Source organism: Thamnophis sirtalis, unplaced genomic scaffold, assembly GCF_051295495.1.
Source record: "Thamnophis sirtalis isolate CommonGarterSnake01/CBP01778 unplaced genomic scaffold, rThaSir2_p1.2 scaffold_1, whole genome shotgun sequence".
Taxonomy (NCBI): Eukaryota; Metazoa; Chordata; class Lepidosauria; order Squamata; family Natricidae; genus Thamnophis; species Thamnophis sirtalis.
In genome coordinates, this window is record NW_028261381.1 from 182,725,324 (window position 1) to 182,786,271 (window position 60,948).

Below are 60,948 nucleotides of genomic sequence, written 5' to 3' on the forward strand. Positions count from 1 at the left end.
TGTAAACTGCTTAGAGAGGGCTGTCAATTACTGTAAAGCAGAATATAAGCTATAGTGCTATTGCTATTCTTTGAGTTTTCTCCATTGATTTTATGTCAAAATTAATATCATAAGTCAACTCCTTCACTAGGTTGGCCCAGTTTTGAATTGCTTGTCCTGCCTGACTTTTGATGTTGTTTGTCATCTTTCTGATGAAGAGTTCTGGAAAGACTAAGAATTCTATCCCAGTTTTATTTTGTGTTTGGCTCTTTATTGGACAAAGATATGAACTACACTAGGATATTGCGAACATCGCTAGAACAAATCAAAGCAAACAATGAACTGCATCCTTTCCCCTCCAAGAGAAACTTACAAAGTTGTAAAACGAAGTGAACGTGGGTTTTTTTGAAAGTTTGGGACCCTGGAATCCATAACAGTTATCAGGAGTAAATTCCCACCAATAATAAAATCACCATGCCTGTAAAATTTCCATGTTTCCTTAATTTGGAAAGACAGTTTCAACAAACATATTCTTTGCATCCCTTTAGCATTCACTGGAGGTTGGAAGCAAAACAGCAGCAGCAGCAGGAGAGACAGCCCAGCCATTCTTTCCCTCCAAGATCAGAAATGAAGGCTTATGCAGAAGTTGAATTGTAGGCAGCACTTGGAAATCTAACCAGAGTTTTACAAAATAAAGACAGTCCATTCTGCCTGATTGATCTTGGGGCCAATTTATATCATCATTCATGCTTTCCTTTACCTGCGTTTGGATTTTGACTAAAGAGAAAACTAAGGTCAGCTGAGTCTCACCAAACCAGGAATTAGTTCATTGCAAGACAAGGGAAGATGACAGGTCCTGCCCTACCTGGAGAACCCTGAGTGTATATTTTAAATTAGTTTTTACCTTGGAAGATTTTTGTAGCTAGAAATCCACAGGGGATACATTAAGAATGACTATTCTTAATTTGTAATTGCAAGGAAAAGTAATTCTCCTACCCACTTGGCACTAAGACTGTGTTCCCAGGCCAGATAGGGAAAAACATATTTACTGTACGTCTTTCATTGTTAATCCACAGAGAAGATGGACTTTGAAGTTGAGTTTTTGACTTCCATGAACCTGAACCTATGCAAACAAGATGGAGTTTGGCCTGAGCACATTTTGTTTAAGTAGTATGAATGCTAATGGGCCATGAGGGCCCATGGCAATCAGTTGTACCCTAGTAAGTGTGAACAATCATACTAAACTTTAAATGGAACTTTAACTGGGTCAGGATCTCCATTGTCAGCCTGGCTCCTTGCTGGTGTCCTGCCATCGAAGGGAAAGAGAGGGGGAGGCATTTGGGGATATCCACACCTGGGTTTCTAATGGTGGGAAATGGGGAGTGGGAGTTGACATGTTGAGGAAGACCAGAGTTGTTCATACTGATTACACCAGGCAACTTCAAGGCTGCTTGCCCTGGGTGTGAAATTGCAGCAGCCTCAATAACCCAGAGTTTTCCACATCACTGTAATCCTGAATTGGGTGGCAACGGACTGGACATTGGGGGGCAATAGCAATAGCAATAGCACTTAGACTTATATACCGCTTCATAGGGCTTTCAGCCCTCTCTAAGCGGTTTACAGAGTCAGCATATCGCCCCCAACAACAATCCGGGTCCTCATTTTACCCACCTCGGAAGGATGGAAGGCTGAGTCAACCTTGAGCCTGGGATTTGAACAGCCGAACTGCTGAACTGCAGTCAGCTGAAGTAGCCTGCAGTGCTGCAGTGCTGCATTTAACCACTGCGCCACCTCGGCAGGATAGGGAACGATGGGTTTGACTCTTTAGATCAGTGATTGGGACTTCAGAGTCCACCTCACTTTCCTGCAACTTTAATAAAATTTATTTTCACTTCAATCAGTTGGAGTCAAGGGTCTCCTTTCCTAAATGATTTTTGGGGGGCAGGTCTGACAAACTGGTTTTAGTTACACCCACAAGGCAAGGGATGAAATTGGTTGGTTGTTCAAATTTATATGGTTACCCATCTCACACAAAATGACTCAGGACATCGTACAACAATCCAGTAAAAACAGTCAATAAAGAAGACAATCATTAGTGAAAACCATTATGTAATAATTATGCCAAAGAATTAGAAATGATAAAAGCCAAGCCAAAAAAAGAAAAAGAGAATCAAGGATGGAGATAAGTTAATAGTAAAGGAGCCACTTCAGGGATTGATCTGTCCCTTGGATAACCAGGTTTGAGGGACCTCTAAAAGTTCATGAATGACAAAGCCAGGGTATTTTTCAGTGGGTAGGGGCAGAGGATTCTACAATATGGGCACCCCAGTATAAAAGGACCCCAGCTTTAGGCCCTGCCAAATGACCTCCCATTCTGTGAGGCCTGGTGAGATGTGTCAAAGCTGCTATCATAGCCTTGAGTTTCACATCCACTAGCAATAGCAATAGCACTTAGACTTATATGCCACCTTACAGGGCTTTACAGCCCTCCACCAGCTCTCTGTCTGCTATTAATTGAATTGAATTTATTATATTTCTATGCCGCCCTATTCCCAGAAGGGGCTCAGGGCGGCTCACAACCAAGTCGGGGGGGGGGGGGGGATACAAATAGGAAAAAAGAACATGGACAAAACAATACCACAATTTAAAACACTCAACAGCCATACCATTCGAGCGGGGACAAGAACTCATTAGCCCCAGGCCTGTCGGAACAGCCAGGTTTTAAGGGCTTTGCGGAAAGCCTGGAGGGTGGTGAGGGTCTGAATCTCCACGGGGAATTCGTTCCAAAGGGCCGGGGCAGCCACAGAGAAGGCCCTCCTCTGGGTGGTCGCCAATCGGCATTGGCCAGTGGATGGAATTTGGAGGAGGCCTAATCTGTGGGATCTAATCGGTCTGTTGGAGGTAATTGGCAGCAGGCAGTCTCTCAAGTACCCAGGTCCAATACCATGAAGATTTGTAGATTTAGATTTATTGAACATTTATAGGCCGCCCTTTTCCCTGAGGGGACTCAGGGCGGCTTACAACAATGGGGGAAGGGAGTGCAAAACAAGACATAAAAGAAACGTGAATAAAAAAATTAACTATAAAACACAACATTCATTCAACATTCGGGCGGGGTGAGAATAAATCCTATCCCCAGGCCTGACGGGATAGCCAGATCTTGAGGGCTGTGCGGAAGGCCTGGACTGTGGTGAGGGTACGGATCTCCACGGGGAGGTTGTTCCATAGCGTCGGAGCTGCAACTGAGAAGGCTCTCCTCCGCGTAGTCGCCAGTCGGCACTGACTGGCGGATGGGATTCGGAGGAGGCCTTCCCTGTGCGATCTGATGGGACGCAGGGAGGTAATTGGCAGAAGGCGGTCTCTCAAATAGCCAGATCCACTACCATGGAGCGCTTTATAGGTGGTAAGTAGGACCTTGAAGTGCACCCGACGATCAACAGGTAGCCAGCGCAGCTCACGGAGGATCGGTGTGATGTGGGCGAACCGTGGTGCGCCCATGATCACTCACGCGGCCGCGTTCTGGACTAGCTGAAGACGCCGGATGCTCTTCAAGGGCAGCCCCATGTAGAGCACATTGCAGTATTCCAGCCTAGAGATCACAAGGGCTCGAGTGACTGTTGTGAGGGCCTCCCGGTTCAGGTAGGGCCGCAACTGGCGCACCAGGCGAACCTGGGCAAATGCCCCCCTGGTCACAGCTGACAAATGGTGGTCAAAACTCAGCTGTGGGTCCAGGAGGACTCCCAAGTTGCGGACCCTGTCTGAGGGGTATAAATTTTGCCCCCCCAGCCTGATTGATGGAACGTTAGCCGAATTTTTGGGAGGGAAACACAACAGCCACTCGGTCTTTTCCGGGTTGAGCACCAGTTTGTTGGCTCTCATCCAGTCTTTAACATCCTCAAGGCCCCGGTTCATCACGTCCACCGCTTCATTGAGTTGGCATGGGGCGAACCCTGCGGCACCCCATAGGTTAGGGGCCTCGGGGACGATCTCTCCCTCCCCACCAACACCGACTGCGACCTGTCCGAGAGGTAGGAGGAGAACCACTGTAGAACAGTGCCGCCCACCCCCACCTCCCGCAGTCGTCGCAGAAGGATACCATGGTCGATGGTATTGAAAGCCGCTGAGAGGTCAAGGAGAACCAGGATGGAGGCATGGCCTCCATCTCTGGCTCTCCAGAGATCATCGGTCAATGCGACCAAAGCGGTTTCTGTGCTGTAACCGGGCCTGAAGCCAGACTGGAAGGGGTCAAGATAGTTAGCTTCCTCCAAGGTACACTGAAGCTGCAAGGCCACCACTGAAGGACTGAAGGGCTTTATAAGTGACAACTAGCGCCTTGAAGCGTATCCGAAGACCAATAGGCAGCCAGTGCAGAGGATAGGTGTAACGTGGGTGTACCGAGGTGCACCCACAATCGCTCGCGCGGCTGCATTCTGGACAAGCTGAAGTCTCTGAATGCTCTTCAAGGGCTGCCCCATGTAGAGCACATTGCAGTAGTCCAGTCTTGAGGTCACAAGGGCATGAGTGACTGTTGTGAGGGCCTCCCGATCCAGGTTGGGACACAATTGGTACACCAGGCGAACCTGGGCAAATGCCCCCCTGGTCACAGCCGACAAATGATGTTCAAAAGTCAGCTGTGGGTCCAGGAGGACTCCCAAATTGTGAACCCTGTCTGAGGGGCGTACTGTTTGACCCCCCAGCCTGAGAGATGGAATACTTGGCCAATTGGTCGGAGGGAATCACACCAGCCACTCGGTCTTATCCGGATTGAGTGCAAGCTTGTTAACCCACATCCAGACCCTAACAGCCTTGAGGCACTGGCACATCACGTCAACTGCTTCACTGAGTTGGCATGGGGCGGACAGATACAATTGTGTATCGTCCGCATACTGATGATATTTTATCCCGTGCCGTCGAATGATCTCACCCAGCGGCTTCATGTAGATATTAAACAGGAGGGGGGACAGGACCAAACTCTGCAGCACCCCACACGTCAGGGGCCTAGGGGTCGATCTCTGCCCTCCGACCAACACCGACTGCGACCTGTCCGAGAGGTAAGAGGAGAACCACCGTAGAACGGTGCCTCCCACCCCCACCTCCCGCAGTCGTCGCAGAAGGATACCATGGTCGATGGTATCGAAGGCCGCTGAGCGATCAAGGAGCACTAGGACGGAGGCATGACCCCTGTCCCTGGCTCTCCAGAGATCATCAGTCAGCGCGACCAAAGCGGTTTCCGTGCTGTAGCCAGGCCTAAATCCCGACTGAAAGGGATCTAGATAATTGGTTTCCTCCAAGGACCGCCGGAGCTGAGAGGCCACCACTTTCTCAACAACCTTCCCCACAAAGGGGAGGTTGGAGACTGGACAGTAGTTATTTAAAACAGCTGGATCCAAAGATGGCTTCTTCAGGAGGGGTCTCACCAGCGCCGCTTTTAAAGCGGGGGGAAAGAACCCCTCCCAAAGGGAGGCGATACCTACCACCTGGATCCAGCCCCATGTCACCTCCCTGCTGTTAGCAACCAGCCAGGAGGGGCACGGGTCCAGCACACATGTGGAGGCACTCACAGCTCCCATGGCCTTGTCCACTTCCTCAGGGGTAACAAGTTGGAAATCAATCCAGAGATGTCGCTCCAGATTCTCCCCTGGTGCCTCGGCTGGCTCTGCGCAATTGGAGTCCAGGTCCGCCCGAAGCCGAGCAACTTTATCCACGAGAAATTGGACGTATTCCTCAGCTCTGCCTTGCAAAGGATCACTCGTATTCCTCCTATTCAGGAGGGAACGGGTTATCCTGAACAAGGCGGCTGGGCGCAACTCAGCGGAGGCTATCAGAGTGGCAATATGAGTTCTTTTTGACGTCCTAATTGCCCCGAAGGTAAACTCTGATGCAGGATCTTAATAGTGCTCAGTCTGACTCGGACTTACTGGATCTCCAGCGTTGCTCTAGGCGTCTCTTTTGGCGCTTCATCTCCCGGAGTTCCTCAGTAAACCAAGGAGCCCTCCTGGATCCACTGCCTTGGATCGGCCGTAAAGGCGCAATCCGGTTGAGAGCTTCTGATGCTGCTGAGTTCCAAGCAGCAACCAGAGTCTCCGACGGACTGCGGGCGAGGGTATCAGGAACAAAACCAAGCGCCGTCTGAAAGCCCAAAGGGTCCATAAGGCACCTGGGGTGGAACCACCTAATTGGTTCCTCCTCCCTACAGTGGGGATTTGGCCTCTGAAAGTCGAGCCTCAGTAGGTAGTGGTCTGACCATGACAGGGGTAAGGTCTCACGACCCCTCAAACCAAGATCACAACTCCACTGCTCCGAGAGGAATATGAGGTCGAGCGTGTGACCCGCCGAGTGAGTCGGGCCCCGGAGTACTTGGGCCAAGCCCATGGCTGTCATGGAAGCCATGAACTCCTGCACTCCATCAGAGTGCTCGCCGAGCGAAGGCAAATTGAAGTCCCCCAGAACCATAAGCCTGGGGAACTCAACTGCCATCTCGGCTACTGACTCGAGGAGCGATGGGAGGGCTGCTGCAACACTGTTGGGAGGCAGGTATGTTAACAGCAAGCCCACTTGACCCTCGAGGTCCAACTTCACCAGCAAGGACTCACACCCGACAAGCAGGGATCCTACGAGGAGCTAGAGACTCTCGGATAACAATAGCCACACCCCCACCCCCACCCCTTTTCTGGGGTCGCAGCTGATGAAGCACCTGAAAACCTTCTGGGCACATCTCGGTGAGGGGGACTCCTCCCTCTGGGCCCAGCCAGGTTTCAGTAATACATGCCAGGTCTGCCCCCTCGTCTAAAATTAGGTCCCGGATGAGGGGAGCCTTGTGAACTACAGACCTGGCATTTAGCGACAGCAGCCTGAGACCAGGGTCCTGATTACTCACGCCATCTGGCCTTGGAGTGGGACTAATGGGGCCGGAAGGAGGGATCTCTGTGACATAGCGAACCTTCCTTCCCCGGTAATGGCTAGCCCTAAAGTCCCCACCATATTTGCCCCTCCCTGTTAAGACCGTAATGTTCCGGCCCACTCCAGTGTCCGTGGTCCCTCCACCCACCCCCATAGCCCCTGCGTTCCCCGGCAGGCCCTTTGAATCAATCATCCTGAGATTGGCAATAGGCCCAGATCCCCCCAACACTTCTGCAGAGCACTCAGTGTGGAGGAACCCGGTTCCAGTCCCAATCCTCACTTACAAACCCAAGCGCTCACTCACTCAAGCCCCCACAGAAATTTAAAAAGTTACGACAATATAATATAAAAATAGCAATAGCAATAGCAGTAGACTTATATACCGCTTCATAGGGCTTTCAGCCCTCTCTAAGCGGTTTATGGAGAGTCAGCATATTGCCCCCAACAATCTGGGTCCTCATTTTACCCACCTCGGAAGGATGGAAGGCTGAGTCAACCCTGAGCCGGTGGGATTTGAACCGCTGAACTGCTGATCTAGCAGTAGCCTGCAGTGCTGCATTTAACCACTGCGCCACCTTGGGATTACACTGAGTTAAAAAGGTGGGATCATTCACTCACAATCACACACATCCACACTGCATATAAGAGAAATTGCACAGGTCTTAAAAGGAAGTTAAAGTTGGGCGAGTAAATCCATACATAGAAACATAAATTCATGGAACAAAAGCACAGTAGACCAGTCCAGGCCGGCGCGATATAAGGGAGATAGAGTGTCCTCTTTCTCTGATAGTCTAATGTAAGAGAAGTAATAGTCCAGGTGGCTAGGATAGAGTTCTTGAGATGGTAATAGACGATGATGGTCATAATAATGGTCGGGGAGGGGACGTCCAAAGAGGGGGCAGAGATAACAAATGATAACAATTGCCCACCTCTGTCCAGCACCAGACCCCCCCATAAACCCCTTCCTTAAAAGCGGAGGGCCAGCTGATCTAGTTCCACAGGTCCCAAAGGTTCGCAGGATGGAAAAACGGCTGTTGCAGATTGAAAAGCGCTGAAGTGGGGAAAGGTTCAGGAGGGCCATAATGGTGGCTGCAAACTAGCCGCTCGATCACCCTAGGCACTATCCAGCCCATCCAGGCTAGCCACCCCCTCACCAGGTGACAGAACAAACCAAAAGGCTGAGCCGAGATGTTCTCATGTCCGATGTCTCGGCCTCAGCGAGCCAGCGAGACATCAGCAGCCAGCATCAGCACAACGGTGGTTGTGGCAGTCAGGGCGGCAGTCATAGCAGGGTCGGGGCTACCCCAAAACAGCTGGGGGGCCGTGTCCTCTGAGTAGCTGAGCCACGGCGTTCTTTCAGTGGCATGAACGAGCCAATGGGCTAACAAGCCGGCAAGCAGCCCAGCGATGGTCACGGCAGCCAGAGCGATAGTCGCGGAAAGATCAAAGCTCCCCTCCGCAGCTGGGCCACAGCATCTTCCAAAGGCTGAGCCGCGGCGTTTTCAAGTTGGCCTCAGCGGGCCAGTGGCACAGCGGCAGTCGCGGCAGTCAGGGCAGCAGTTGGGGGGGGGGTGTCGAGGCTCTCTCAGACCAGCTGGGTCGCGGCGCCTTCCAAGCGGCATTTCCAAGCGTCTTCCGACCAGCTGGGCCGCGGCGTCTTCCGAGCGTCTCCCGGGCGGCATTGGCGTCTTTCCCAAAAAGCAGCCTTGGAGAGCAATATCTCTCCAGTCCACTGCCAGCACCAGGTCCCCGAAGAAATCGCTCATATCCTGGCCACTCTCCACCTTGATTTCTGAGGTTAATTACTCCTCTTTACTGGCTATTTTCTTGTACAGGACCAGAGCGGTGAGCTCGGCAGACATGTTCTTCGCACATGCGCAAAAATAGTTAAAAAGACTATGAACTATGAGGGGAGGCAGCCGGATGGGAGTGGGGAAAGAGAGCTATTGATCACACCTTTCAGAGACAGCATCCAATGGTCAAAGCCCTGGGAATGGATTGCAACAGCTCACCTACCAGCCTGCCATTGAAGGGAATCTTCACAAAACAATTTATTCCAATGTACTTGGACAGTAGGGGAATAGCCAGGGGAGAAACTGGACAGGGAAATTTAACCAGGAAAGTTTACTATGTGGATGTCAGTTCTGGCTTTCTTATACTGTAAATCCACTTGGCTTTTAGTAAAAGTATCATTTTCACTCCAGAATGAATCAAGGGTCTTTCTTGACTAAAGTCGGGGCAGGTCTGAAAGGGTGGGTGGAAGAAATCAGGGTGTGAGGCCTGCAGCGGTTCCTTTAAGAATCTTTGGCCTGCCACACTCTCTCCTCTAGCTTCATCTTTAGTATGCTTTTTCATTAAAGGGGGGGGGATAGCAGGGGATAGAATGTGTTGTTTTCAAAAGAAAAAAAAATCCTTTCTAGGATTACCTTCTAGAACGTTATTCTTTGTCTCCGCACCTCAGCACGTGACCCGGAACCAGTGGGGTGAAGGTGCCAGCGTGGAAGAGGAAGATTGGACCATGTGATGGATTTGTGGGTGTGGAAACAAGATCATGAATTTTCAACTGGGTGGGAATCCTAGGTAACTTCCAGAATTGGGATTCCACAGATGTACCAAGATGTCTGATTTATTAAATTGGAACTTTAAGGATCGTTTTGCCTTGGACTCTGATTTAATTCTGCATGATACTTGGAATGCTGACATTATCCCAATTCTCCCTTAAAATTACTTTATCAGCTATCCCAAGCTGGGAGACTGTTATGGGTACTGATTCCCAGTTCTGACCCAACCCTGGGGAGTACGAAATTTCAGTGAAGATGGAGGAAGAAAAGAATGCAGCAGAGAAGGCCAAAGACAACGGATCACTTTTATTTGTTGATACTATCTATGCACCTTCTAAAGAGATAGTCGAGGCTGCAGAAGCTAAAGAAAAAGAGTTCCGGCTGGGAGTCCGGCGAAATGAACGAACCCCCAGACTTCCCTCGCAGACGGAATTAGACCTGCAAGATGAAGCCTCAGGATTTATGACTTCTAAAGAAGGCCTGCTAGAAGGAGAGAGGGGCACCAGGGAAACTCTAACAGATGACTGGATGATGGCCAGAAGATCTGATGAATGGAGATCTCATCCACCCTCACGCAATCATTCTCTGATGGGCCTCCCAGACCAATTTGGACAGCTAAATGGGAATCAACCCTCTCGGCCCCTCAGGACCACCTAAGTGGAACTTGGCACAGCCCACATTCTCCTTTGCTAGCAGAGAATCTGCTATGCAGTGGAGTGGAGTGGAGTGGAGTGGCTCCTTCCACACAGCAACTAGCGAATCAAACCACCCCCTTGCTGCTGGGATAAAACCAACATCAATCACATTAGCACCCCTCCCTCCTGGAGTGCAACCAGCCCTCCCACCAAATTAGAGAATTCAATCCAGCCAGCAGAAAGGGGCCGGGAACACATTTAGAGACCGCCTCCTGCCAATTACCTCCCTGCGACCAATTAGATCACATAGATTAGGCCTCCTCCGAGTTCCATCTGCCAGTCAGTGCCGACTGGCAACTACACGGAGGAGAGCCTTTTCAGTAGTAGCTCCGACCCTTTGGAACGATCTCCCCGTGGAGATTCGTACCCTCACCACCATCCAGACCTTCCGCACAGCCCTTAAGACCTGGCTAGCCCGTCAGGCCTGGGGACAAAGATAACTGTCCCCACCCGAATGATGAATGAATGTTGCTTACTATTTTACTTCTATGTATTGTTTGTGTCTATTGTCTGTATACCCCCCCCCCTCATTTTATGTAAGCCGCCCTGAGTCCCCTCAGGGAAAAGGGCGGCCTATAAGTATTAATAAATGAAAAAAATAAATGAAATGAAATTTACCTCCCCCCAGCTGCAAAGGGGTGGCTCCAAGCCCATGAATCAAGCAACCCCAGGGTGGGCTTCCTTCCCGGGTCATGGATGGGCTCAATACCAATGGACGCCTGCCCCCTCCCAGCAGATGGCGCAATTCAAGATAACTGCCCTTGGGCAGAACCAGGGACTGGGACCACCACCAGGTCCAGCCTCCCCCAGCAATGCCTCAACAGGCTTTTGCCCAACTAATGGGTGTGTCCTAACAAAGGGGCTTACCACCCCAGGCAGCCAGCCAACAGGTTGCCCCTGTTCAACTACCAGCACCCTCTTCTCCCACACCCCCATGGTTTCAAGCAACATTCGACAGGATCCCAGATTAGCTGGCTTACTTCCTGAATTGAGTATGAGTGTACGTTGATCAAGTAGGCAATGTTCCCTCTAATTTTTTTTCAGGGTGAGCGGAAAAGTATAGTGTTTGAGCGGCACAGTTTCATGCCTGAGCACCTAAGAGAGCAACAGTTTGAACTTCTGTCTCGTCTGCTGGACATTTGCGCAACATTCCAAGCGCCAAGCACCAATTGTGAGCGAGGTTTCAGCCTGATGAATGCCAGGCATGAAAATGTGCTACTCAAACACTATACTTTTCCGCTCACCCTGAAAAAAAAGACTTCTGCTCAGCTTTTAGATCATTAGACTGGCTAGAGAGAGACATGGCACCAACAGGTCCTGGGTCCTGGCATTTTGCAGGCAACCTGTCCTCTCACATTCCTTTGGAATGCAACCCATCACATTTGAATTAGATTTTGCCTATTATCCTATTAAAAGATAATCCTATTATTCTAAAATATGACTAACTCGATATTAAAAATGTAAATATTTAATGCTGATAAATAATAGCAGTAATTGTTATTTAGTATGATTAAAATCAGTATTGATATATCAATATATCTAAAATTGACAATAAACACTAAAATAACAATACAAATATATAATGTGGAATATAAATGTAATAAATATAATATATAAATACAACATAAATGTAATAAAATAATTTATCATGAAACTCTCCCCCTTTAAAGTAATAAGATCAATTAAATAGTCTAGCAAGTTTGGACAATATGCTATATGTTATGTTACTTAAGAATATATATGCCTCAGAATCAGATACAACATCCACATCATTTCCAACTGAGTCAATAAAATGATATGCCATGCCAAAACTATTTTAAATAAAGATATGAAATTAATCAAGTATTGCATTTATTTTTCAAAATGAATGTAGAATTTTTTTTATTATTTAAGTTTTGAAGACTTAGACACAAAAAGAGATAGCTGACTAACCTAATACGATTAAACCAATAACTCAAATGAACAATATACAACAACTGAGAGATAAGCGAAAGGAGAAATGTATTAGGGGTGAGAACCCACTGTCGAGCAATTTGGTTAGACCACAATGTTGGGAAAACTTAAAAAAGCTGATAGGAAATCCGCTATAACTACCTGCTTGGAATTAGCAATTAAACTTCATTTTAGATGAGGCGAGAGGATTTATAATCCTTGCCTCTTTAAGCAAGGAAAGGAAAAGAGAACCAGGTTGTCCTCAGCAGAGGAAAATATGTAAATGTAACAAAGGTTAGAGGGGAGGGGAGGAGGATAGTAGGGAAGTCAGGATGGAGAGGAGAAAGAAGAGGAACAGGAAAGGCAGAAGAAGGGGGGAAGGATAAGGAGGAGGAAGAGAAAGAAGAGAAGGGAAAGAAGGTGGGAAGAAAGAAGGAGAGAAGAAAGAGAAGAAACTGGGGGAGGAAGGAGGGAGGGAAGAGGAGAGGGTAGTAAAGAGGGAAAGAAAGAGAGAAGGAGAGTTGAAAGGAAGGAAGGAAGGAAGGAGGGAGGAAAGGAGGGAGATTAAGAGAAAAGGAAGGAGGAGGGAAAGAGGAAGGGAAGGAGGAAAGGTATGTGAGAAGGAGGGGGGGACCGAGGGAGGGAAAGGAGGGGGAAGGAAAGGAGGAAAGGAGAAAAGAAAGGAGGGAAGGCAGGGGAGAAGGAAGTAAGGGGGGGGGAAGAAAAGGATATGGAAAAGAAGAAATGAGGGAAGAGAAGAGGGAGGGAAGGAATAAGATACCTAACCTTTGATGTTTATAATGATTTGATAGTATGGGAATATCTCGAAATGTAGTTGTATTGTTTTTTACAAGTTATGGATGTTGTATTTTCTTTTTACCAATAAAATCTTTTTTAAAAATAAAAAAAAAAAAGTTTTGTACCCTATCTTTTCTAACTAACGTTAACTTTAAAAAGATGTTACATCAGACTACAATACAAGTAATTAAATGAAGACTAAAATAAGTGTTTTGGCATATTGAGCTTTTTATATTTCTTTCTAATATTGCTTCCTTAGTTGAGAACTTCCTCCTCAGCTTACTTACGCATTAACTGTTTGTTGCTTTTATGGCTTATTCATTCACTGCTCCATCTTCAGTTTTTTTCACAGGGGGCAGGGCTTCCTTCCTTCCTTCCTTCCTTTCCTTTGGCCACCAATTTTGATCCATCTCTCTCTCTCTCTCTCTCTCTCTCTCTCTCTCTCTCTCTCTCTCTCTCTCTCTCTCTCTCTCTCTCTCTCTCTCTCTCACACACACACACACACACACACACACACACACAGACACGTGTTCTTTGGGGGGGTTGAATTACTCTGCCTCACTGCGCAAAGTCGGCTCAGCATGTGTTCGGCGGCCCCTGCTTACGCTGAATCAAATCTGCAGCCGGCGGGACCATTTCAAAGCCGCCAGTCCTCTTGCTCCTTCTCCTTCACCGGCAAAGCAGCGGCGGTGGTGCCTCCCCCTCCACTCGGAGCACCTCAGCTGGGCTCTGGGTTATCCCTGCCATCGCCTCCACCTCCGCCGCTTTCCTACTAGCTCCCGCGGCCTCAAAAGCACGGCAGAGGAGGAAGGGGGAGGGATAACGCGGGGGCCAGCTCCACGTGGAGAGAGAGGCACCACTGCCACGGGCGGCTCATCAAAACAAGTCTGGGGAGGTCCTTTGCAGGCGGCCAGTTCTAGCTGCCTGCAAAGGACTTCCCCACGTTTGCTTTGGTAGAAAGCTCTGCGCGGCAGTTAGAAATCTCTGCGCGGAGGTTTCTAGCGACGTGCGCGGCCGCGCACGCGCGCACCTTAGAGGGAACAGTGATGTGAGGGTTTAAAAAAAAAAAAAAAAAAAAAAGGGTTCCACTTCCGGAGCCACGGTATGCCCAAAATTAGCGGTCTGTCCATTCCAGGCGCAACCACAAAGGAAATTAGCTCAGTATGGGTACCCATCTTCATCTCCAAAGGCTCCGTAAAGAAATGGGCGGGGCCCCCCCTGCAATAGATCCATCTATTTGGCAAAACACAATCGGGGTTTTCAAAGTGCGTAATTTGAGGCCCAATTTTTCCACCATGGCTGGATTGATCATGGACCGGGAACAGCCCGAATCGAGCAAGGCATGAAGGGTGGCTGGTTGTCCTTCAGGGGGTACTTTTAACTCTATGGGGATTAGCAGGGGCCCTTTATTAGAACTCACCCAGTGAGGCGATGTGTCGTCATCGGAGTCCTCAGAAGAAGAGGAGTTGGCGTTCGCGTCTCCCTCCAATGCCTGGGCGAAACGAGGGGGGTTGGAGTCCACAGCGAAGGCAGCTTCCTTCTTCTTTTTCTCGGAGACTCTGCCAGACTTTTCCTCACGTTTGGGAGGGGATTGAGCCGAGATGGGCAGTTTAGCACGACAGTCGGGGGCGGTGTGCCCCAACTTCCCACAACGGAAGCATGTTAAAGGTCTGGAGAGGCCTGAAGGTGGCCCCCTCCCTTCCCCCCGTCGTTTGAAGAGCAATTTCCTGGCTGGGGGGGGGTGGACTTAGCAGCTCTCTCCTTACGCTTCTTTCTTTCCTCTTTAGCATAACGGAGCCTGGTTAAGTCGAGTTCCGCATCCGCAGCGTGTTCAAACCAAGTGATCAAACGTCTGGGCAGGTTACGATTGACACATTGTTGATAAATGTCTTCGTCTAAACCCGAAGCAAATTTGTCCAGGAGGGCGTCCTCCCCCCAGCCTCTCATGTATTGCAACAGACACTGAAATTCCTGGATGTATTGTGCGACAGGTCTATCGTCCTGCTCGAGGGTTATAAATTTCAATTTGCTCCGCTTCTTCGTCAAAGGGTCATCAAAGCGTTGGCGGAAGGCCTCCATAAATCGGTTGAAATTCCCCAAGAGGGGGGAACCAGACATATGTAAAGCCGTGGACCACGTGGCGGCTTCACCGTCCAAAGATAAGAGAACCATTCTGACCCTCATGCCATCAGTCTCAAAATCACGGCCATAGATTTCCATGTAATTAAAAACCTGCATAATAAAAGAGCCGAGACTAGCAGAATCACCATTGTATTGCACAGGCAGGGGAGGGATTTTAGCCATCCGGTGCCTTCGGGGAGGTGGGCCCCCGGGTCCAGCAAAACCTCTAGCCACAGGGGGTGAAGCAGGTCGAGGGGGAGGGGGTGACAGCGCGCGTGGATATTGTTGCTGCCAGCTCCTCCAGTCTCTTTCATCCTCCCCACTCCTTTCCCCAAAGTACCTTTGACCCCAATAATCAGGTAATTCACTCCTCTGGGGTTTTCTCACGGCTCCCGTCTCCAGCGTTGGTTGTCGGGGTTGCCGTTGGGTGATTCCTGCATTCCAGCTTGTCTCTTCCTCTCTTTGTCCCACCGAAGTGGACCATCGTGGGGGTGGAAGGTCAGGCTGGCTGGAAATTTGTAGTTGAAATAAATCTTCGTGCAGTGAGAGGTCGGGAGGTCCGGGCTCGTGAAGCGACAGTTCGGGAGGCCCTATTCCGCTGGTATCCACACCGCCAGCAGCCCCCTCCTCTTCCCTGATCGGTGAAGACATTCCTCCCTTCACAGTAGACGTAAATCTCCTGGAAAGGGTTTTGCAGACTTTGCTTCTTGTCAGCTTCACTCCATTACATAATTAGGAAAGAAAGACTAAGAGACTCCATGGGTTGGAAATCAAAAGTACTTTTACTAATTATAAATGGTAAGCGAGCAGTTGCGAAGCAAAGTCTACTTAATTAGGCGCGAAAGCGATTGATATATAGAATAGCCCATTCCCCACCCCTTAGGATCATAGCTTCAGGCCAATCATAAGTCCTTCAAGTGTCAGGTGTGAGATAACTTCAAACAGGCATCACGAAGATGGAATGTCGAGGCCGTTAGTCTAAGCGGGAAGCTCTCACGCATGCGCCATCCGAGCATCTCGAACATCCTAGAACATTCCTCCAGCACCTCAATTAACCCCTCCCAAATACCAGCCCTCCCTCCCCGTTTCATGGCAGCTGAAGCAACAGCAAGGCAGAAGCTGACAGTTAGCCCAATTCCTACCTGCCATTGTACACAAAAAGTCACAATGGGAACTATGGGAGAAACTGAAGCTTGCTGCTAACTACTGGAGCATTCAGGAACGAGTGGTCAGGAAATCCTGGATCATTGAAAAGTGTTTGTCCTTACAGTAACCTTGGACAAGGTAGGCAAGGACCACATCAGCAGTGGCCACCGAGAGCTAAGCCAGGGAGGAAAGGAAGCATCCAGTCCTTCTCCTGACCACTCACCTTCCCTGGTAGCCAATCTTCCCTTTTCCTTTGGGCAGTAGAGCACTTCTTTGCACTTCCAGCTGCCCTGTTGCTGTGTGGGTCTGGCCATGGTGGGCATGGCCTAGTCCTCCTCCTGCACCATGGGGGCAGTGGTGGGTTACGACTGGTACACCACGGTATGGGCGTACTGGTGCCTGCCAGGAGCACCAGGTACCGTTCCAGTATGGTGCTCTAGAGGGCCCGTCCGCCCATCTGCGCTTCTTACGGCATTTTAAGTTTTGGGGGCTTTGTCTCATGCGCGCAGAGCATATAGTGCCTGTGCGATGCTCCACTGAGCAGCTGGAGCATTGTGGGTGGTAAGTGCGCATGCGCACACTGCATGTGCACGCGCACACACTTCACGCGTTCATGTGGTGGGTGCCTGGCCCCGTTGCACCATACCAGTTACAATGGGATCCGGAACCCACCACTGCATGGGGGCTGGTTTTCACTCTCCTCAGGCTCCTTTTGTCGAACCTCCGGGAGGGTGAAAACTGCTTCCCTGGGCTCTTGAGCCCCTCTTGTGGCCAGAAACAGACCCATTTCTAGATTTCTGGAACCTTTGGTAGGCCCGTTTTTCTCCCTCCCCAAGCCTCCGCACAGGCCCTGCACTTACCTGGCAGGATGACCGGGCTTCTTGGACACTCCTGAGAGGTGCAAGGAGGGGTGGGAGCACCGGGAAGGTGTGGGCATGGCCAGCCATAAGTGACATTTGGGTGCAGAATCCCAGCTAGAGGATCGCCTGAACTCATGTGAATCCCCAGCAGCCCTCCCCTGGTTTGTCCTTACAATAACCCTGGACCTTGTGATGTCAGAGTGATGTCACTGCAGTAGGCAAAGAGCAAGGAGCAAGGAGCACAGCAGCAATGACCATTGACAGCTAAGCCTGGGAGGAAGGGAAGCATCCAGTCCTTCTCCTGACCACTCACCTTCCCTGGTAGCCAATCTTCCCTTTTACAGCAGGAGGAAAAAGCTTTCCTTTGGGAAGTAGATGACTTTATTCTTGAGTAAAGTTAGCAATCCTCAGTCCATTCTGGCTGTACAGGAACAAGGAGCTGGTAACTCCATAGTTGTTGATGTTTTTCAACCTTCTTCATTGCTGAAGTGAAGTTAAGGTTTTATATTAGGGAGGCGATGCATGAATTGAAAAGTTCCAACTTCAGGTGGTCAATCTCACTATGGATGCAGGAGACCTGTGGACCAGCTGGGCTAAAAGAAAAGGGTGTGTGGTTTTGTATAGTTCTCTCTTTTCTCTGAAGCTGTGGCCATCTTTAAGGCTTCAGGGTTGCCACAAGGAAGAAGAGGGGATAGGCAGGGGGAAAATAGCTGGGATAATAACTCGAATTGCTGATTGTTGTGTAGTTTTTAATTTGTCTTTGTATCCTGTTTGTCTTGTTTGTTTTTGTATTGCCCCCTTCCCCATGTGTTTGTTCGCCGCCCTGAGTCCCCCCCGGAATAGGGCGGCATACAAGTATAATAAATACAAATACAAATATTTTATAGTCAAAACATAAAGTTTTCCTGTGGGAACCAAGGACATTCCAACAGGTAGCTGAGGAGAGGAGGAATGGAGTAGCCAAACAACCAGCCAGCACCTTGATTGGACAATGGGACTAATGACTTGGGGGGAAAAGAAGAACTTTTACTTTTAGTCAAGTGAAAACCACGGGAACTTTCAGAGTCGGCTTTCACAAGGTGTGCCAATATGACACATCCAACAAATTGTTCTTTGAGGAATCTGCCAGCCTTGGAGTTCTGCTTTCTATGGGTGCATTACTTGGAATGCTGACACAGTGTGGGTTGGAGAGGAGAAACGGAGTCAAATCCCCTCCCTGGCTGTTTTTCTTCCATTTTTACAGTTTTATTGAGGTTTGTTACAACATAAAATACAGTGAAAATAAAGATTAAAATGGTGGGATTGGAGAGAATATGAGTGGTGGAAGTGGTGAGAGGAGAGATATAGCAGTGAATGAGTGATTGGACATTCTGATCAGTGCACACTTTCTGACTGAGGTGATTTTGTAAGCATTGCTGCCCTGTGTCCAGTTGTGTCTGGTTCCCCTTGGGAGGCTTCCCAAGAGGTGTTGTATTCAGGTAACCCTTTTCTTTGCAGTAGAGGGTGGGCCTCAGCAGAAAGTGCCCATATTTGGGTAGGAAAGTCAAATCCAGAGACCAGCCATTGAGAAACCTGTGGCCATTTTTAATTTTTTTCATATGAAAATCAGAACTAGGGTTCTATAAAAGCCATCAATCCTGAAGTGAACCTGGTTGAGGCCATCTTGGAGGCTTCAGGGATGCCACAAGGCAGAAGAGGGGATGGGGGGGATAGTTAACTGGGGTTTGCAGTCAAAACAAAAATTATTCTTGTGGGAACCAAGGTCATTCCAACAGGTGGCTGGGAGAGGAGGAGTGAAGTAACCAAGCAACTGGCCAGCACTTCTATTGGACAATTACTAATGACTTGCAGGAAGGAGAAAACTGTGGGAACTTTTAGAGTTGGTTTTCACCAGTTGTGCCACTATGATATATCCAATAAACTGTTCTTTGAGGAATCTACCTGCCTCAAAGTTCTATTTTTCAGTGGGTGCATTACCTGAAATGCTGATAGACACATCAGCTAATTTCCAATTATTTAACTACTAGCCCTTCACTCGTTTTATTTTTTCCCCCAGAAGTCAGATCAAATAACATACTTTCCAAAGTTCAAAATAAAAGTACCCATCTGTGCATAAATTAGAGATTCTTGTGCCTCATTATATTTTCTCTACAATTCAGATGGGGCCTAAATAGGATAACGAAGCATTTGGGGGAAAAGATACAAGCCAAGAGACCAGCCCCAGAGGCCAAGATGGAGAAGATCTCCACGGCCACCATGGACTTCCCTTTGGTGCTCAGGTAGGTGGGGAGGAAGGTGATCCAAACACTGCAAAAGACCAGCATGCTGAAAGTGATGAACTTGGCTTCGTTAAAGCTGTCAGGCAATTTCCTAGCCAGGAAGGCCACTGTGAAACTCATGAGGGCCAGAAACCCTAGATAGGAAAGAACAGTGTAAAACATCAAAGCTGAGCCTTCATTACATTCCAAGATGGCTTCTCCTACTAAGGAGTGGAAGTCCATGTTGGGAAATGGGGGAGAGGTTACCAGCCAGGTGGCACAAAGGACTGCTTGGACCAAGGGACAGGCTATGACAATGGAGTTGGTTAGTGGCTTTCCTAAGAGTTTCCTTGACTTGTTCCCTGGCTTGGTGGCCATGAAGGCCAGAACCACCATGACAGTTTTTGCCAAGACAGAGGAAACTGCCAGGGAAAAGAGAATGGCAAAGGCAGATTGTCGGAAAAGACAAGTGAGTTTTCTGGGTCTCCCAATGAAGAGGAAGGAGCAGAGGAAGCAGAGCAGGAGAGAGACCAGGAGCATGTAGCTGAGATCCCGGTTGTTGGCCTTGACAATTGGTGTGTCATGATGTTGAAGGAAAATCACCAGGACTGCAGATGTGATCACAGAGAGGAAAAGAGTGAGAGAAACTAAAGCGCACCCCAAGGTATCTTGATAGGCAAGGAAGTGGATCTTCTTCGCAATGCAGTGGTCCCTGTCTATATTTGGATATTTGTCTTCTGGACAATCGTCACAATGGTCTGCATCTGAAATCAAGAATCAAGCAGTTCAGGAGCATCTAACATGATATCTATCTATCTATCTATCTATCTATCTATCTATCTATCTATCTATCTATCTATCTATCTATCTATCTATTTGTCAAACATGTACAAGATAGCAGGTATACATATGAACATGGATATGAATGAAGGAAAGGAATACAAATAAATGGGGACAGTAGAACAGGGACGGTAGGCACGCCGGTGAGCTTAGGTGCGCTCCCTTTATGGACCTCTTAGGAATGGGGTGAAGTCCACGGTAGAAGTTTAAGGTTGAAGTTGGAAGCATTTGAGGCTGTAACAACAGAGTTTGGTAGAGCATTCCCGACATTGACCACTCTGTTGCTGAAGTCGTATTTTCTGCAATCAAGTTTTGAGTGGTTTACCTTGAGGTTGTATCAATTATTTGTCCGTGTATTATTGAGGTTGAAGCTGAAGAAATCATTGACAGGTAGGATGTTGTAGCAGACAATTTTGTGTACTCTGCTTAGATCAGACTGCAGGCGGCGCATTTCAGATTGTCCAAAATTATCCTCATTCAGGGGAGAGAAGATTGTCCCCTTGCTACTGTGGCCAACCAAAAATGTAGTGATGGAACAACTCACTGTGCTGTTTATGGTGCATCAAAAAAGGAAAATCATCCTTCATTCATGACCTTTGACCTAGGGATAGATTCTTATTGATTCCTGGAAGAGTGATAGTGCTAAAAGGACAAGCACACCCAAAGTAAAAGAAAATTAAAGCTTGGACCACACTCCTTAAGGAAAAGATAAGTGGTTGAATTTCTCAGTGGGATATGGCAGTAGGAGTGGAAAGTCCAATATGGAACCTGTCAATTGTGCCCTGAAACTAACTTGCTTTGAATAGCGGAGTAGCAGGAAAATTGGTCCATGGGAGGCAGAACAGTCCATGAATTAAAAATTCTGCTGAGATCTATGTCCATCCTACCAAAATGACAATATATTGATATTTTGATCTACAGCATGACTTCCTTGAACCTGGAAGGCCTACATTGAAAGCATGCTCTACCTGTCTGATTTGAGATGGTTCCTTCTGGACAAGGGGCACATTGGTAGCAGCAAACAGGCTCTCCCTTTGGAACTCTTCTCCTCTCTCCTGCCTGGCACCTCTTCTTACCACACCTGGCAAAGGGCACCTTCTGAAAGCGGAAAGAGAAATACTGTAGATAGACCAAGCAATGAACGTGTCAACCCTGAAGCTGACCTGTTGGAGGCTATTTTGAGGTTTCAATGTGGCCACACTGAAGCTGAGGGATAGGGAGGGAGGGGGGATAGAGATAGTTGGGGTTTTGTGGCCAAAACAAAATGCTTTCTCCTGGGAACCAAGGACATCCCCACAGGTGGTCGGAGAGAGGAGGAGTGACCGGATGACACTGTGTCTGGACCATGTGACTGATTGTTTGGGGAAGGGAGAAAACTTTTACTTTTAATTAGGTGAAAATCACAGAAATATTTAGAGTCGGTTTTCACCAGCCTCTGCCAATATGTTATATCCAATAAAACTGTTCTTTGAGACCGCATGTGGTGGACTTGTACTGAAGCTAAAAAATATTGGACTAAAATCCACATGTGGTTGGAGAAAATGATACATATAATTTAAAACCGGAATTCTTTTCATTGGGAATAATACCAGAAACATACAATAAGGACTTGAAGTACCTGATCATAAATGTTTTAACAGCTGCTAGAATTGTATTGGCCAAAAATTGGAAAAAAAACAAGAAAGTACCATCACAGGAGGAAACTATTTGGAAAATAATGGAATGTGCTGAAATGAGTAAGCTTACATTTGAAATTAGAGAACGAGAGGACGAGCAATTTTATAAAGTATGGGACTTGTTTTACCAATGGTTAGATTAAAAAATACCTGGGAATGAAACTGTTTACTTATGTAGTAGTTTTTTTTCTTGTTATGATATAGAGTACTATTTACATGATATATAAAGGACAATAATGATCTCAATGTATAAGAGAGCGGATGATTTGAACACTTTGGTATAACTGCATGGAGTGGCCATTTTTTATTAGAAAGATCTTTGTATATTAAACGGATCAATGATGATGTAAGGAACAATTGATATATACATGAATTGAAATATTTAACCACTAGATGGATTAATAATTAATAATGGGAAATTATTCTTGGAACTCTGGGTGATTGGTGACATTATGGTCAATTGAAAATATGAATGTATGTTATAAATTAATGGGAATTCTTTGTTCTAATCTTTGCTTTTCCTCCTTAGAGATAGGTGACACTATAATACTTTAAAGACTTATTGTTATTTGATAGATAATTATGAATCCAAGGAAACAAGGATTGTTACAAATGAAAGAATATTAATGGTAATTTGAACACATAATGCTCAATGACAGCGAAATATCCAGTTATGTTTAATGTAAACCAGTGATGTTAATCCTAAATTTAAGAATTGATGCACAAAAACTTGTAACCAAATGACATGCTTGATGAAATGGAGGAAAGTTGTTTTTTTTTCCTTCTCTTGTTTTGTATGTGTTGTTTTGTTTTAAAAAAATCTATTTAAAAAATCCTGTTCTTTGAGGAATCAATGTGCCTCGGAGTTCTGTTCATTATGGGTGCAGTGGTGGGTTCTGGCTGGTCCGGTCCGACCGTACCAGTAGTAGCCAGGAGCAGCAGACAACGGACTCATTTGGCCCACCAGTTTTGGAGGGATCCAGGCCAGTGGCCCTCACGAAGGCCTCTTGGAAATTCAAACTGGGACCACAGAACGGAAAGGAAAGCTTGAGACAAGGATCTACAGCGTTTGGAAATCAAAGAATCACGAGGATCCAACTAAATGGGAATAGACCATAGAAATCACTGTTGGCTGCACTTTTTTAAAAAAATATTTATTGTTTTATTAAAAAAGTAAAATACAAAACTGAAAAACAAACAAATAAAATGGAAGAAAACAAAAACATACCTCCAACACTCACAACAACAACAACAACAACAACAACAACAACAACAACAAAGGAAAAAATTGTGTATAAAAAACAGGAAAAAAGTGATCAAATAAATTTAACATTTAATACATAGGATCTACCTTGGCTGGGCGCTGAAAAAAAGAAAGAAAGAAAAACTATTCTCCTCCCCTTTTACGAATATCCATATCTCTGTCTCTCTTTTTCCTCTCCCTCTCTCGGTCTCTGTCTGTCTGTCTCTCTCTCTCTCTCTCTGTCTGTCTCTCTCTCTCTCCAGTTTTGGTCACCATGATGTAGAAAAGATGTGGAGACTCTAGGAAGAGTGCAGAGAAGAGCAACAAAGAGGATGAGGGGACTGGAGACTAAAACTTATGAAGAACAGCTGGAGGAACTGGCAATATCTAATCTAACAAAGGGAAGGACTAGTGGAGACCTGACAGCAATCTTCCAATATTTGAATGACTCTCACAGAAAAGAAGAGGGAGTCAAGCTATCCTCCAAAGCACCTGAACGCAGAACAAGAAGCAATGGGTGGAAACTAATCAAGGAGAGAAGCAACTTAGAACTGAGGAGAAATTTCCTGACAATTAAGAACAATTAACCAGTGGAACAGCATTTGCCTCCAGAAGTTGTGAAGGCCCCAACACTGGAAGATTTTTAGAAGAGATTGGATAACCATTTGTCTGAAGTGGCGTAGGTTTTCCTGTCTAAGCAGGGGGGTTGGACTAGAAGACCTCTAAGGTCCCTTCCAAACTCTGATTCTATTCTATTCTATTCTATTCTATTCTATTCTATTCTATTCTATTCTATTCTATTCTATTCTATTCTATTCTATTCTATTCTATTCTATTCTGTCAAAGCCTATCTGGAATGAGTTAACTATTGGAAGATCTGCATGAACAGATTTGAGATAGATTTGTTTGGAATGAGATAGGGAGCAGGGGTTGGACTGGAAGACCTCCAAGGTCCCTTCCAACTCTTTCATTCTGTTATTCTGCTACCCGCAGGACAGAATAAATCTTTTTCTCAATTTACAACATTTCCTTCCAGCTCACCTTTGTGGCCCAGGTGATTGCCTCAGAGTTAAGGGTGAAATCCTTTCCTGGCTGAGCCCTTGCATCTACTTGGCCAATTTTCATGGAGACAAAAGATCGATTACGGAGAAGAACCCAGTTGAAGAGATCATAACCGCCAGACTGAAGTACGTTTTCTGAGAAAGAGACTTCCTCACCAGCACTGTTGTTGAACTGGATGTTCCTCAAATAGGGAAGAATCTGAAAGAAAAGACAGCTTCGGAAATTAGAGTACGTGGCTGAAGCCAGAAATGAGTCATCCTGGATTCAGTCATAATGTAATGGCCATTATCATGAAATTCAATATAGAGAAAAGTCTTACACTTAGGCAAGAAAAACCCAAAGTGGACATATAGACTGGGTGAAACCAGGCTTCATAGCAGTAACTGTGAGAGGGATCTTGAAGTCTTAGTTGACAACCAGCTAAGTATGAGCCAACAGTGCGCAGTGGCAGCCAAAAAAGCCAACGCAATCCTAAGCTGCATCAACAGAGGGTACAATCAAGATCAAGGGAGGTATTAATACCACTCTATAAAGCCTTAGCAAGACCATACCTAGAATACCGCATCCCATTTTGGTCACCACACTATAAAAAAGACTTTTAGAAAGAGTGCAGAGAAGAGCAAGAAAGAGGATTAGGGGACTGGAGGCTAAAACATATGAAGAACGGTTGCAGGAACTGGGAATGTCTAGTTTAATGAAAAGAAGGACTAGGGGAGACAGTATAGCATTGTTCCAATACTTGAATGTCTGTCACACAGGGGAAGGGGTCAAGCTCTTTTCCAAAGCCCCTGAAGGCCAGAAATGGAATAATGGATGGAAACTGACCAAGGAGAGATTCAACCTAGAAATAAGAAGAAATTTTCTGACCATGAAAACAATCAACCCATGGAACAGAAGTTGCCTTCAGAAGTCGTGGGAGATTCATCACTGCAGGTTTTCAAGAGAAGATTGGACTGCCATTTGTCAGAAAGGGTCTCCTTGGGAATGGGGTTAGACTAGATGACCTACAACGTCCCTTCCAACTCTGTTATTCTGTTAAATCTTTAGGACGCGTGCATGTCTAAAAAGATAGAGGAGTTTTCTTGGTGCTGATCTGAGCAACAGGGAGGAACATGAAATGTTTGTTGCCTTCCCAAACACTGGAAAAGATTGTATTTATCTTTTTGGGGGGCATTTGTATCATGGCTTCTTCCATTCCAGATTGTAATGATTAAATAAGTTCTATCACTTTGTACAGTGTACAATTCCACAGACTTTCTCTAGCTGATAGGCCACGAGAGAAAAATGCAGGAATGAGGTCTGACCAAGTGGGGCCATACAGAAATAAATCCTTATCCAGGTTTTTCTCTTCCTTGATGGAAGAGGGATGTGACATTTAGCTTTTGATGCAGGAACATCTGATGAAGTTCAGACCATGAAGCCAGTGAGACCACAGACAGTTAGAATAGAATAGAATAGAATACCAGAGTGGGAAGGGACCTTGGAGGCGTTCTAGTCCAACCCCCTGCTTAGGCAGGAAACCCTACACCACTTCAGACAAATGGTTGTCCAGCATCTTCTTAAAAACTTCCAATGTTGGAGCATTCTCAACCTCTGGAGACAAGTTGTTCCACTGATTAATTGTTCCAACTGTCAGGAAATTTCTCCTCAGTTCTAAGTTGCTTCTCTCCTTGATTAGTTTCCACCCATTGCTTCTTGTTCTACCCTCAGGTGCCTTGGAGAATAGCTTGACTCCCTCTTCTTTGGGGCAACCCTTGAGATATCAGAAGACTGCTGAACACGTAATTTGATTCTATCCCACTTGGTGAAATTTCAAGACATTAAAGGAAGACTTTTCCTGTATGGATCTTACACTGGTTTGGTTGACTTTATTTTGTGTTACCTCTACCCCTTTCTTTCTTTCTTTCTTTCTTTCTTTCTTTCTTTCTTTCTTTCTTTCTTTCTTTCTATCTATCTATCTATCTATCTATCTATCTATCTATCTATCATCTATCTATCTACCTACCCACCTACCTACGTACCTACCAACCTACATCTATCTATCTATCTATCTATCTATCTATCTATCTATCTATCTATCTATCTATCTATCTATCATCTATCTATCTATCTATCTATCTATCTATCTATCTATCTATCTATCTATCTATCTATCTATCTATCATCTATCTACCTACCTACCTACCCACCTAATTACCTACCTACCTATCTACCTACTTACCTACCAACCTACATCTATCTATCTATCTATCTATCTATCTATCTATCTATCTATCTATCTATCTATCTATCTATCTATCTATCTATCTATCTCTTTTAAAAACAATGGTGGTTTTCTTCTGTTCTGAAATGCTTTACTATAGTAGCACACAGGTATGATAGCATATAGATGTTTAATCAGTAATTCAAGAAAAATCATATGGGAAGCTTCCTCGGAAAGGATCTGTGGACCAGATAAAAACTCACAGAAATTACCTGCCATGACTGGACTTTGGAGATCGTCTTTCCAAGCTTCATCATGGATCTCTGGATCACTCTGGATCTATACATTGTGTGTAAACTGTGTGCCACAGAATAAACGGCATTGTAGATGTTGTAACTGTTCCCTGTCATGGGTATTTCAAAAAGGTAAGATGGCAGATTCTGTAAATTCTCCTTTCCTGTACACCGTTTTATCTCCTTCGGAGGAATCTTGCCTCGTTTGGGGATTTGGCAGTCAAAGACATGCTCCCACCATACTGGGAGAAAGACATCCCTTTGGAGGTTGAAAAGATTTAAAGACAGGAAATAACGGGTGAATTCGGAGACATCCGCAGTGTGGTCTCTAAAATGCAAAGCCCCATGGAACTGCTTCAAGATTAGCAAATGGAGATCTCCCATAAGATTAAGATTCCAATGGGAAGTTAAAACCCAAACTACACGAAAAGGGGTCTTTCTCATTTCTTCATAAATAACCAGAGCTGCCAGTAGAGTAATCAAACTATGAGTGTCTCCAGGCAGAATAATTACTTCAGCTTTAAACCAAACTTCTTCCAAATTACGAACCAAAATCAAGAGTGCAGCATCAGTCCCCTCAGATGAAAATGTTGCGGTAAAGACCAGGCAGATCTCCTTCTCCTTCAGCATTGGCAGCAGAGTTGAAGTGAAACGTTCTGCATCATCATCTTCAGGGGCCAGAAGCCCAACCCAGTTCCACTGGAAATGCCGGAGCAGCTGGACTAAACCCACACACTGAGAAAATTCATTCTGATTAATTTGGAAGAAGGAAGGATAAACGATTCTCTCTCCCCGAGAGAACTCAAAGTCAACACCGAGCTGGAGGAAAAAAGAGATTCTTCTTTCAAAGACAAAATAAAGTTTTATGGTGACTTTAAGGGTCATCATTTTGAGGTTATTGTCAGCCTGACTCACTTTAAATGGGAAGCTTAAGTTTCTTCCATTCTTACAAAGAGTCACATATTTTGACTCACTGTGACATGCCAGAACGCAAGGAGAGGAACCATCAACCTAATACAGGGAATAAACTGTGAAGAAAGGGTGTAAACTAAGTCTTTCTCTTAGATAAGAAAAACCCAAAGTGCACATATAGACCGGGGGAAACCAGGCTTCATAGCAGTAACCGTGAGAGGGATCTTGGAGTCTTAGTAGACAACCAGCTAAATGTGAGCCAGCAGTGTGTGGTGGCAGCCAAAAAAGCCAGCACAGTTCTAGGCTGCATCAGCAGAGGGATAGAATCAAGGTCAAGTGAGGTATTGATACCACTCCAAAAAGCATTAGTAAGACCACACCTAGAGTATTGCATCCACTTTTGATCACCACACTATAAAAAAAGATGTTGAGACTCTTGAAAAAGTGCAGAGAAGAGCAACCAGGATGATTAAGATTAAGATTAAAACATACAATTAACGCTTGCAGGAACTGGGCCTGGCTAGTCTAGGGAAGAGAAGGACCAGGGGAGACAGGAGAGCAGCCTTCCAATATTTGAGGGAGGGGCTGCCACAGAGAGGAGGAGGGGGTCAAGCTATTTTCCAAAGCACCTGAAGGCCAGACAAGGAACAATGGATGGAAACTGAAGAAGGAGAGAGATTCAACTTGGGAAGAAGGTGGATACACCTTTATGATGAATGAATTAATGAAGAGGTTGTTTTTTGGCAAATGTAGCATTTTATCATTATCTCATTCTCTTTGGGTTAAAGAAAGCAACTCTTGCAACATGCAATATAGCACAGATTATCTAAGTCTCAAACTCTTGGTATCCACTCCAAAGCACCATTGGTTTATCTTTGGTAGATCTATGGCAATTCGCTGTGGCCAACTCACTATAGCAATAGCAGTTAGACTTATATATATCGCTTCATAGGGCTTTCAGCCCTCTCTAAGCGGTTTACAGAGTCAGCATATTGCCCCCAACAACAATCCGGGTCCTCATTTCACCCACCTCGGAAGGATGGAAGGCTGAGTCAACCCTGAGCCGGTGAGATTTGAACAGCCGAACTGCAGAACTGCAGTCAGCTGAAGTAGCCTAGAGTGCTGCATTTAACCACTGCGTCACCTCGGCTCATATGGCCAATTCACCACAGGACAACCCCTTGTGGGACAAGAGTTACCCTAATATCAAAGAAGTGGTGGAATAGAATAATTAAAGAAAGGATGCCAAAGGAGGGACAGAATGAAATGCCATGTGAATGGCAAAAATTAAAATAATTTTTATTTCTCTTAAATAACAAAATGGAATTGTTTTTTTCTTTTGCAATTATTTTTATTTTTATTTTTTAAACATAAAAAACAACATAACAAAAATTCTCATCCATTATGTCATTTGGTTACAAGTGTTTTTGCATCCATATTCTCAATTACATATACAATTGTTAAATTGAGTTGGCCATGGTCCCCCTATAGAATAACAGAGTTGGAAGGGACCTTGGAGGTCTTCTAGTCCAACTCCCTGCTTAGGCAGGAAATTCTATGCCATTTCAGATAAGTGGCTATCCAATTGCTTCTTTAAAATTTCCAGTGTTTGAGGTTTCACAACTTCTGGAGGCAACTTCTGTTCCACTGATTAATTGTTCTAACTGTCAGGAAACTTCTCTTTAGTTCTAAGTTGCTTCTCTCCTTGATTAGTTTCCATCCGTTGCTTCTTGTTACCCTCAGGTGCCTTGGAGAATAGTTTGACTCTCTCTTCTGTGTGGAAGCCCCTGAGATATTGGAAGACTGCTATCATGTCTCCCCTAGTCCTTCTTTTCATCAGCCTAGACATACCCAGATCCAGCAATGATCCTTTATATATTTTAGCTTCCAGTCCTCTAATCATCTTTGTTGCTGAAGGAACAGGGCTAAAGTTCAGTCATCATTCAAATGAGGTTAGATCTAATTGCAATGCAGTATTGCTGAAATTGTGTTCCTAATAAATGACTGGTTTTCTTTTGAAACTTGGCTTGAGGCTCATGAATTAATTAGGGCATCTTTCGGAAACCTGACAGACAGTCAGATCTAGCCTCATTTGAATTATGGCTGGACTTTACCCCTGTTCCTTCCCTTCCCTCAATCTGTGTCATTAATCACATTCTCCAACGAGGTGCATGCCTCACAAGCTGCCATAGTAATCTGAGATCCGAGTCTATCCGAAGGTATGTGTGGAATGCGCTACCCCCCTTTCCTCCCCATGGCAGCTTTTAACAGACATGCCAATCCTTTATGAGTTGACACTTGCTTTATCCAGCAGAGCCCCCTTACCTGTGGGACCTTGAAGATGCTGAAGATGGAGACCATCTGCCTTGAGGTTTTGGGGTTGAGTCCTCCAATGACAGAGAGCAGAGGGTCCTGCCGTTCACAATCATAACCTGGAACTAATTTGTATTTTGCAGAGAGCATGGAGAGGCTGTGTATAGAAATCATCCTTTCCAGCTTCTGATTGTCAATGATATGGTAGCCAAGAGTGATGTTGGGGAGGAGACCCGGATCTTTGTTGACCTCTCTAACTGCAAACGCTAAGGCCAGGAACTGCTGATAATTCTTGGGTATGAATCTATAGTGAGGAAAAAACATTGAGGAACATTACAAGGAAGCTGGTGTGAAGGTTTGTCTTGCCTTGTTTCTTTGGTTAATTTGGAGCAAAGAGACATGATTTTCATTGGGTTTGGTTTAATTAAAGCATGTTCCTGGATCGAATTTGGATGGCTTTGTGAGAGAAGATTAAACCCAACCAGTTAGTATCAGAGGCCATTTGACAGACAGAGTTGGAAGAGACCTTGTAGGTCATCTAGTCCACCCCCCCAAAGCAGGAGACCGTATACCATTCCTGACTAATGGCAGTCCAGTCTCTACTTGAAAGCCTCCAGGGATGAAGCTCCCACAACTTCCGAAGGCAACTTCTCTTCCATGGGTTGATTGCTCTCCCTGTCAGAAAAATTTCTCCTTATTTCTAGATTGAATTTCTCCTTGATCAGTTTCCATCCATTATTCCTTGTCTGGCCTTCGGTTGCTTTGGAGAATAGCTTGATCCCCCTCCTCTCTGTGGCAGCATCTCAAATATCGGAAGGCTGATATCCTGTCTCCACTGGTCCTTCTCTTCACTGCACCAGCCAGGCCCAGTTCCTGTAACTGTTCTTCATATAATTTTAGCCTGCAGTCCCCTAATCATCCTGGTTGCTCTTCTCTGCACTAAATTCTCTGCACTCTGCATGTAAATACTCTTCTGTCCCCCCCCCTCCCTCCCTCCTTCACTTTGCTGCTCCCCCAATTGCTCCTCTTTCACCGTAATCAATTTGGGTCTCTTTTGAAGCAGTTTTTTTTCCCAGATCTGATAACCATTCCAGATTTATTGAAGCTATTATTCATGAGCAATGCTGATCCCAAATACAGAAGGCTTTTTCAAAAATTATTATTAAATTCCTGCACAACTGGAAACAATTGACCTCCTCTTTGAGTTTTCCACCGTGTCTTTCAAGTCAAATTCTACTCTAGACAGAACAGATTAGCATTTCTTGTCCTCCATGACTCTTTATGTGGTTCATTGTCTTCCTGATGAAAAATTCTGGAAAGATGGAGAATTCTGGCCTATTTTAGGAGCTTGGCTCTTTATTAAGAAAAGCAGAAACAAGAATTGAGCTACTCAACTTACAATCCTTTGCTCAGTGAGCGGTCAAAGTCAGAACAGCACTGAGAAAAGTTACTTATGACCGCTTTTCACACTTACGACCCTTGCAAGTCACATGATCAAAATTCAGATGCTTGGCAACTGACTCATACTTACGACGATTGCAGTGGGACCTTCTGACAAGCAAAGTCTTTGGGGAAGCAAAATTCACTTGACAAGCGTGTTGTCAACTTAAAAACTGCAGCAACTCACTTAATGACTGGTGCAAAAAGGTCGTAAAACAAGGAAAAGCTAATCAAACAAACATCTCACTTAGCAAGTTTGAGCTCAATTGCGGCCATATATCAAGGACTACCATAATTTTTTTTGCTTCATCAATGATATCTAAGTTATCTAAGATGTGTAAAGGTATGTCAAATGAATGCTGGAAGTGTAAAAGCAAAGAAGGGACTTTTTATTATCCATGGTGGACATGTGATAAAGCTAAAAAAGTTTTTTTGAGTATGATTCATATTTTAATACCATTTTTTTTAAAGTTGGGGATAAAGATGTGAACAGAATTTTTTCTTTTGGATCAAATGGAAAAAGAACTAGAGAAAAAATCTGGAACTTTGACACTATATATGTTGGCAGCAGCAAAGCTACTTTTGGCCCAAAAATGGAAGGATGCTTTGAACACGGGCGAACGGTTGCAGAAGCTGATGAGGTTGGTTGAAATGGAAAAATGGACTATTTTGATTAAAGAAAAGAATAAAAGTGCTCTTGTTTCCACATGGAAACCACTTCTGAACTTTTTGCTTGAAGTGGAAAAGAATGAAAATTTGAACGTGGGTTTTGCCGATTAGATTGATAGATGCTTATAGAAAAGGCTTGTTCATATTATTAAAAAAAAAGGTGTGATTTGATGTTAACATTTTATTCTACTGCAAAAGAGAGACTCAGAAGGCAATCTTTCTTTTTCTCTTATTCTCCCTCGCTTCTCTTCCCCTTCTTCCTTCCCACCGTTTTCCTATTTACTTTCATATTTTGTATCATATTTTTTTCAGTGAGTTAGTTTAATTTATTGTCGTTGCACCTCGTAGAATGAAATTAAATGCCCTCTTCAGTGCACATCATGCATAAAAACAAAATAAAACAAAAACACACATTCTTCACATTCTAGACAATTGAATTGAAAACCCCTGATACTGCGTTAGCATTGCACTGTACAGTAGGATTCAATATAGTTACTGCTCTGGGATAGAAGCTGTTTTTCAGCCTATTTGTCCTTTTATCTTATAACACCATAAAAATATTAAATGAGAGAAATCAACTTAAATCACCCCGTACTTTAGGATGTTGCAAAGATCGCTAGAACAAATATATAACAGCAAAGCAAATAATTACACCTTTACCATGCAAATGAAACCTACAGAGCTGCCAGAATAGATGTCAATGGGGGTTTTGTAAACTCTGGGACATTGGAAAGCGAAGTGCCTCTCAGGTGCAAATTCCCAGCAATCATGAGTTCCCCAGGCCTGTAATAGTAAAGGCGAGTTTCTATATGTCCCTTCAACCCACATCCAGTTTGCATCCTCTTAGCAATAATGGGAGGAAGGAACCACAAAACCAGGGTAGGAAGCCCAGCCATTCTTGTCACCTTCACCCCTAGATAAAGAAAAAAAAAACAAGATTTGTAGATAATCTGAATTGCAGGTAGCCCTTGAATTCTCAACAGAGCTTCAGCACTGCAGAGAAAGACTGTGCCACATGGATGGTCCCAGGGCAAATGTATATCGAACATGCTTCCTCTTCTACGTATTTGGGGCTGTGGCCAAAGTAAGACCAGCTGAGTCTCACCAAACCCAGGAATTGTCCTCTCCCCCCAGCCCCCAGGAGACCTCTGAGCATATATTTTAAAATCAGGTTTTCTCTTGCAAGTTTTAGATGGGTGGAAATCCACAGAGGGTTGAATTACTGCTCTTCTGATAATTGCAAACAGAGGCAATTGTTCTACACACGTAACAATAGAGGTTGTTTGCACAGCAAATAAGGGAAAACATGCTTGTGTCTCTTGCAGATGGATTTGCGAGTCAAAGTGTAGTAGTGTATTTGACCCACCAAACCGATCACCTGCGTACAAGATGGAGTTTGTTCAGAAATATAAGTGTTAATGGGTTGTGGGTAGAGGAGTGAATAACTCTTATCTTTATCCAATATTTCTTTGCTTCTGGGCATGTCCACCACATATGGCAGTATGTTCCCTGTTTCTGTTTACATTTCCAAGATTCTGCTAATATATTTGGAAATGTTTTTTGTTAAGTCCTCGGACTTACGAACGACAGCTCGGCAACAGCTAGGCGCGCTGGAACCAATCAAGCGCGACCTGCAGTTGCCGGGCTGTCAAACGCGTGGCTACTGGTTTCCCTGTCTGACAGCTCCGTATAAATAGCTGTCAGACAGGGAGGGGGTGCTGGTCTACTTGTTCTTGCTTGCGAATGCCTGTTAATAAAGTTGGTTGTGTTTAACTTACCTCAGACGCCTCCAGCCTCGTTTTTCTAGGGAATTTAACACTGGCGACGAGCTGGTGGGATTCCGGGCTCTGAGATACAACCTATAAAGGTAAGCAAGCAGTTGTTAGGTGCTCCGCATTGCCGGACAATTCCCGCCAATTCTCGCTATTTTTTTTCCCACCGGCATCTCACTATGGCTGCAATGCCTACGTTCGCTCCATTTGGGACGGCCGGCGAGTCTTGGGCTGTCTTCTTGGAGCATTTTGAATGCTTCCTTATCGCTAATAACCGACAGGGGTATTCACAGGCTCGGAAGTGCGGCTTCTTCCTTAGCGCCTGTGGCCCCGAGATGTTCGGGACAGCCCGCTCCTTCGCGGCCCCATGTCCCGTCTACGAACTAAGCTGGGACGAGCTCATGGAAGGGCTAAAGGCTCACTACGCCCCAACTCCCTCCAAGACCAGACGCCGGTATGCTTTTCGCCGGTGTGTCCAAAAAGCATCTGAAACGATCAGCCAGTTCCTCCAGGAAATACGGATTGCCGCAATTCAATGCGAATTCCCCAACCTGGAGGACAACCTGGTCAAGCAATTTGTCTGCGGGGTGAAGGACATCCACCTCAAGCAGTGCCTCCTCTCCATGGCAGACATTACTCTGACTCAGGCTGCCGAAGAAGCCAGGGCTGCAGAGCTTTCGGAACTGTCAACAGTGGAGATGGCCCGCTACCTGCCTCCCTTGCCTGCAGCAACACCTCTGCCTCCGCCGCCTACCCCGCAATCGACCTGCCCGCAATCGACCTGCCTGATAGACGAGCTGGCCCCCTTGCCGGATCTGATCTATGAAGACCAGGTCGACCGCCTTCGAGCCATTGCCTGGCGGCAACAGTCTCCACAAGCCTGAACCACTGCAGCGGCTGCCGCCTGCCTCGGCTGTGGAGGCAATCATGCCCGGGCATCCTTCCCCTTCAAGGCTTCGATGTGCCGCCGTTGTGGCAAGAAAGGGCACCTGGCCCAAGTCTGCCGGGCCACCCTGCCACCTCCAACTCAAACTGACCTGTCTCTACCGGTCTACGGTCCGCCTGCACCGCCCAGGAACCAACAGCCCCGATGCCAGCAGACCCGCCGAGCCGACTGCTACGCCGTGGAAGAAGACCATCCTGCCACCCCTGCAGTGTCGGTCAGCCAAGCCACGGCTGGTATGAAGAAAATTACCATCACCGTCTCCATTGAGGGGTCTCCCTGCCTCATGGAGGTGGACTCGGGCTCCTCCCGGTCTCTCCTGTCATGGGCCACTTTCTCCTGCCTGTGCCCGCGAGTCCCCAAGTCGCAGCTGTCTCCCCCGGACACAGTGCTCAGAGACTACCAGGGGACTAATATTCCTACCCTGGGCTGCTATGGGGTGCGGGTGCAGTACGGGGGGAAATGTTGTTTCCTGCAGGTTTTGGTGGTGCAGAAACCCCTACTGGCTCTCTTGGGCCTAGATTGGTTCACCCCCCTGGGCTTATCCCTTTCTGGGGTGAATTCTGTGGCGGACACGCCCCCTGACATCGCGGCTGTCCTCGCAGACTACGCCGATGTCTTTAATGGTGAGCTGGGGAGGCATAAGGGGACCCTATTTCCCTGAACTTAGACCCCCAGGTTGCCCCCATCCGGCTGAATGCCCACAGGGTGCCTTTTGCCTTGAGGCCTAAGGTTGATGCCGAACGAGATAAGCTGTTGGTGCAGGGCATCCTGGAGCCCGTCGACCACTCACGCTGGGAGACCCCCATAGTGGTCCCCGTGAAGGCTGATGGGTCCATCAGGATCTGTGCCGACTACAAGTCGACCATCAACCTTGGCCTCCAGGCAAACCCCTATCCAGTCCCTGTTGTGCAGCACCTGCTCCATTCCTTGGGGCAGGGCTGCACTTTCGCCAAACTGGATATGGTGCAGGCCTACCAGCAGCTCCCGTTGGATGATGAGGCGGCGGCTGCCCAGACCATCATCACCCACCACGGGGCTTTCCGTTGTCGCCGCCTTCAATTCGGTGGCTCCGTTGCCCTGGGGATCTTCCAGAGCCTCATGGAGCGCTTGCTCCATGGGCTCCCCGGCGTTGTCCTGTACTTCGATGAAGTCCTGATCGCTGCAACCAGCTTCTCAGGGCTCATTGAAGTACTTCGGAAGGTCCTCGACCGTTTCAGGGGCGCGGGTCTCAAATTAAAGCTCAGCAAGTGTTCTTTTGCTGTGCCTTGGGTGGAGTTCATGGGCTTCATGATTGACGCCCAGGGAATCCACCCCACCCCTTCCAAAATTGCGGCCATCAAGAACGCCCCTGATCCACCTCCAAGGCGGAGCTGCAAGCGTTCCTCAGCCTTTTAAGCTTTTACGCGCCATTCCTCCCTCACAAGGCGTCACTAGCCGAGCCGCTCCATTGGTTGCTCAACCGATCTGCAGCCTGGCAATGGGGCAGCTGCGAAGCGCATGCGTTCGCTGCTGTCAAAGCCATGCTGACGTCAGAGGCAGTCTTAGTGCAGTATAGTGACAAGATGCCCCTGACGTTAGCCTGTGACGCCTCTCCTGTGGGCTTGGGGGCGGTCCTGAGCCATGTTCTGCCCAATGGCTCGGAGGCACCCATCGCTTTTTACTCCCGGACACTTTCCTCGGCCGAGAGGAACTACAGCCAGATTGACATGGAGGCTCTGGCTGCGGTGTCCGGGGTTAAAAAGTTCCACGATTACTTGTATGGTCGGCACTTTACCCTCTACACTGACCATAAGCCACTCCTTGCGCTTTTGGCTGGTGATAGGCCGACCCCCCCAATCCTGTCTCCCAGGATGACCGGTTGGATGGAGTTTCTCGCTGCGTATTCCTACACGCTGCGATACCATCCGAGCAAGCAGCTGGGGCATGCAGATGCCCTCAGGCGCTGCACCCTTCCCTGCTCTGACCCCCAGCCGGTCCCTTGTCTTTCCATCCTCTCCATCGCTGAGCTGGACCTCCCCCTCTCTGCCACTGATGTGGCCGCCCACTCTCACACTGACCCTGTCCTCTCTCAGATTATGGCATGGGTCCTGAGGGGCCTACAGGGGGCATCTCTCCCAAGTGCCACCCTTTAAAAATCTGTCAGTTGGAGCTGTCACTCCACTGCGGTTGCCTTCTATGGGGCACCCGCGGGTCATCCCTTCCGCCCTCCACTACCAGGTCCTCCAGCGGCTCCATGCCAACCACCCCGGTGTCGCGCGCATGAAGGCGCTGGCTCGGAGCTACGTATGGTGGCCCTGCCTGGACAGCGACATAGAGGCCTGGGTTGGCAGGTGCGAGCCCTGCCAGGTGTCTCACCCCGCCCCCCCTCCGCCTCCTCTCGGGAGTGGGAGATGCCGCGCGGGCCCTGGTCCTGCCTTCACCTCGATTTTGCGGGTCCCTTCCACGGCCAGGTTTTCCTGGTCGCTGTGGATGCCTACTTGCACTGAGTGGAGCTAGTGCTTATGTGCTCCACCATAGCGGAGAGTACAGTGCGGGCTCTGCGACGCTTGTTCGCTACCCATGGGTTGCCGGACATCGTGGTGTCCGACAACAGCCCGCAATTTTCCTTCACAGTCTTCCAGGCCTTCCTGGCTGCCCAAGGGATCCTCCATGCATCTGTCGCCCCCTACCATCCGGCCAGCAATGGCCGGGTGGAGAGGGCGGTCCGTTCGGCCAAGGAGGCTTTGGGCCATATGGACCATGGCGACTGGAAGGCAAGGGTGGATGCTTACCTAATGGCTCAGCATTCCACTCCTTGCCCCCTCACGCGGCAAAGCCCCGCGGAGCTGTTGGGTAGGAGCCTGCAGACCATCCTGGATAGACTACACCCCCTCTATTCAGGAATTCAACCTGGCAACCTGGGGCACCCTTCCCATTCCTTTGCTGTAGGGATCTGGTTTGGGCCTGTAACTACTTGGGGGACCCCCGGTGGGTGCCTGCCACCATCACTGATGTAACCGGCCTCATTTCCTACAGGGTCCACCTACCCGATGGCTGCGAGTGGCGGCGCCACCTGGATCAACTGAGGTGCTGCCACCCTCCAGAGGCCTCCAGTCAAACCGATACGCAGAGGCCGGCCGGCGACTTCTTGCAGCCTGCCCTGGATCCGCCGCTGTTTCCGCATGCCGCACCATCGCTGGCCTTCCCTGAGTCAGGCCATCCCTGTCCGGGCGCCGGGTCGCAGCACCCCTCTGCAACAGCTCAATCCACCCTCGCACTCCCTCCTTCTGCCCAGTTAGGCCTTCCATTGTCAGGCGTTCCCCACCCCCTGGCCGCCTACCGGCCTGTTCAAAATTACCCACCTGATCCAGCCGTGCTCCCTCCACCCAGCCTACCTTCTCCTAGGTTTCTGCCTCCTGGCCTAGGCCGCAGTGATGTCACCCGGAGCTCCACTCCCTCCAGGGAGGAGCTCCCACGGGGACGTCTTCCCTCTCCGGTGCCGCCTCTTCAACTGAGGTGTTCTGGGCGTGTCCGCCGTCCGCCTGCCTACCTGCAAGAGTACGCATGCGCCACTCTTGATGCATACGCCCTCGCTGGTGGGGGGAAGAGATGTTAAGTCCTCAGACTTACAAATGACAGCTCGGCAACAGCTAGGCACGCCGGAACCAATCAGGGACGACCTGCAGTTGCCGGGCTGTCAAACACGTGGCTACTGGTTTCCCTGTCTGACAGCTCCGTATAAATAGCTGTCAGACAGGGAGGGGATGCCGGTCTACTTGTTCTTGCTTGCAAATGACTGTTAATAAAGTTGGTTGTGTTTAACTTACGTCAGACACCTCCAGCCTCGTTTTTCTAGGGAATTTAACACTTTTGCTAATCTTGCCAGGGTAAATGCCAATGAGAAAACATTTTATATGGGAGTTGGGAGGAAGTTCTTCAGGCGGACAGACATGAGGGTGGGGGCTCTTAAGATGGTTTGACAAACCATCTCCGAGATCCTTTTTGGATCAGAACCCTCCTGGAGGGGGGGCAAAGAAGGGCAGCACCTCATCAGACCCAGAGGGAGGCAACAGGTCCCTTGCAGGTCGGAGATTTGCCCTATGAATCAGAGTCAGGGTGACAGTCTGAAATATGGCTGACAAGATGCTGGCTTTTTGTCAAAGCAAACTGAAAAAAGGAGAGTGTGGAAGAGATGAAAGACTGGTAAGAAAATTTATCTAACCCACAGACATAAATCAGACCTGGAAAAGGCAAAGAAATCTTGAGAACATAAATAATATTGTTGGTCTGATCGGGATTTTTTCAAAAAGAAAGAAAGAAAAGGAAAATGGAGTGTTGAACCCCCCCCCCCAAAAGCTATTTATTTGAAACAATTTCGGACAGAAAAGGAGAAAGCAGGGAAATGGCAAACCCACTCAAATATAAATTCTAAACTTGGTTTTGGATTTGAAATAGAAACCAAACATTCCGAAGGATTTACTCTGTTTGAATTTCTTCCAACTAATATATCTTAACTAAAAAAAAAAGCACTTCTTCTTACTGATAACTGATATCCTAACTTTGACTGTGCAGGAAGTTTTAATTAACCAACTGCCATAAATCAGAATTTGGAAAAGTAGGAAGCAAAGAGAAATATCCGAATCTGGCTGTTTGCAAGTTTGTCTTAAGTGATATATTGTGAGCAGCTACAATCGACTGGACCCGGAAGGTGGCAAGGGAAAAAATAATAACAGAATAATAACAGAATCAAGAACTGGGAAATATGAACGGTTTTTTTTTCTTTCTTTCTTTTTCTCGGCAAAAGATTAAGATGGTCCCAGCTTCTCTTCCGGTTTGAATTAAATTTAAGGTGGACCAGAATCTCGAAATAAGACTTGTATAACTAACTGCAATTTTGGAACTGGACATTAAGGAAGAACAAAAGACCAAGATGGCTCCCATCGTTCTTCCCCACAGCAACTGAAGTAGATAAATTTAAGGTGGAACAGAACTCTGAAATAAGAACTGTATAAGTAACTGTAACTGGACATCATGGAAAAGTGGGAATTTGAAGAACTATGTGAAATTATAAAAAATATGCATAAATCATTAATATCAAGTTTAAATATCAAGCCTAAATAGAATTCTGAATTCAGAGAAAGAGATATCTAAAGAAGAATTCAAAGAAGAAAGGGGGCAAGACAATGAAGGAGTAGAAATGGAGGGAAATAAAAAGCAGACAAAAAACTCCATTCGTCCTGGCAGTGGTGTAAAAAGGGGAGGTGCCCCAACAAAAGGGAATAAAAAACAGACAAAAGTGATTTTGGAGGTTGTTAGTGGCATAAGGAAAATTGAAGTAGGAGATTATGCCCCAACAAAGAGAAATATAAAATATCCTTTTGATGGTGACCTGGGGAAAATTGAAGAGAGTGGATGCGTCAAAATAAAGAAAAGGGAGAAGACAGGAACAGAGAAGTGGGACAAAAGAGAAAAGCCTTCCCTCGCGAAAGCTGGGCCGCCACCATCGCCTCCACCGTCGCCCACCCGCTTTCAGCCGCATGGTGTATGCCAGCCCGCGGCTTTCGCGAGAGAAGGACTGAAGGTCTTCCCTCGCAAAAGCTAGGCCGCCACTGCTGCCTCTGCCGCCACCTACCTGTTTCGGCTGTGTGGAGTATGCCAGCAGCTTCATGAAAGCTGCGAAAGCTAGGCCGCTGCTGCCGCCCACCCGCTTTCGGCCACATGTTATACGCCAACCTGCGGCTTTCGCTAGGGAAGGACTGAAGGCGTTCCCACGCGAAAGCTAGGCTGCCACCACCACCTCCGCTGCCGTCCACCCGCTTTCGGCCACGTGGTGTACGCCAGCCCATTCTGTTCTGGGGATGAATGCATCTTACTTCAGATGCATTCAGCAGAAAGGAGTCACACTGGAAAGAATAAATAAATAAATAAGCAAAGAAGTAAATAAATACATAAACCTGCTATCAGCAGCAATAATGCAACCCCTTTCATCCCAGTTCTTCCAGGTGATAATATTGAGGCCCAGTGTCAGGGTTCCAACAGATGCCCTAATTAACTCATGAGCCTCGAGCCAAGTTACAAAAGAAATCCAGTTATTTATTAGGAACAACATGTCACCACGTTCCCAAGTGAAGTCAGATCTGCCCCACGTAATTTAGGGCCCAACTATGACCCTCTTTCCCCCTTCCTCCAAGGGTGTGTCATAAATCACATTCTCCAACGGACCACTTTCACGGGCTGTAGAAAACACGCCTCTCTGGCTGTCTCTGGTAACCTGGGATTCAAGCCTTGAGAAAGGTATGTGTGGAATGTGCTTTTGGTCGTGGCTGCCAAGCTGCTCTGTCAGTTCTCCCCCCGCTCCTGCCTATGACAACTCGAGAGCAGACCAGGAATGCTCTACGAGTCGACACCCAGGGCCTTACATAGAAAGAAAGCATGCTGTTAAAGATATGTTCATTATTTCAAGAAGGACATTTTCCAATTTTATTCCTTTTTATTAGATATTGTACTATTTTCGTGTTTTGAAAAGTTGGTTCTCTACTAGCATTTCTGTCTTATATATTTGTTTTCCATAGCCTTCCAACACTGTAGAATTTTCTGCTTCTATTCCTCTTTTTAATGGTAGATTTTAAATTCCCAACTTCCTACCCAATTCTGCTGTGGGACCTCACCCATGTGGTGGGAATTTGTGGTCAGGAAGATAATATCACTATGTACACCTTATTTTAACAATCCCTTGTGACACGTCATATCTCAGAGCTTCTAGTTAAACATGATGTTTTATGATAATTATGTCCCCTTAGAGGACAAAGAAATGCACTGACGTTTATACATTTCAGAAAGGAGAAAACGGTGTAAGAAAGGAAGGGGAAATGATACTTGCAAACATATTCAAAAGTAATATTATAATGGATCTTGGGTTATTCCCTGCCCTTCTCTTATTTACAGAGAACAGTGGACTTAATTAGAACAAACATTGGCATCTAGGGATTCAGAGGCTACTGTAGGAATGTTCCGAGAAAAACTACAATGGGCCTCTGGGAGATGCAAGAACACATTTTTTTTTATTTCTCAATTTGTATATTATCTACTCCTATTAAACTAAAAACTAATTTTCCCAACCATCTTTTTGTTTCAGAGGTCAAATTCCCCAGAGCTGTGGCCCTTTTTAAATAATGCAAGTCAACAACTTCATTAGTTTTGCAACATTGCTTTTCTTGGCTCTCATCAGCTAGCCATACCCTTGCTGGGATTGGAGCTTGAGCTGCTAATTTATTAGGCAGTTGTATTAACCTCTAAGCCACAAGTTCTCCTCCCTTTATCAGCTGAACCAGGGGAGAGATTAAATGTTCTTTTTCTTCTTCTGTCAAAGCACCTGGTCTACCCAAATAATCTCTCCCCCGGTTCAGCTGATAAAGGGAGGAGAAATTAGAGGTTAATACAACTGCCTTATATGTTAGTAGCCCAAGTTCAAATCCCAGCAAGGGTGTGGCTAGCTGATGAGAGCTAAAGAGCTTGAAATAGATCTATACTAGTCTTCCTTCATTTCTTTATCAGCAAAAATGTAACACAAAGTAGTTTGTGGTGAAACAGACTGCCTGGAAGGCATAAGAATTATGGTGCACCAATTATGGAAATAGTAAGCCCATAAATATCTCTTAATATTTTCCAACATTAAGAGTTTTAAAGAAGAGATTGGACAACCACTTGTACCGTGTGTCAGGGTTCCAAGTAATGTACCTGTAGAAAGTGGAAGTCCGAGGCAGGCAAATTCCTCAGAGAACGGTTTTATTGGATACATCATATTGGCATGAATGATGAAAGCTGACTCTAAAAGTTCCCAGGGCTTTCACCTATTTAAAAGTACAGGTTTCTTCTTTCCCCCAAGTCATGTTGTCCAATCCAGGTGCTGGCTGGTCACTTGGTTACTTGGCTCCTCTTCTGGCCAGCCACCTGTGAGAATGTCCTTGGTTCCCACAGGAAAGCTACAAAACCCCATCTAACTATTTCCCCCCTCCCTCCATTGTGTGGCAACTCTGAAGCCTCCAAGATGGCTTCTGCCATGCTCACTAGAGGTAAGGCGGTGCAGTGGTTAGAGTGCAGTTATGCAGGCTACTTCAGCTGACTGCTAGCTGCAGTTTGGCAGTTCAAATCTCACTGGCTCAATGTTGACTCAGCCTTCCATCCTTCGGAGGTAGGTAAAATGAGGGCTCAGATTGTTGGGGGCAAGAGGTGGACTCTGTAAACCACTTAGAGAGGGTTGTGAAAGAACTATGAAGTGGGATATAAGTCTAAATGCTATTGCTATTCACATCAGGGTTGACACAGGTTCCTGCCTGAGGAAGGGCCTGGACCTTGAAGGTTCCTTCCCATTCTGTTTTTCTATTTTTCTGTTACTCCAACATGGTGATCATAGCTACTATCAACTGTAGAGCCCTCAGTGAGGTACTGACTTCAGTCCACTTGCTTGGACTTGTGATAAATGCAGTTTTGGACAACTGGAAGGGCATGAAATATACTTAAATTCCCCATGGCAAAACAGCTTCCTGAGTTATGTGCTGGAAAGTATGAAAAGCACAGTTTCCACACAATAAATACCGTCTCTACCACAGGAGAGTTTGAACAGAGCCAAGCTTGATGTGGTGGATTATCGGCTGAAGGAGGAGGGGCACCTCTAGGGGAATAAATAGACATTGCAATGTGGAGTCAGTTTGAAGGAGGAAGATCTTCATTCAGACCCTTAGTTCTACATCTGCTTTTTCCCAAAGGAAGGCAGACAGTTGGGCCAGTTTCTTCAAATATGGATGATCGGCAATAAAGTATCTACTTGAGTGTCAAAGGTGCTTTTTCAAGGGGCAACTGGACTTTTCTTGGAAGACATTTCACTTCTCACCCAAGAAGCTTCTTCAGCTATGGATCCAGGAGATATGGCTGTCTTCTTCTATTTATATTTAAATTTGGGGCAGACTCTTAGAATTAGATCCCACAGATTAGGCCTCCTGCGAATCCCATCCACCGGCCAGTGTCGACTGGCGACTACCCAGAGGAGAGCCTTCTCTGTGGCTGCTCCGACCCTCTGGAACGAACTCCCCGTGGAGATTCGAACCCTCACCACCCTCCAGGCCTTCCGCAAAGCCCTCAAAACCTGGTTCTTCCGACAGGCCTGGGGCTAAAGAGCTGTTGCCCCCGTCTCGAATGGTATGACTGTTGTGAGTTTTAAATTATATATTGTTATGTTGTTGTTTTTAAATCTTTTGTCTGTATCCCCCTCCCCGGTTCGAGTTGTGAGCCGCCCTGAGTCCCCTTCGGGGGAAAAGGGTGGCATATAAATTTAATAAACTGAACTGAACTGAACTGAATTGGGAATATTCAATATCAATGAGTGGAGATGGAGGTGGGGTGGTGATGCCTCTTTCCCAAGACATGAAAGGCTAACACAGTGAACCTTTTCGGCACCACAAAGGGAACATGTGCACATACACACTCATCAGGGTCACAACCCAGAAGAGGAGTGGCCCAGAGGGCATGCGCACACCAGGAAATGAACTTCCAATTTCTGGCACACACTGGCCAGCTGTTCTTATGACTTCTGGCATGCATGCATGCATACTAATCAGTTGCACTGCCACACAGACGAAGGTCATCTAATCACCATGCATGTATGCACGCCAGAAACCCAAAAGAGGAATGGGCGACGCTGCATGTTCTAGGCAACATGGCTCCACAGGTCACTTTGGGCAACCCCACTACCGTTTTCTCAGAGCACTAAATGTGGCAGCCCTGAAGCTCCAGAGAAAAAGCTTCATGGTGCTTTACAGCCCTCTCTAAGCGATTTACAGAGTCAGCCTCTTGCCCCCAACAATCTGGGTCCTCATTCCACTGACCTCGGAAGGATGGAACACAGAATCAATCCTGAGCCAGGTTAGATTTGATCTGCCAAACTGCTGGTGATCAGGAGAAGTAGCCTGCAGTACTGCACTCTAATCACTGCACCACCACGGCTCTATGTGTGGTTGTGTGCTGGCCACGCCCACCCCTGGTTTAGCGAAGGGGTGGGAGTCATGATATGTCATGTGATGATGCCATGAGATTGACACCCCTGGTGTAGAGTTCAAATTAGCCGAACATCTGTACAGATCTAACTGTCTACTTTTAAGCTCTATTGGAAAAAATAGTTTTTTTTTTAAACATATTTTTTATTTCCATTTTCATAACATACAACCACATGTATACTATACATAGCCAGTATCATATAGTATTAAATATTGATTACATCAGTTCCTCTTGTCATCAACGCCCCAAAAAATTAAAACCCATTATTAGCTCTTCTGCTCTCCATACACCTCTTTCTTCTACCTCTCTCCTACTTCCTATCTTCCCTCCATCATCCTTTCCTACTCTACTTCCCCTTCCTTTCTCCTTCTCCTCTCTCTACATTCCACTCCTCCTTATCCTCATCCTCCTCATCTTCCATCCTTACCCTCTCTCCTATCCCCCTCTTCCCATCTTTCTTCTCCCTTCTATTTCCCACTCTTCCTCTCATTGGTATATTTCCGCTTCCATATCAATATACTTAACATATCCTAGGATATGTTAGGAAAAAAATAGTTTCTAACTTCAGCTCCAGCAATATAAATAAATCAGTCAATAAGTAAATCAGTCATTCCATTTATTCTTATCCATTCTTCCTCACTTGCTTCTATTGATCCCTCTGTCCATCCTTCCTTCTTCATAATATTTGAAATGGATAAAAATATTAACAATACCAATGATAAGAAAATATCCATTGACATCTATTTCACATGATCTTATTTATTAATAAATTATGTTTCTGTAGTTGGTTAGAATGAAACAATGTGGCTCATTTAATACTGTAATACACAATTAAATGAAAAAGTTACTAGAGAACTCAGCAAAGCCTGGGGGATCTATGCAAACAATCATGTTTAAAAACACTGACAATGAAGCCAACCTGACAAATTTTGAATAACTCTTTTGGTTAAAATAAATGAAGTGAGAAACAGTCATGCTGGAAACTAATATCCACTTCTTTAATATTATTTTTTCCTAAGCTGATCACTGGACCTCTCTGCTGACAATTGGTATTTAAGTGAAATGAAAGGGTGGGTGATCGTTTTCGATTAACAGATATATTGTTATCAGGAATAACATTAAATATAACAATATTGAAAAGACAAAATACAGTTCTCTGTCCCCACACAAATGAGAGATATAAATCAGAGAATGGCAAAGGTAGTTTGTCGGAAGAGACTGGTGAGGTTTCTGGGATGACCAATGAAGACGAAGGAGCAGAGGAAGCAGAGCAGGAGGGAGACCAGGAGGATGTAGGTGAGATCTCGGTTGTTGGCCTTGACGATTGGAGTGTCATGATGTTTACGGAAAATTGCCAGAACTGCCAATGTGATCATAAAGCGAAAAAGAGCCAGAGAAGTTAAAGTGTATCCCGGACTCTCTTGATAGGAGAGGAAGTGGAGCCTCTTGGCAATGCAGCGGTCCCTGTCCTGGTTGGGATACTGATCTTCTGGGCAGGACTCACAGTGAGCTGCATCTGAAATCAAGAAATTGAATATTTGAGCATTATTTCACCCTCTTTATTCCTCCCTCCCTCTACTATGGCATAACTGCCCCCTCTCTGCTATGGCAGATCCACAAAGGAACTGATGGAATGACCCACTGGGCATTTCATGGTTGATGAAACAAGGCAATATTTTCTATATTATTGATGATGCTTCTGTTAGGTTAGACAGAGACATGGATGTGTTCATATGTATAGGGCACTTCCATGATTATTATAGCATTCAGTGTGAGAGAGATTGCCATTTCTTTCCCAATTTTTACTGCAATCAGAAAAAGACTGAAGGATCCGTCAGCGAGAAGTCATACCCTTCCATGTATTCATCCATTATTTTTGTGTTTGTGCCGAGAAGATCTAAATGCAAAAGAGAAAATGAAAATGTCTACTGTGTTTTGTGATAAGGGAAGGTCTCCTTTGCTAATCCAAAGTGATATACAGAGAAATTGATTGCAGTGGGGAGAGAGGAAAGAATGATCTAGAACAGGGGTTTGAAACTCACATAATCACGGCGGCATAACATGATGTGTCAGGACTTTTTCCCTCTTTGCTAACCTTGGTGTGGGTGTGGCCAGCATGTGACGCATCCAGCCCATAGGCCGATACTTTGACAGCACTGATCTAGAAGTACCGTAGCACTCTTCACCCAAGTTCTCTGATTTGTAGTTCAAATCTTGTTGATTCTGATATTTGTTGTTTTTATAGGAGAGGGTTAATAGCAACAGCAATAGCACTTAGACTTATATACTGCTTTACCATGTTTTACAGACGTTTCTAAGTGATTTAGAGAGTCAGAGCTGGCTGGTGCAGGCATATCTGTTTTTGGCCATTTTTGGACCATTTTCTGTGCCATTTCCAGTCCATTTTGGTCCCAAAAACGGCCTGGTAAACAGTTTAAAAAACAGGCTGAAAATGACCTGAAAGATGGTATGAAAACCACCCAAAAAGGATGTGGAAATAAACTGGAGAATGGCTATTTTTGTCCATTTTTGGGCCATTTGGAGGCTGTTTTCCAGTGCTCTGGCACTCACGAAGACCAACTGGCCAGCATGCGCATGCCTGGTTTTTTGCTGGGTTTTTGGCTGTTTTCAGGCCATTTTCTGGGCCATTTTCAGGTCACTTCCTTCCTTTGGAAGGAACGATCTCCCCGTGGAGATTCGTACCCTCACCACCCTCCAGACCTTCTGCACAGCCCTCAGAATCTGGCTATCCCATCAGGCCTGGGGCTAAGACTGTAACCCGCCCGAATGGTATGAATGTTGTGTTTTAATTATGTATTGTCTTATATGTTAAAAGTTTGTCTCCCCCCCCCTTTTGGGTTGTGAGCCGCCCTGAGTCCCCCCAGGGAAAAGGGCGGCATATAAATAAACTTCTACAATCTTTCTTCCAACCAACCATCTTCCTTCTTCAGAATATTTGAAAAGGATAAAAAATATTTCAAAGAGCAGGAGCAGGAAAATATACATTAAGATCTATTTCACATGATTGTGTTTATTAACAAAGCATATTCTCTATGAAGTATATAGACAGCAAAATATGGTAGCTCATTTAAACTGCAGAATTAAAAGAACTCTAATAAACATTTGAATGAAAAAGTTGGTAGGGAATTTGGCAAACACTCAGGGAACAATGCAAACAAACATGCTTCAACACAACCCAACATAGCGAAACCAACCAAACATATTTTTAAAGCTTGTTTTGATCATAAGAGACATTCAAGATCAAAGCATTTTTCCAAGTTATTCATGGGGCCTCACTGGGGTGAAGTGAGATTAATGAAAAATGAAAGTGTGGGTGATTAGTGGTTGGTCTGTGATTACTCCCATCAGTTGATTTCCAATGATTTAATAAACTAGCTGCTGTCTCATGTCACAATATTTTTTAGAAATCAAATACAAAAATGCTCTAAAGTCAAAATAATTTTTCAAATCTCTCTGCATAAATCAGAGACTCTTGTGTCTCATTATATTTTCTCTACAATTAAGATGGGGCCTCAGTAGGATAATGTAGCATTTGGGAAAAAAGATGCAAGCCAAAAGACCAGCCCCAGAGACCAAAATGGAGAAGATCTCCACGGCCACCATGGACTTCCCTTTGGTGCTCAGGTAGGTGGGGAGGAAGGTAATCCAAACACTGCAAAAGACCAACATGCTGAAAGTAATGAACTTGGCTTCGTTAAAGCTGTCAGGCAATTTCCTAGCCAGAAAGGCCACAGAGAAACTGACAAGGGCCAGGAAACCGAGGTAGGCGAGGACTGTATAAAACATCAAAGCCGAGCCTTCGTTACATTCCAAGATGGCCTCTCCAACCAAGGAGTGGAAGTCCATGTTGGGAAATGGGGGAGAGGTTACTAGCCAGGTGGCACAAAGAACAGCTTGGACCAGGGGACAGGCTATAACAATGGAAGTGGTCAGTGTTTTTCCTAAGAGTTTCTTTGTCTGGTTCCCTGGTTTGGTAGCCATGAAGGCCAGAACCACCATGACAGTTTTTGCCAAGACAGAAGAAACTGCAAGGGAAAAGAGAATGGCAAAGGCAGATTGTCGGAAAAGACAAGTGAGTTTTCTGGGTCTCCCAATGAAGAGGAAGGAGCAGAGGAAGCAGAGCAGGAGGGAGACCAGGAGGATGTCGGTAAGATCCCGGTTGTTGGCCTTGACAATTGGTGTATCGTGACATTTAAGGAAAATTGCCAGCACTCCTAACGTGATTGTTGAGAGAGAAAGAGCGAGAGAAGATAAAGCATATCCCAGGGGATCTTCATAGGCAAGGAAGTGGATCTTCTTGGCAATGCAGTGGTCCTTCTCCTTGTTGGGGTATTGGTCTTCTGGACAGGGATCACAGTTTTCAGAATCTGAAATGAAGAGTACTTTGCATTTCATGGAAGATCAAAAAGAAGAAATCATCCTTTAATATTGAGGGGGCAGGTTATTGTGAGACAATTATGTTTTCACCTTTTTGGGATCAAGTTCTCTACTTTTTATTTTGCAATCTTTTTGCAGAGAAGGGGAGGCAGAAATAGTTAGATGGATCTCCCTCTTCTCCAACAAGTCTATCTCGTGGGAGACTGATGGCGCTGACAGAAAAACACGCCCTAAATAACAAAAATCAAAGCTTCAACCTCAAGCCCACTGCTTCATGAAAAGCTTGGTCTCTGGTTTTCCTGGATGTAGTTAGACGTAAGAGTAGCAATAGAAAGTCTAATTGGGAATTCATGAATTGTGCCCCGAATGTATCCTGCATTAAATTTCTAAGGAGAAAGAAGGATGGCTTGGGGGGGGGGAGGCTAGTTTAGATCCACCAACTGAGATTCTTTTGAAATGCCTGCATATTTTGATGAATGTCAATCTATCAAAAATGTCAACACCATTGATATTTGTTTCTACTGAATGGTTTCCTTGACCCTGGTAGATCTTCACTGAAAGTGTGCTCTACCTGTCTGATTAGAAATGGTCCCTTCCGGACAAGGCTCACATTGGTAGCAGCAAACCTGCTCCCCTTCTGGAACATTTTTCCTCTCTCCTGCCTGGCACCGTTTCATGCCACACCTGGCAAAGGGCACTTTCTGAAAGAGAAAGGGGAAATGCTTGAGATGACCGAAGCAATTAATTTGCTTCCTTTATTTATTTCCATATTCCTCTTTCCATCTTCACTCCCAAAAACCAGGAGCATCTCCTGGCTGATTCAAATGAATGACCCTCCCAACCCTCCAAGGGATGCTGGAGATTGGAACTAGAACTTCAGCAGCCAAAGGAAGCTTTGATTAAACTACAGCTTTTCTAAAACAAATAACCAGGAGGATTTCACTGAATGAGAATGATCCATGGAAATTGCTTAAAAAGACATACTGTAGATGTCTTCAGCAATGCTTCAATTATTCTTTTGTATATTTTTCTTTCCATCATTGGAATATCTTCAAAAGCAACGGTTAACTCAAGTATAGCAGAAACCAGGAAAAGCTCTCGAGGATTAAGGCCAGTTTCACTCTCAACCACCAATGGATTCTGGGGTTTGGAACGGGGGATTGTCATGCAAAAGAAGGATTGTGAATTGAGTTATAGCTTTTCTGAAGGAAACAGTGATGGAGATCCATCTGAAGGGGAATGGTCCACGGAAACCACTCTTGGCTGCTCCATCTGCATCCTAGGTATAAAAAGAATTTCTTCCTGATCTCCACCCTTTTTGATCTGTCATAAATCAGACCTCAAATGTTACATGCAAAACAGCTTTTTCATGAAACGGGGGTCAAATTTCTGATTCCATAACCTGTTTTCCAGCCAGGGAAATGTTTTGAATCTCCAAAGAGAATGAGTCTTTTACTGGATTTATTTTACCTTCCATCTCACCTTTTTTGCCCAGACAATTGCATCTGAGTTAATGGTGAAACCTTGTCCCGCAGGAGCCCCAGGATCTATTCTTCCAACTTTCACAGGGACAAAAGATTCATTAGGGAGGAGAACCCAGTTGAGAAGATCGTAACGAGCAGATCCCAGTCCATCTTCTCTGAAGCAGATTTCATCTCCAGCACTGTTGTTGAAGTGGACATTCCTCAAATAGGGAAGAAGCTGAGGGAAAAGAGACCTTCAGAAATTGCAAACACTTTCCCACACCTCTAAGAATTTGTTTTCCACACATTGCCTGCCCTGATTTATGACTTCAGTGGACATAGAGGTCCATTCTTTATGCTTTGATACAATCCCACCTCCCAATTTCATGAATTTTTGGCCATCTTGAGTCCTGGAATGCATCACACAGAACTGGATGGAATATATTCAGAAAACGATGGGCTAAACTTTTGCAAAGGGATTTAAAGTAAAATTGAGTGGGAAGGGGAGCAATTTTCATGACCTTTATAACTCAATTCCAAGTAAAAAGCACTAGATAACCAATTATAGAAAGATGTAGATAGTAAAGAGGTAAAGAAAGAAAGAAAGAAAGAGAAGGTAAACCTAAAATACTAGTATACAAGGTCAAGTATAATAGACTTGCCATTCCTGAAACTTGGTGGGATGAAGTGACGGAATGTACTGATGGACAGATACAAAAAACTCAAAAGAAACAGACCTAACAAAAAAGGAAGTGGAGTTGCATTATATGTTAGAAATCATTTCATTCTGTACAGAGATTCACAAAGCCAAGGAGTAAAATCTTCTAGAAAGCATATGGGTCAACATAATAGGAAAAAAAAGAATGTTGTTGTCATAGGCATATATTACAGGCCACCGAACACAACATAAATCAAGTCAATGTAGGCTTCCGGGGAGGGACCTTGCTGTTGCCGGCGGCTCAAGTGAGCTGCCCCCAGATTTCTGGTTCATTATCTACTTAATATCAGTAGATATCTGTTTCTTCAGGCAAGAAGATAACAGTGAGTGACCCAGCCGGTAAGAGCTCTCTTTGAAGTTTGCAGTTTTTTTTTTGCTGCGAACAGAAGGGGAGAGACGGCCAAAGCTGAGTCATACCTCCGGCCAGAAAATCTCAGCTGTTTTTTGCAGCACAAGGCAAGGAAAAACCCCCCTCTTAGGACAATTTTTGAAACAATTTTATCTGAAATTAATACAAGCAGAGACCGGACCTGAGAACTTTACTTGTTTTTTCTAGAGAAAATCCTAGCTTCAATGCTATAAAAGCTCCTTTGTGTAATTGCTTTCAAGATGGCGATTTTGTAGCTTCTGCATTTGCTATAATGGTATATCTCTAATTCCCTGGTACGACTGACAGAGAGAAAGATCAAAGAAACAGCCAGATAGCATTCTCTGACTAATTAGATTTGTTTCTTTGAAGACCTACCAAGAATTCCTTTTTCTCTCTTATCAATTTTTAAAAGCTCCAAAGCCTCCTTGTCAATAAAGGGACACTCTAAACACAGACGAATATGAACTGTTTCATTATAATGCTAATCTTTTGAAACGTGCCTTGTTATAATGCTTTTTTCTGACATCTTTTGAAAAACTTCTACGAACAAATTAGGGGGGACATAATACTTTCTTCCCTTGTAATCTAAAAGAAATAATGGCACCAAAATCAAAGTGGGGGAGACGTCCTTTTAGCAATACACCTCATGCAATTGGCACAAAGCCTCAGCTTTTACCTTCTACGCCCCCTACTGGAGATTTGCTAATGAAAGAATTTCTTTTTGAGACTCTTAGAGAATTTATGAGGAGATGAAGCAACTTATTACAGACTTATGTGATAAGCTTGATACCAGGATTGCCAAAACAAAGGATGATATGGTAGGACTTGTAACTGTACTGACAGAGTATGTTGCTGGGATGGAAGATAAGCTAGAGCTTCTGGAGGAAGCCAACACCAACCTGACATCCAAAATTGAAGTGATGCAACAAAAAGTTGAAAATGCAGAAAAACAAATTGTTATAATAAATTATAAACAGATGGAGCTTGCATTAAGAGTTAGGGGACTGCGTGAAAACGAACAGGAGAACTTGAAACAGATTTTTTCAGAGGCCTTCAGTCATCTGGTGGGAAGACCGGGAAGCAACTTTGACTGGCAGATCGAAAAAAATTATCGTCAGAACTCGTGGACGGCAAAACAGAGACAGCTTCCCAGAGATGTAATTATATACTTTGCTACAAGAGAGTCTAGAAATGCGATACTACAAGAGTCTTATAATACCAAGTTACAAATTGGCGGACAGGACTTGATTGTCTTCAAAGAAATACCACCCCAAATGTTAAGAGCCAGGAGAGACTACGCCTTTCTAGTCAAAGAACTCAGAAACCGCCAGATACAGTATAGATGGGATGTGCCATTTGGTATTATAATTACATTCGGTGAGCAAAAATATCGTCTCAACTCTGTATGGGAAGCCCGAGATTTCTATCATAAGACCCTGAAGGTGGGACACCCTGAATCATCTGGACCTGGAGAAAGACAACGAGAAGGACAAGATAAACAACAAATCACACAACTACAAGACAGAAAGCATCATTTTTCCTTTCCGGAAGGACAGGAGACCAGAGAACAAGGATCTAGCCGTACGACTACCAGACGAATGGGAAAACAAGGCAGACTGCAACAACGTTAATAATCATCGGCCATTGATTAAGGAGTTATGTCTGAACTCATTATAAAAGAGAAAGAAAATATTTTGCTATTTCAAATAGCTCAGAAACAATATGACTTATCTGTAAGAGAACTATATTAAACTAACTGATTTAAAATATTTGCTCAATGTCGAATTTGGTCAATATTTTGGGACTTTTGCTACGCAAAAGAAAAATGGTATAGTTGTATACTGAAGAAGAGACATTAAGGCTGAACGAACTGAGGCAGATCTCTTTGGAAGATATACTGCATTGGATTTAAAAAGACTTGATGGACAACTTTGAATTTTTATACAAATCACTAATGATTTATTTTCTAGGGTGAAGAAGACAAAGATTGCGGTGAGGGTTCTCTTGGATCACAACCCAGTTTGGACGCAATTGGGAAGTGTAGTGTAGGCAAGAAGGTCTTGGAGGTCGAATGGGAGCTTATTTTGATACGGAAAGCATATTAATGATTGTAAAAATTGTTATCTGAATACACTGTTTGGAACATGAATAAGGGTATATCCAGGGAATTTGTAGGAGATCTAGGTAAAGCATATATGAGAGGAGTACTGATGAATACAATATGTGTGTGTGTGTGTGTGTGTGTGTGTGTGTATGGACACAAACAAAGGCAAAAATGAAAAGAGTTGGAAGAGGAAACCAAAAGAAAAATTTGAAATGTATCTAAATTGTGTTATAGAGGAAGGAGGCACAAAGGGGACAAATTAAGGGTTTGGACAGATAGATATTTAGAGAAAGAGATAAGGCCCCTAGCTAGAGAAGAGTTCTATTTGGTTAATTTACTTGGTTTTAATACATTTTGAAATCCTGTAGGTAATTAATTAATTAAGATTAGGAACAATGTAAACTGCTTAAGTTTGTGTAACGGTAAGAAGCTGAGTTCAATGCAGACATTTTACTGACCTTTTCTTTCTTATTCTTTTTTCTTTTCCCTGTTTTTTCTTTATCACTTTTTTTTTTAACTTACTTGGTTTTAATACATTCTAGACTGTGTTTGATAAAAAGCTATACTGGGTACGGGCTCTGGGAAGTCGGAAGGGGGGAAGGGAGGTGGGGTCATAGGGGGGAGGGGGGAGGTGGGAAATATAGTTTGTGCCAGTTTTTAAAACAACATGAATGCACTTGTATACTGTTGCCCTTTTTTTTTCTTTAATTCTAGTATAAAATAAGAAGCTGAATATATCGATGAATAGTAGAAATACACCGAAGTGAGGAGCAGAGGGAAAGAAGAGGGAGGGGCAGAGAGGGAGTGAGAGAGGAATGGGAGGAGGGTGAGATGGAAGGGAGGAGGAGAAAGGAGTGTTAGAGGGGGAGGGGAAGTAGGAGAGGGGAATGTTGGAGGGGAGAAAGGAAAGTTGGAGGGGGGAGAAAGAAAGGGTGTATGGAGGGTTGAAGCGCTATATTGGTTTTGTATTTTGGGGAATACAAGGAGGGTTGTGTTTATTGCTCAATGTTACATGGCCTCAATCAGGCACAGTATATATGTGAATGTATGAAATGAAAATGAAAAATGAAATAAAACATTTGATACATAAAAAAAAAAATCAAGTCAATGTTGTAGACTTCAAAAGAGCTGATTTTAACAAACTCAGAGGGTGCTTGGGAACTATCCCATTGATGAAAATCCTAAAGGGCAAATCAACTCAAGAAGCATGGAAAACTCTGAAAAATACAGTTACAAATGCCCAGTCTAGTTTAATAACACTAAAAAAGAAAACCAAGGAAACCAAGGAAATCTAACATGGTTGCACAAAGAACTCTCAGAGTAACTGAAGAAAAAAAGGACAAGTACAAATAATGGGAAGAGGGTCACATAACTAAGGCAGAAAAAACAGATCCAGGAAATTACAGGCCAATCAACCTGATATCAATACATGCGAAGTTCTTTGAAAAGATAATCAGGCAACAAATTTGCAAACAACTAGAACAGACAAGGTTATAACCAGAAGCCAACACGGGTTCAAGAAAACAGATCATGATGAAGTAATTATATTTTATTTTTTGAAAAAAGTAATTAAATTAGTAGATCAGTGAAATGATGTGGACATAGTATACTTAGAGTTCAATAAAGCATTTGAAAAAGTAGAGCACAACCTAATTCTTGGCAAGTTAGTAAAATGTGATATAGACAGCACAAGCACCAGGTGAAGCTTTACTGGCTAACAAATGTAGTCCTCAATGGAACTTCATCTACGAGGAGGGAACAACAGTGTGTGGCAGCAGCCCAAACAGCCAGTGCAATGCTAGTCTGTATTAATAGAGGGATAGAATGAAATCATGTGAAATTCTATATCGCTTTACAAACCTTAGTAAGGCAATAGTTGGATTACTGCATCCAGTTTTGGTTGCCACAATGTAAAAAAAATGTTGAGACTCTGGAACGAGTGCAGAGAAAAGCAACACAAATGATTAGGGGATTGGAGGCTAAGACATAAGAAGAATGGTTGCAGGAATTCGGTATGTCTAGTCTAATGAACAGAAGAACTAGAAGTGACAAGATGGCCGTGTTCCAATATTTGAGGGGCTCCTACAAAGACGAGGGAGCCAAACTATTTTCCAAAGCACCAAAAGGCAAGAGAAAAAATAATGACTGGAAACTAACCAAGGAGAGAAGAAACATGGAACTAAGGAGAAATTTCCTAACAGTGAAAGCAATCAAACAAGGCAATAGCTTGCTTTCAAAAGTTGTGGGTGCTCCATCACTGGAGGCTTTCACTGACAACCATTTGTCTGAGATGATACAGGGTCTCCTGATTGAGCATGGGGTTGGGTTAGAAGACCTCCGACGTCCATTTCAACTCAATTATTTTTCTGTTCTACACATGGAGAACTTCATCTCTATGTTAGCTCTAAGGATCTCAGACTGGATTAAAAAACAGAGGGATTACCTGCCATGTCTGGACATCTAAGATCCTCTTTCCAAGCCTCATCATGGCTGGTCGTGCTCCTGATCCATGAGTTGCCTGGAGTGCATGTGCCACAGCATGAATGGCATTGTAGATGTTGTAACTTTCACCTGTCATGCTCGTTTCAAAAATGTGAGTTGGCAGACTCTGTACATTCTCCTCTCCAGTACATGGTTTTTGCCCCTCTTGAAGGATCTCTCCTGGTTTGCAGATCAAGCAGCCAAAGGTCAATTCCCACCAGTCAGGGAGAAACGTGTCCCCTCGTGGGTTGAAAGGGTCTAAAGATATGAGAAAATGGCTGAATTCTGAGACTTCCCTTGTGTGGTCCCTAAAATGCAAAGCTCCATGATAGGGCTTTATAAATGGCAATGTATATTGATAGTTGAACATATTAAGTTTCCAATAGGATGTAAAGATCCAAACTTTCAGTAGTGATGTATATCTCTGTGTTTCATTAGCAAACATAACCATCAGTTCATTTGTAGGACTACTGTAGTCTCCAAAAAATATAATCACTTCCCCTTTAGACAAGGTGTTTAAAATATGAGGCAATATTGGGTCGTGAACCGGGTCAAATTCAAATTTTATTACTTCAGTGAAGGCCAGGCAGATCTCCTTCTCCTTCAGCTTTGGTATCAGGGTTGAGACAAAACGTTCCCCACCGTCATCTTGGTTGGCCACCAACCCAACCCAGTTCCACTGGAAATGCAGGAGCAGCTTCACTAAACCCTCATACTGAGCAGATTCCTGGGGATTATTCTGGAAGAAGGAAGGATAAACTCTTCTGTCTCCCTGAGTGAACTCAAAGCCAACACCGAGCTGGAGAAAGGGAGAATCTTCTTTCAAAAAGAAAGTGGTGACTTTAGGGTTCCCCATTGTGTAGTTAATGCCCCACCAGACAGACTGACTCTCAAGCTTTATCCCCCTCCCTTCTGAGGAAGAGGCAACAGTTTCCTGTTTTGCCTGGTTGTGATATATCAGAAGTTAAAGGAAAAAACATCCACCTGATACGGAGAATAAACTGCACTGAAAGGTGCAGAAAGACAATCAACTTTTATGAAAGCCAGGAAATGATCCCTCTTGACAAACCCAGCATTCCAGAATTACGACAGTGTTTTTTGCAGGTATATAAAGATGTATTTTAACATAAAAAATAGAGAAATCATCCAACTTTAGAATGAGTTACCTAAATCATTCACCCCGGGTGTGTTCCCTCCCCACACAATCCCTTTGTTTTCATCCTTGCCTTCTGTGTGTGCTTAGATTATTTGTGTGCTCCATGCTGTATCCAATGCAGCCTCCTTACCTGGGGGACCTTGAAGAGGCTGAAGATGGAGGCCATCTGCCTGGAGGATTTGGGGTTGTCACCTCCAATGACGGAGAGCAGAGGGTCCTGCCGGTCACATTTATATCCTGGATCCATTCGGCCCCTTGTGGACAGCAAGGAGAGGCTGCATATGAAAACATTCCTCTCCCTCTTCCAATTGTCACACAAGTTGAATCCAAGGGTGATGTTGGGGAGGAGAAGCAGATCCTTGTTCACCTCCATGACAGCAAACATCAAGGCCAGGAACTGCTGGTAGTTTTTGAGTTGGGCTCTATAATGAGAAAAAGATTGGGGAACATTAGAGGAAATATCTCGTGTGTTTGTGGAGTTGGCCTTGCCTTTATTTCTTTCTGGCCTTGCAGTAGAAAATCCCAAGTTCCATTGGGCTCTTTTGGATCCTTTAAGGATGTTCCTTGATTGCCCTTGGATGGATTTCTGAGAAAAGAGATAAGCCAGGCCACCCTCAACCCAGATCATCTGTTCTCCCTCCCTTCTTCTGAAATCCTCCCCAGTTGCTCCTCTTCCTTCCTAACCATTTTCTTCCTGTCTCAGCAGCTTCTTCAGTTCTGAGCAAAAGACTCCAGTGGGAGGGTGTGTGTGTCACACAGCCCAGATTTACTAAGGACCACTATTCTCCAGCTCTGCTGATTGCAAAGCTCAGAGGGCTTTTTCCTCCTCACAAGATCCACATTGGACCATGATCAAACTTTTCTTTGAGTATACAAATACAAGCTGGGTGGACATGGCCTTGTAGATGACCCTCACTCTGTCCACGACCTTAGAGAACTCATCTCTAATGGTCTTAGAGCCAGAGCCCACTGGAATAACATTGCCAAAAAGGCATTAAAGGCATTAAAGATTGTTAACCTAATCTTGCGTAGCTTCTTCTCTGGTAATATAGCAATGCTAACCAGAGCATACAAAACATTTGCTAGAACAATTCTTGAATAAAGCTCATCCGTCTGGAACCCACAATGCATATGGGACATTAATACAATTGAGCTAGTCCAGAGATGTTTCAAGAGAAGAGTCCTCCACTCCTCTGCTCACAAAAGAATCCCTTATGCCACCAGGCGTGAAATTTTGGGCTTAGACAATTTAGAACTATGCTGCCTTCAATGTGATCTAAGCGTAGTACATAAAATTATCTGCTACAATGTCCTACCTGTCAATGACTTCTTCAGTTTCAAACACAACAAGACATGAGCACACAAAACTACAAACTTAAGGTGAACCGCTCCAAAGTTGATTGCAGAGTTTGCAACAGAGTGGTCAATGGTTGGAATGCACTACCTGACTCTGTGGCTCCATCCCCCCACCCCAAAATGTTAACCTTAGACTGTCTACTGTTGGACTCACCCCTTTCCCAAGAGTTCTGTCAGGGGGTGTGAATAAGCGCACCAGCATGCCTATCGTCCCTGTTCTAATGTTCCCTTTTATTCGTATCCATTTCAAGTATTCGTCTATACTTATATCTGTTGTCTAATACACCTCCGGGTGAAACTTACGTGATTGAATTAATAAGTGGAAATGGGTCTCCTTGGAAATCTGGTGAGTTGGACCCCACCAAAGTTTGGAGGGGCAAATTCCCTCCAATAATCAGATCACCAGGCCTGTTAATTTCCCAATGATCCTCTTTGCTTAAGAGTTCTTGTAATGCACAGGTGCTTTGAGTCTTCTTAGCAGGAGTTGGAGGCAGGGGGCAGAAGAGCAGGAAGAGGAGTAGGAGAGGCAGCCCAGCCATTCTTCTCACCTTCCCTCCTAGATGAGAAATCAAGGTTTGTGCAGAAGCTGAATTGCAGGGAACATTTGAAATCTCAGCAGAGCTTTAGCACAATAGGAAGCTTCTGTGAAAATTTATCTGATATTTCTTTGTATTAACACATCTGTGTTTTACCATTTTATTTCATCCTATTTGTCCTATTCTGAAATTAGACTATGTGCTGTACTTTATTTAAATGATAAGGCTGCAAGACTAATCCATCAATAAAATACTGTATCAACTATGCTTTCTCTTACCTTTGTCTGGGCTTTGACACAAAGACAGATGAGTCTCACCAACCTCAGAGTTAGCTCTTTGGAAGACAAGGTAGAGCCCTCCACCACTGGGAGAATTCAGAGAATATTTCTTAAAGCAGGTTTAACCTTGGAAGGAGTTTGTGGCTTATAATCCACTGGGGATACATGAAGAACTACTGTTCTTCTGATAATTGGAGGGGAGAGCGATTGTCCTATCCGTTGGGAAGTCAATGTCGTTTGCAGGTCCTCTTAGTGAAAAACATGTTTGTGACTCTTGTAGCTCATCCACAGAGAAGACCGACTTGAGAGCCAAGGTGTAGTTGACCTTTTGAACTACCTGAAAGTGAACACTTTTACACATTAGGGAGTTTGGCCCGTGTCATAGTATGTTTAGACAGAATAGTTGCTAGAGGGGCATGGTGGCAGTCAGCTTGGCCCTAGTAAGCGTGAGCAATCATGGGAATGTTTAGATGGTTCAGTTAAATTTGATCAAAGTCACACTGGGCAGCCAACAATGAAACAGTAAAAGCTGTAAAGAATGAAAAGAGCCTTTGTTTAAAATCTTTATACAATCATTATTTAAAAGGAAATTAGAAGAGGAGAATTAAAACCAGAAAAGAGAGTAATAGCTGGAGGGATGTTGGTATAATCAGGCTTGAGGGACCGTCAGAAGCTCAGGAGTGATGAGCCCAACCAAGAATACAACTGCTCTTGCTAATGCATTTTGCACCAGCTGAAGTTTCAAGGGAAGATCCATGTGAAATGCATTGCAATAGTCCAACTGTCAAGGCTGCTTCACTCAGTAACCAGGAAAGAAACCACTCAACTCCATTTTGCAGAATCAAGAATACTTTTACTGGTTATGAGTAGATAGTAGCTAGGCAAAGCAAGATCGGAGGCAAAAGTGCACCTAATCATACGTATCAATATGTGACCCAAGCCCCTCCCCTTGGTAACCCCAACCCATAATCCAATCCAAACACCTCACAGGTGTCATGCGGGAGACATCTTCAAAAAGCATCATCAGGTTGGTATGCTGGATAGTTGGCTTTGGCGGCAACTCCTCTCTCTGCACCATGCGCAGTAGATGCTGACAGGATTTTGGAACACAGAACAAAATGAACCTGCTTGGAAAACAAGTGCATAACGACCCAAATCACAGTATTTCCTTGACTCTCCAGGAATTCAACAATGAAATCCATAGATATTTCTTTCCACGGTGCCTCCGGATGGGCCACGCCTTGGAGCAGGCCCTGGGGTTTCCCTGGTGTGCGCTTCACAGCAGCACATGGGGGGCAACTGGCCACATAAGACTCAATGTCCTTCTTCAATGACGGCCACCAAAATTGCCTTTGGGGGGGGGTTGTCATTGAATAAATCTGCGGTTTCAGAAGTTTTACTCCAGGAAGAATGTCAATGCTGCAATCAGTGGCACGGTGT

The 60,948-nt window shown here is 45.1% G+C and overlaps 1 protein-coding gene across 1 annotated transcript; it reads right to left on the bottom strand.

Moving 5' to 3' along the window:
- Nucleotides 1-48,131: 48,131 nt before the first annotated feature.
- Nucleotides 48,132-60,586, bottom strand: LOC148049971 (vomeronasal type-2 receptor 26-like). Its single transcript, XM_087704456.1, has 8 exons — nucleotides 60,497-60,586; nucleotides 59,686-59,845; nucleotides 59,509-59,594; nucleotides 58,255-58,307; nucleotides 57,469-57,760; nucleotides 50,031-50,186; nucleotides 49,618-49,747; nucleotides 48,132-49,036 (listed from the first exon to the last, which is right to left on the bottom strand). The coding sequence occupies exons 1-8, from the start codon at nucleotides 60,584-60,586 to the stop codon at nucleotides 48,132-48,134; spliced, it is 1,872 nt and encodes a 623-aa protein (XP_087560582.1).
- Nucleotides 60,587-60,948: the final 362 nt, after the last annotated feature.

Excerpts from the sequence above, each read along its gene's own strand:
- LOC148049971 (XM_087704456.1), bottom strand. The coding sequence starts at position 60,586 with ATGGTGCAGAGAGAGGAGTTGCCGCCAAAGCCAACTATCCAGCATACC. Across the intron at positions 59,595-59,685 it reads CTCCAATTATCAGAAGAACA|TGGTGGAGGGCTCTACCTTG; the intron begins GTAGTTCTTCAT and ends GAATTCTCCCAG. Across the intron at positions 50,187-57,468 it reads GCCTCTTCAAGGTCCCCCAG|AATCCATTGGTGGTTGAGAG; the intron begins GTAAGGAGGCTG and ends TCCAAACCCCAG.